The 72,089-nt window shown below is 35.5% G+C and overlaps 4 protein-coding genes and 1 long non-coding RNA gene across 7 annotated transcripts; 1 reads left to right on the top strand and 4 right to left on the bottom strand.

The window, feature by feature from the left end:
• The first annotated feature begins 30,167 nt into the window (after nt 1-30,167).
• LOC113288587 (BTB/POZ domain-containing protein NPY2-like) lies at nt 30,168-36,154 on the top strand. Of its 2 annotated transcripts, none has more exons than XM_026537671.1 (5): nt 30,168-30,446; nt 31,378-32,208; nt 33,661-33,730; nt 33,819-34,988; nt 35,149-36,154. In XM_026537671.1, exons 2-5 carry the CDS (start codon nt 32,147-32,149, stop codon nt 35,722-35,724), a joined length of 1,878 nt encoding a protein of 625 aa, XP_026393456.1. In that variant the 5' UTR covers nt 30,168-30,446; nt 31,378-32,146; the 3' UTR covers nt 35,725-36,154. The 2 variants fall into 2 exon arrangements, with proteins under 2 accessions (XP_026393456.1, XP_026393457.1); XM_026537672.1 differs by having other exon boundaries at nt 30,168-30,819.
• A 140-nt stretch (nt 36,155-36,294) lies between these two features.
• Nucleotides 36,295-37,123, bottom strand: LOC113288588. Its single transcript, XR_003330669.1, has 3 exons — nt 36,831-37,123; nt 36,645-36,722; nt 36,295-36,538 (listed from the first exon to the last, which is right to left on the bottom strand). It is a non-coding gene; the product is annotated as an uncharacterized LOC113288588 (long non-coding RNA).
• Nucleotides 37,124-57,798: 20,675 nt separating this feature from the next.
• Nucleotides 57,799-62,271, bottom strand: LOC113288586. The gene is made up of 4 exons (XM_026537670.1): nt 62,042-62,271; nt 58,735-61,357; nt 58,503-58,651; nt 57,799-58,366 (listed from the first exon to the last, which is right to left on the bottom strand). Exons 1-2 carry the CDS (start codon nt 62,253-62,255, stop codon nt 60,387-60,389), a joined length of 1,185 nt encoding a protein of 394 aa, XP_026393455.1. The 5' UTR covers nt 62,256-62,271; the 3' UTR covers nt 57,799-58,366; nt 58,503-58,651; nt 58,735-60,386.
• On the bottom strand, nt 62,254-66,922 carry LOC113288585. 2 transcript variants are annotated; one of them, XM_026537669.1, is made up of 8 exons: nt 66,306-66,922; nt 65,775-66,207; nt 65,323-65,649; nt 64,958-65,213; nt 64,632-64,848; nt 64,197-64,543; nt 63,518-64,042; nt 62,254-63,068 (listed from the first exon to the last, which is right to left on the bottom strand). In XM_026537669.1, the coding sequence occupies exons 3-8, from the start codon at nt 65,447-65,449 to the stop codon at nt 62,288-62,290; spliced, it is 2,253 nt and encodes a 750-aa protein (XP_026393454.1). In that variant the 5' UTR covers nt 65,450-65,649; nt 65,775-66,207; nt 66,306-66,922; the 3' UTR covers nt 62,254-62,287. The 2 variants fall into 2 exon arrangements, with proteins under 2 accessions (XP_026393454.1, XP_026393453.1); XM_026537668.1 differs by having other exon boundaries at nt 65,775-66,922.
• A 3,677-nt stretch (nt 66,923-70,599) lies between these two features.
• LOC113291199 lies at nt 70,600-71,588 on the bottom strand. Its single transcript, XM_026540759.1, has 3 exons — nt 71,439-71,588; nt 71,257-71,334; nt 70,600-71,157 (listed from the first exon to the last, which is right to left on the bottom strand). The coding sequence occupies exons 1-3, from the start codon at nt 71,586-71,588 to the stop codon at nt 71,068-71,070; spliced, it is 318 nt and encodes a 105-aa protein (XP_026396544.1). The 3' UTR covers nt 70,600-71,067.
• Between the last annotated feature and the right edge of the window lie 501 nt (nt 71,589-72,089).

Genomic DNA, 72,089 nt, shown 5'->3' with positions numbered 1-72,089 from the left:
AAATATCAATTAAATTGTGCATCATGCTTCACAAACCCTTACCGTTGAGAAAACTCTACATAAGTGTATCATGCTTCACAAACCCTTAATGTTGAGAAAACTCTACCTAAGAGACGACAGATGAATGGGTCCATCAAATCTAATAGTAATAGATTGATTTTTTTTTGTGACATAAGAAAATTAAAAAAGAAAAACAGTTGCAAGACAGACACAGATACAAAACTAGCAATAGTAAAAAACTTTGACAACTTGATACGTGACTGTGAAGCAACCAACAAATCCAGTCTGAAGACAATCAATGTTATTGGGGACGTGATTTAACAAAAATAAAAACCAAAAGAATTGACCTCAGATTAAAATTCTTGACAAAGAAATTAGATTTACAGCTGAACTGATTGGATCTTACACGACACTGATACCATGATAAAACTGGTGCCTGAGGAACGATTTCTCTCAATCAGTGTATCTTAGTTTCCCATGAGCCTGACTACCCTCGAAAACCGTCTTGAAAGCGTAGGGTTTCCTAAATCTCATAAGCTTCACACTATGGAGGATCTGGACGGTGTGAGACTATTTTTAATACTCCCCCTCAAACTCGAGAGGGTCGAGTCGAGCTTGAAAATATGATTAACATTGATTATGGCACGCAGATTGTAACACACAGATTGCGGCCCGTCAATTGTGGCTCCACGAGAATTTGGGTCTGATTTCGGCCCATACCGATATACCGATACTGAAACACAGAGTCCACTTACCACCCAAACCTAACTCTGATACCATCTGAGGAACCATGGGCCTAACTACCCTCGAAAAAACGGTTTATAAGGGTAGGGTTGCCTAAGACATATAAGTTTCACATTATGGAGGATCTGGGCGATGTGGGGTTATTTCTAGCAATTCTTAGGTTCGGCATATTACCTATAAATATTTGGAATTACGAAGAAAAAGAAAAGGAAAATAAGAGCATGCATACACAGTTTTAAGGATTTTTTTTTGGAAGAAGTATTTATTGTCAAATAAAATAAAATATCACACACCTAAAAAACCATATGTTGGAATTTTACTTATCCTACAAGTAGATCTGCACCAAGTACAAACTATAATTTAATTTTTCAGACAAAAACGTCGATTAGTGAATGCATAAAAAAAATTGGTAGAAGCATTAACAAGTAATGCAACCATAATAAGCGTGCAGCCACTCCAAAAAAAACATGATAAATTTGCAGAACGAATCAAAATGTGGTTACATGTGCAACATCTATAAGGGGAATGCAGTCATTTTGTAGATCACATAACAAATTAAACAACAACATCTAACATTGATGCATTTTTAGTTACAATATTTTCCAAAATAAAAATAAAAATGCAACCACCTCTAAGGATGCATAACGAATCATGCAACCACCTCAAAGGATGCATAATGAATCATGCCACCACCATAAAAGGATGCATAACAAATAATGCAGATACCATAAAATAATGCATATGCAATAGGTCCCATGCTCAACTATATAGAGTAACTATTTCATGTGAATATCCTAGCTGACTGAGCCTGAGAAAGTTTTTTTTATTTTCTCAAATCTCGTCCAGAAGATGAGATATTAAATTCATGCAAGTAAATCATGATCGTTCCCATAGCTCATGCGCTTTGTTTAAAGGGACCTATAAAAGATGACTAGGTTATGATCATTTTATACATATCATGAGCTTGTGTTAAGGGATCCATAAAATAGAATTAGGTCATATCATTCTACAGATCTCATTTACTTATCTATAGAGACCCACACAAGGGTCATAATCATCCCCAAAGTTCATATGCTTGTATAATAAGACACTATAAAAAGTAAATTTTCCTTTTCCCTCTCATAAACGACCATACTAGGTTGATGCTCAACTTCAACTCATCTTATGTCACACGCATGATCCACGGCGGTATCTTGTGTTATCTTGTGCTCTTCAATTGACACAAACTAGTCAAAACTCCCAAATTGAAAATACTCGATCACAAAGTATATTGTTACCTTGGAAAATCATCATACATGAAGACTTATTAAGTCACACGTGTTAGACTTTTTGTGTTTTGCACAACAAATCCCATATGATTAAAGTAATTCCTATTTAGTTTAAGTTAATCATGATTTATTATAATTTGTTTTATGGATTGTTTATGGCTTAATCTTACTCTAAAAACTAGCTTAAGGTTAATGCTAGATAAGGTTGAGTCTAAGCATGGCATGTCCTTTAGCTTGACATGTCATATGAGGTGTCCAATGTATCCATGAGGTGTCCTCCAACTCATGATGGAAATGTTGAAGTGACATGTGGCAAGCATGACTAGGACTTTCTTCTAGCCTCACAAGTTTTCCTTAAAAGGAAATCTGTTTTCATTCTATCATGAGGTAATGTGAGGAAATAGAAGTTGATAATAAGTCACGAAAGTTTAAGTGTCTTGTATATTCTATTTCCTTGTACTCAATTTGTTTTAAGTATGAATCATATGTAGTGTAGTGCTATGTATGGTGCTGGTTTCTTGTGTTGTTGAGTATGCTAATACTAGGTTCAAGGCCCGATTTCAGCATAAGGTTGTTTTCCACAATATTTAGGTCTTAATTGTAGGGTTAATGGAGCTGAAATTCCAACATTAAACTTCTATTTCCTCTAGATATTACATATTCAGCAGCTAGGATGATTGTAAGGTTGTAGTTCTTATTATATATAGTGGTTTAGTACTTCATGCTTGATGGGTGGGACCGAAAAAATCAGGACAACAACTATTGGAGCAGTTGTACAATGTTTGTGTATCACAATCAAGGTATGTTCACATCTGCAGTAGATATGGACTTCTCAACATGGTGGTTTTGCTGGAAGTGTCAAGTCTGAATTTTGTTGTTTTGAAAAAATTGTGACTTGTAATAGTTTGTAGCTTCCATTACTCAAGTAAGTGTTTCCAAGGTGAACTTTGAGAGTATGTGGAAGTGTTCTAAATGAGAATACATGTGATTGTGGTGTTTTGTTTGATTCATTCAGAAATTATAAACACGAATCTTTCCCAAAGGTGTTTTGTTTTTATGAACTCTAATGTGAATCAAGTCTCATATGTGTGAAAACTTTTCATATGAGAATTTAGTCTTAAACTTATTATGACTCATTGTATGTCGTATTTTCTTCCCATAGGTGATTTGCGATGATATGGAGTCTTGTTTTTGAGTTTAAGATGTTACTATTTTGCTTATTGCCATGCTATTTACTTGGTTTTATGTTATAGCTGTATAAAATGATAATAAACATGTGTTGTTATTTGAATCTGAATTTCAGTGGAATTGTGATTGTGGTTTATCTTCAAGTTTATTCCATGTTGTGTTTGAATCTGAAATTCAGTGGGAATGGTGTTTGTAGCTTGTTTATCATCATTCTCTTATTCTTGTAAGGTTTTATAAAGTAGTCTCTTTTTTTTGCTCAATCAAATTTTTTTATTAACAATGATCAAAACAGAAATCTTACAAAAAGCTACCATGGAAATACAGAAAAGAAAACAAAAATGGCTACAAAATTTGTAGTAGGTCTTGTAAGGAGATTCTAGTATGACTGAGCTACTTTTAGTGTAAACTTTGACACTATTTTGATTTAATCCACTACCCTCTTTTGCTAACTCATCAGCACAAATTTTAATTTCTCTGTAGCTATGTTCAATTGTATATTCTTGCAGTTGATCACTGATTTTATTCCATTTAGCTATAGCAAACAATGGCAGTTTTCTGATGTTGAAGGCCAGTATAACAACTTTTTGAGTCAGATCTAAAACAGACTTCCAGATGATTACTTTGTATTGTCCATTGCCCTGCACAAATTATAGCCATGACTTCTGCAAAAAAATTGTAGATATACCTACTCCTCCTACTACTGCAATTAAGAAGTCCATATCTTTACTTGAAACAAATCCATAACCTGCCATACCAGGATTCCCTTTTGAAGCTCCATCACATCATATTAAATTTTTTGGAGCAACTGGTAAACTAAAATTAATGTTGTATGTCTTCTTGTATTTGACCCCAAAAAAAACTTAATATTTGGAGATCATAGTCTTCACTCTTTATACAACCTTTTAGTCTGAATTCACATTCACCTGTTAAGAATACTATCTTCAGCTTAATCTTTTCCAAGCTCTCAGTTTCTTCTTCAAATACAAGACCATTTCTGTAAAACCAGATTTCTCTCAAGGTAATAAAAGCTGCTGCTATCCAAAGTGCTTGAACCACTGAACTTTTATGTTTTTCTAATCCCAAAACATCATGAATAGAACTTGGATTTCTGAATTTAAAGATATTTCCAATCCAGAGCCACAGATGTATACTGAAATCACAATTTCATAAGATATGATCAAGGGATTCTTCTGCAACTCTACACATGGAACATCTAGAAGCTATATGAATTCCTTTTTTCTTTAAATTATCCTCAGTTGCACAATTATTCCTTGTAAATTTCCAAATAGAGTTTTTTACTGTAGGATGAACACATGCTGACCATATCTTCTTGAAGTCATTCATGATTGGATATTTTTTTTGATACACTGAACCGCTGAAGAGACACTGAAGGCTCCTGTTATAGATCCACTCCAAATCTTCATATCTTTGTGACCATCTACTACTGGAAGTTCATGAATTCTAAAGAAGTTTAGAAATTCAGGAGATATACTTCATACACCATTGACAATGAGGGAACTAACCTTTAAATGTTGGTGTTGCTGGATGAATTCATTTCCAGGAAAGAGAGTACTTAAAGATTTATCTTTGATCCAAGCATCATCCCACAAATTTATATCTTTTCCATCCCCTACAATCTATCTTGAATTATTGTGCACTTCAGACATAACACTTTTAAGGCCATGCCATATAGAGGATTTTTTGTAATAATCAATCCAATTTCCATCTTTAGTTTTAAATTTGGCTTGAAAAAATAATGCACATTCCTCTTCACTTTGTTGAGCTTTCCAGGCTAACTTCATTAGCAAATCTATGTTGATGATATCAGGTTTCCTTATGCACAATCCACCTTCTTCCAATGGTGTACAAGCTTTGTCCCATTTGAGAGTAATCAATTTCCTCACATTTGGGACCCCTGACCATAAGAAATTTATAATGATTCTTTCACTTTCTTTAAGCACACTTCTTGGCCATTTGTATATGGACATGTTTTAGACAGGAAAGCTACAAAATAATGATTTTATTAGAGTTAATCTCTTTTGAAAAGCTAGCATCATCCCTTTCCATCCTGCTATTTTGTTTTCTTAATTGCTCAACAACACTCTAGACATGGCTTGATTTCACCGTTCCAGAGAATAACATGACTCCTAAGTATTTGACGGGGAAAGTTGACAGTTGCGTTTGACATTCCACAGCTATGGCCTCTCTTCTGACATTTGAAGTACCCCCCACAAAGCACTTGCTCGTAGATGTAGACAGGAATTATACGCAATACTGATTTTATTATAGTTAATCTCTCTTGAAAAGCTAGCATCATCCCTTTCCATCCTGCTAATTTTTTTTTGTAATTTCTCAACAACCTTCCAGACATGGCTTGATTTCACCCTTCCAGAGAATAACATGACTCCCATGTATTTGTCAGGGAAAGTTGACGGTTGTGTTTGACATTCCATATTTAAGACCTCTCTTCTGACATTTGAAGTACACCCCACAAAGCACTTGCTCGTAGATGTACTAATTACTTGACCAGAGGAAGCTTGATATTCTGATAAAAGTTGCATTACTCTTCTGATATTTCTTATATCTCTATTGCAGAATAAAAACATATCATCTGCATAAAAGATATGTGATGGACATATTCCATTTCTATTTACCATTTGGTATCAATTTCTTCTCTTCCACCATTCTGTTTAAAGCTTCTACTTAAGATATATTCTGCAAGTATGAATGATATGGGGGAGAGAGGGTCTCCCTGCCTAAGCCCTCTACTAACTGAAAATATCCAGCTGGCCCCCCATTTACCATAACTGAAATTCTTGTTGATTTAAACAATGTCTCCGGCCACCTAATGAGTCTATCAGACAAACCCAATCTTTTGTGCACTTCAAATAAAAACTCTCATCTCAGTGAGTCAAAAGACTGGGTGATATCAATCTTCATAGCAGCATTCCCACCCCTTCTAGTTGTGTCCATCTCATTCACCATTACAGATGCTAGAACCATCTATTTTTGAATGGTTTTACCTTTGAGAAAACCATCTTGTTGAGGATATATGATATTTCTTAATAAACTACTTATTCTCATAGAAAGTATCTTTGTAAATATTTTGAAGAAAAAACTAGCTAACCCAATTGGCCTAAACTGAAGTGGCTTCTTTGTATTTTTCACTTTAGATATCATTATTAGGAAATTTTGAGTTTCATCCATTGGGTATATAACATCTCCTCCAACAATATTGAATGGCATGTATCACATCTTCTCCAACTATTTCCCAGCACCTTCTGTAAAACCACCCACCAAAACCATCTGGACCTGGAGAACTATCAGGATCCAAATCATGAATTGCAGCTTTTACTTTACTTGCACAAGGGATTGAATCTATAAGATATCTATCTCCATTACTCAAAATTTCAGGAATTACATCGAGTAGACTTTCAGACATTTGTACCTCTTTGAATTTGAATTTGGATTCAAAATGTCTTACAAAAACTTCTGAAATTTCTTGTTGAGATGTTCCATTTTCATCTTCTATTTCAGATATTGTGTTTTGAGCATGTCTTATCTTCATAGTTGTGTGGAAGAATCTTGTATTCGCACACCCTCCTTCAGCCACTTTGCTCTAGATTTTTGATGCAGAAGTTCCCTTTGCTGACTAGAGATAATTTCATGCATACCTCTAGCTGTCACCAAGTTATTTAACAAATGAGTGTCTTCAGGATTTTTATCAAATAGTAAAGTTGCAACCATTACTTTCTCATCATCTTGTTTCACTTTAGAGTTAACAACTTGACATCACCAAAAATTTCCCAATTCCATTTTTTTTTCAGAATTAACTTTAGATTCTTCAATTTAGTCATATAGATAAAGATAGGAGTACCATGTATTTCTTTTTTCCATCCATCTTCAACTACTTGCATAAAAGTCTCATGAGAAGCCAAATCTTGAAAGCTTTAAATGCAAAGTTCTGAGGCTTTGGAAAAAATTTGTTTGCTCCAGTGAGAGGCCCATGATCTGTGATCCCTCTTGTACCAACATTGTATTCCCAATTTGGATATAAATCCAACCACTTAGAGTTATAAATTTCTCTATCTAAGTTACAAAGAATTCTTTTCATACCCACTCTATTATTGCACCAAGAAAATTATATACCAGATTCTGGAACAGGAATTAAACCACATGAGCTGATACAATTATTAAAATCCAGCATTGCTTCTCTTAGTGGACTTCATCCTCCCTTATTCTCATCCATACTTAATATTGCATTAAAATCTCCTATTACTAGCCAAGGAAGATTATGAGCGTTAATGAATTTTAATTCTTGCCACAAAGTCTTTCAATCCAGTGTTAGATTAGCACCATGAACTCCAATTACCATTACTCCACCAACATTCACTGTGATTTCCTCTCTTGTAATAGACATAACTTGAGGATCAGCAATAAACGCACTCCAGCACAACCATATATTTCCTTTTCTGTCATCACTACTGATATGAATTAAAGTACATTTCGTACCTATTAATCTCATCATTCTAACATATTTGGAATCTTCTTTAACTTTTGGTTCAACAATCCAAACTAAAGAAGGACTAAATTTTTTAACTAACCTCTGCAATTTGTCTTTGGCCTTGTTCCTTCTCAGGCCTCTGACATTCCATAAAAGAACTATCATTTAGAAGAAAGTTTTTGAAGAGGATGGCTCTTCTTTCCATTATCACCCTTCTTTGCATCTTGCTTTCTGGTAACTACTTTAGGTGGATCAGGCTTTTCAGGAATCTCTGGAATAACTTCTTTTACAGTTGGTATAACTTTAACTATTGCTTCATTTGATGATGTAGCAGTCTCTAGCACTCTGATCACTTCAAGAGGTGGAACATATTCTGTGAGATCAATAGGTGATTCCATCTCTTTAAGAACTTCAAACCTAACAGAAGATATTTCGCCTTCCTCCAATGGTTGTTTTTGAACTAGTGCAGGGGAATTAAGTCTTCTATAACCTCATTATCTTGTTTCTCAGAATAACAAATATCAAATCCAATGGGTAATGTAGTATCTTCCTTGTTCTTATTCTTTTTTTTTATACCTAATACCTTCATGAGTACCGGAATGTTGTGCAGTTTCTTTCTGAGATGTTTCTTTTCTTTTAATTCTACACTCTGCCACATAGGGACCAAGAACCCTATAGTGATTACAAAACTTTGGAACTTTAGGCATTTGAACTTGCTGAGAAAAGCCTCCATACTTAGTTTTCACCCAAAATTTATCTGGAATTGATTTATTCAAATCCACCTCTATCAATACACTTGCATAATAACCAATTTTTAAAGTTACATCATCCACCTTGACTGGTATTCCCAGAGCTTTACCAATGTCCATGATGATATTCTCTTTCCAGTATTCAATACTCAGACCTAGTAAATGAAACCATACAAAAGCAGTAGATATTTTTTGATTTGCTGGCTTGAAATTTGGCTCCCAATTTCTGAGTTTAAAACTTTGATTTTCAACTTCCAGTATCCAGACCATACATGATGTTTGTCTTCTTCATTTTCAAGCTTAATCACAAAGAAGCCTTTACCCAGTGAAATTAGTTGACACCCTCCTTTTAAGTTCCATTGATACATGAGAGATTTTTCAGCAACTCCCAAAGAAAATTTCTGAAAATCCAATCTACCAATGGGACTAAATCTCCATTCATTAAGACAAATATCAATATCTTCATCAGAGATACAAACTTCAGGTTCATCACCTCTTCTTTCATTAACATATGAATCCTTAGATTCAAAAGCAGAATTAAAAAAACCATATCTAAAAGTATTTTCCATCGAAACCTTATTCGATGAATTTGTAAGTTGTAAACTAGATTCAAACATATAAAATTCTAATATCTTATAAAGTAGTCTCTAGTTTGAGATAAAGCATGTGTGTTATGCGTTGTGCTTGAAGTCAATGGGAATATGATGTTTATGACTTTATCATCATGTTTGATTCCTTACTTTTGTAAGGTGTATATGCTCATAAAGTAATTTCTGGTCTGAAATATAGTTCTCATTCGATATCATTAAATGTCCTAAAGTTCTTGGTCTCATTAGAATACGAGCATAGTGCTTAATTTGAGCAAGACAATGGGGATATCATTATGGATAAAAAGCGGGTGGGGTAAGAGCATATGTAGTGCTGCTTGTATGGATTTAAGCTAAGCCAATAAAGTTACAAGTGCAATTCAGTTGGCATAAGGCTAAGCCAAATGAAGTTTTTAAGTTCAGTTTGTTTTTGGCGTAAAGCTAAGCCAATAAAATGTTTTCATGTTTTGAAAATTAAGATGTTTTACTTGGGAATAATAAGTCGTCTAGTTTTCTGATTGTAGAAATGGCTTACGCTTCTTAATATGACGTGTAGGTCTCTATAGTCGAAGGCTAGCGTACTATTTAACTCGAGTGTGCGACTAGCATAAAAAGTTTTTGATAAAAGTTTTTTACAAAAGTTTTGTTGCTTAAACAAGTGGGAGATGTTAGACTTTTTGTGTTTTGTGCAACAAATCCTATATGGTTGAAGTAATTCCTATTTAGTTTAAGTTAATCATGATTTATTATAATCTATTTTATGGATTATTTATGGCTTAATCTTACTATAAAGACTAGCTTAAGGTTAATGCTAGATAAGGTTGAGTCTAAGCATGACATGTCCTTTAGCTTGACATGTCATATAAGGTGTCCAATGTAGTCATGACTCATGGGGTGTCCTCCAACTCATGATGGAAAGGTTGGAGTGACATGTGGCAAGCATGACTAGGACTCTCTTCTAGCCTCACAAGTTTTTCTTCAAAGAAAATCTGTTTTCATTCTATCATGAGGTATCGTTAGGAAATAAAAGTTGATAATAAGTCATGGAAGTTTAAGTGTCTTGTATATTCTATTTGCTTGTACTCAATCTGTTTTAAGTATGAATCATATATAGTGTAGTGCTATGTATGGTGATGGTTTCTTGTGTTGTTGAGTATGCTAATACTAGGTTCAAGGACTGATTTCAGCATAACGTTGTTTTCCACAATGTTTAGGTCTTAGTTATAGGGTTAATGGAGCTGAAATTCCAACAACACGCACACTATGGAGATCCAAAAAACATGGGAGTATCTAGTTTAATCACAGAGGAAGAGTCTGTGCGAGGATTATGGGAATCCATGGACAACTATGGATCACTTGTCCTAAGGGATAAACTCTAGGACAACAGTGGGAGGAAAATTTCTCGATGCCACCATTCAAGTCACCTTGATTATGCTAGGTGTAAGCAGTAAGGCGTAAGCAATGAACTCTGGTGATCACTAATAAAGAACCCATGATTTTTATTATTATTTTGTAATTCCAACACGACTACTAAAGTATTTGTGAACAAATGCATGATCCAGTGGCGAGATGCTGGTGCCTACCGGCTGGAGAAGGAAGGTCGGATTAAGATCAACTTTTAATACAAAACTTTTTGAAGTTGTCTGAATACTGTGTCATATTATTAATGTTAGACAACAAAATATCTAAAAAAAGAAATACGATAAATGAATGTTGATTGTTATAAATTAAATCAAAATATGAACTATTGCGCAAAAGAAATATAGAGAGAAGAAGAGAGAATTTCTCATTGCTAGATATTAGTATATATTACAAAGGAATGTGCCTCAATTTATAGGATAATACAAGAGAAGATAATAAAGATATCATTAACATTAGGAAGTAATGAAATGCATTCTCATAACTAAGGTATTAAACCTAAGTTATTACAATAAATATGGGAGTTACCAAGAAGTGAAGGATGTGAAGAGGTGGAAGGGGAGATGAAAAAGGTGGTGGTGTAAGAGTGGTGTAAATCCACCAAACAATTAATTTACAACACTTCCCTCTGGATGACACCACTCTATTATGATATTTCCTCGTTAAAACCTTGCCAGGAAAACCCAAAAGGGACAAAACCTAGGCGAAGGAAAAAGAGTACAAATCATATCATGGTGTTGGACGCGTCAAATATTGCCTCATTAAAACCCTGTTAGGAAAACTCATTGGGAAAAAACCAAGTGAAGTAAAAAGAGTACAACACGTGTAAATTTCCATCACACAATACTGTTGTTCTCCCCCTGATGATGTACACCCATAGAAGTATAAAAAGACTAGTTACATAACGTTGATCTTCAAGTAGAATGATTGATCGTCTTTATTCAAAACAAGATATATGTCTGTTTTCAATAATGCCTTCGAATATCTTCGATCAAATTTCTTCAAGTTCGTTGCCTCATCAAAACCTTGTCATAAAAAATCCCAGAAGGAAAAAAGACCTTGACTAAGGAAAAAGAGTACAACTGTAGATAGATTAAGAAAAATGAGTTGGACATATATATGTTGCCTCGTTAAGAACTTGAGAAGAAAAACCCAGTGGGATAAAAACCTTGACTAAGGAAAAAGAGTACAACTCGTTAAATCCAATATATACTCTAGCAGAAAGAAGATATCTCAGTTGATTGGTTTGACGATATAGTACCACAAGTAGCTAATTAGCAACCATATGAATCTCAAGAAATTTTTTGTTGGTAATGGAGGCCTTTATGTTGCAATAACTTAATTTCGAATCTCAAGTTGAATTGTCTTTGTCAAATTCCCAACGGTTGATTTGTATGATCTGATATATCTTTTATCCTTCATAAATTCCTTTCAAACAATAGATGATCATTGTTGTTGCTGCAAAAAGCATGTTGTATCGTCTAACAATTTGGAAAATGGAAATTGATTATCTGTAGTTCATTACTTACGAGACCTTGGATAAACCGTAAAAACAAAGATCAAATGTTAGAGGTACTACAAAAACCAATATACACAATGCCTCCATATTAGTGCTAATTAAGTTTGACATACAAATTCACTACCAAACAATTTCAAGAATAACATATAAAATTATATATAAAATCAAGCACAAAAACAAGTTGTAATTAGTATGTAATACGAACAAGAGAGAATGTTACATACCCGTTACCGAGATGAAAGAGGATTGCTATTACACAAGATTTATTAGGAGGTTACGTACTTATCCATGTAAACATGTCAAAACTTTCTAAAGTTGACAAAATCATGGACCAATATAATGCTTAATAAGTTTGATACATGATTCCAAGATCTTTTATCTTGATTTTTTCAATAAGAAAGTATAACCTATGATAATCTTTTAGAAGTTTACACGAACGCTATCTTCAATAACAAACAACTAAGTCAGACTATGACATGTAAAACTGGCAAATAATAGTTTCCCTTAAAATTCATCTATCAACGGGGCAATACTTACCAAAGTATTGGGTATTTTCAAATCATTTAAGAGTAGATGATGTAATTTCACAGATCTCAAGTGTATGTAGAATATAGATCCCACGAGTGGCGCTGTGCAATTAGCGTCTTTATTCCTCTCATCACACTTTCATGTAAACTAATTAAACATCAAACTTGTAACCTTCCGGGTTCACAATTTGTATTAAACTAATTAAACATCAAACTTGTAACCTTCCGGGTTCACAATTTGTATTTTGTCCAAAAATGTTTATTAGTGAGAGGACAACCAAATAGAGTTGCCTTTCACCCATATTAGCCAACCATACATATTGTCGTTTCTTTACGACAGTTTCTCTGCGAAATAGGATTTTATCTATAATCACTATTTGATGATTTCAGTAGCTACTCTGAATACATGTTCGACAATAACGACGATTATGTACGCGTATAAAAATTATTATTTAATATTGACACCACTTGTCAACTTAGGGATGAGTTCCTGTTTAGGAAATATATATGTCTCGGTTATTAAAGATCGTAGTTAGATAGTCTCATTGAGAACATTATCAATAGCCTCCCCAGGAGAACTTTTTTGATTAAGCGTGATTGGTTTCCTCTATCAAGAAATACATATTATTTATTTTCATCAACAATTCAGATGAATTGTAGACGACTCAATCATTGTTAACTCATGGCATTCCCTGTAGGGACATAAGCTAATGCCAAAATACATGCAACAACATATGATATTTATTTATTCTTCTTATAAGAATAAAATGCTTTAAGCATATCATAATGACATGAATAAGTTTTCCACCTTATACCTAGTTGGTGCAAGAATTATGATGAGACCGATTCACGACGTTCTTATAACGACTGTTTTCCTCCCCCTAACGGCGGGAAGTCTCACCACATCTAGTTGTATTCATGAAAAATATTTTATGGGTGAATGACCTTGAATCCAAGTAGGTCATCCGAAAAACTTTTTCTTCGGATTTTTCATCATAATATTACAACAAATAATTTTAAATTACCCATGCTCATATATGTCATTAAAATTTGACAGCATATACTTTATCAGTGTGCATCCTGATTAGCATTTATTATAAACGATAGTCATATGATCTTGTATTGGTATGTATACCAAAATTTGAATGGAAAATTCCGCTTGATTGGTATTAATCAATCAATATGACGGAAACGTTTAATGCTGTAAAAATTGTGCTCTTGTAGCAAACAATACGACATATATTTTGAGTTTGAACTCTAACTTCTCTTTTGCAAGAAACAATTTGGTAATTATTTGAAAACTACCATTGACACAACTCAATCCAATTATGTTGTGTTCTAAAAGTATTTTGATACTTTTACAAGTACTATAATTATGTCTTTTACACCATAATCAACTTGTGTCTCCATATTCTTTGAAATGGGAAACAATTGAAGAAATGAATTTATTCAAACCTTGCAAACACAAAAGTGCATCAAATCAATCAATTATATGGACTTAATATCATTTTGAAATGATAATTTTATTTTCCGTATTGATCCATTAAATTGATATTACTTCACAATTAAACATATATTTTTCCAAAAAAAAATCATGTTAATATGTGACGAAATTTTCTCCCCGTGGTTAGAGTAGGAGGACCTCAAAGGTAGTCAACCTTACTTGCGCCAACTTGTGGTGACAGGTTGCCGTGTCAATGGGTGGTAGCGTTATCATCTCATTCTTGGAAATGTCATGAATCTTTGAGGATGAATAAGCCTTATAAATTGCACCATGAACCTTTGTAAAAGTATTGGTAATTCAACATCATGTGTCATTCTACTACAGAAACTTCAGGTTCTGTATATGATATCCATGAGCATTTTGTATCATCTACTCATCTTGGTAGAATTTTGGTATCCAAGATGACCATGCCTAAGCATGAATAGTCCAAGGTCATTAAACTTCTAGTTAATCCCAACAAGAAAATTCGACCGTTCGAATTTTGTATGGCACACCACATAAAAGAGAGCCTTAACCTTCTTTACAACGTACTTCTGGCACAAAATAAATGTAGTAATAAATACTCCATAAAATGCTCAGTGGGAGTTACACTAATATTTTCAAAATTCCACCGATTCGTCAGGAACCCAAAATAATATAAGGCTTCCGTAGTTGTAACTTTTACACCACCAGAAATATACACGCTCTTCTAGAGCCGTCTATCTATCATATTATTCGAACCCGAAATGATATTCTAACATTTCCCAAAACCCCTACAAGGTTAAAAATGGTTTGAAAAAAATTGTGTTTATTTTTCCGTTGTTTTTGAGAAGGATATCTTTATCATTCGTATTAATACTAGATAGATTACTTCTGGAACCATATCCTTTAGTATAGATATATAGACGAGAGAAAAATAATAAAACCATCAACAAAAACATTTAGTAATTGTGGGCTACTTCGGGAACCTAGAATTTATGGATATTCCTAAAATCCATGAATTTCCATAAACCGCTTCTGGAGTCTATATTTATGGATTACGGTTGGAAACCACAATAATTTGGATTTCCAAAAAAAAATAAATCATAATTTCCATGTTAGGCTACTTCTGGAGTCAATAACATTTCATAGATTACTCTTGGAATCTTTTTTTTTACAAGACAAAATTAAAATAAACAGAAACAGAGGTTAATAAAGAACATACGCATATACAATACCAACATAGTTTGAAACAATTTCGTCTTTTTCGGATTTGACGAACAATTCATTACCAGTGTACACATGGACACGTTAAAATTGTCTCAATAACAAGATCCGGTTACTTCAGGAACCGTTGGTAGAGATATAATACCGCTTTGGTACGGGTCATTTCAGGGACCAACCAATTAACCGAGTGAATTCCTTTGGCACATTTGTGTCACACTTAGTTCCAACTTCAGGTGGAACAATTTTGAATTTAGGAGACTCTGATTATGGAGGAAAAACTAAAGTTGTGTTATCCTTCAAGGATACATCCATTCCTCTTTGTAATGATGCGATCCACAATTATTGGCACCATAAAAATAACGATAAATAAATTATCAAGATTTTCTGAATCACAATCCGTACCATTGTGTTTAATTTATACTTACCAAAATTTATGAGCACTTTCCTTTTAGAAAATGGTACGTATATTGTTCTTTACATTTTACACAAGTAATCACCCACTTGTGTGAAACTAATACCCTCGTTGTATCTCCATTGCTGATTTTATTTTTAGAAATTCTGAAGCTCGGTGTAGAGCGTGCTGATAACGTGTTATAAACTAAATCAAAAGATGAACTATTGCGCAAAAGAAATATAGAGAGAAGAAGAAGAGAATTTCTCATTGCTAGATATTGGTATATATTACAAAGGAATGAGCGTCAATTTATAGGCTAATACAAGAGAAGATAATAAAGATAGCATTAACATTAGGAAAGAATGAAATGCATTCTCATAACTAAGGTATTAAACCTAAGTTATTACACCAAATGTGGGAGTTACCAAAAAGTGAAGGATGTGAAGAGGTGGAAGGGGAGATGATAAGGGAAAAATATCGTTTGGTCCTTTTTTAGGTGGGCCCATGTCAGTTTAGTCCTTTGGGAAAACGCCTTTACTGTTTGGTCCATAATTATTTAAAAATATTAAATGGAAAAAAGTACGCTTCCATGTTAATTTCTACTTATTTTTTTTGTAGCAGTTCATTCTTCAAAATGAACTTCTGTTAATTTCTACTTATTTTTTTTCAGAAATCACCTAAAAAAAGTAGAGTTCATTCCAGAAATGAACTCCATATAAAAAGCTAAAAAAACAGAGTTCATTCCAGAATTGAACTCAAAAAAGAAAAAAAAAACAGAGTTCATTCCAAAAGCAAACTCCATATAAAAAGCTAAAAAACAGAGTTCATTCCAGAAATGAACTGCATATAAAAATCTAAAAAAAAACAGAGTTCATTCCAGAAATGAACTCCATATAAAAAAGCTAAAAAAACAGAATTCATTCCAGAAATGAACTCCATATAAAAACCTAAAAAAACAGAGTTCATTCCAGAAATGAACTCCATATAAAAACCTAAAAAAACAGAGTTCATTTATGGAATGAACTACAACATCATCATCTTCGTCTTCAACAGCAGCAGAAATAAATTCTTCATATTCTTCGTCTTCATCTTTGTTACCGTCTCCACCATCTTCAACAACACCAGCAGCAACAAAAAAGAAGAAAAACACACAGATCTACATTGTTGTTCATCATCTTCATCATCTTCAACATTCAAACACCAGCAGCAACAAAAATAAAAATAAATCAAGAAACAGAGTTCGTCTTCGATCTATGTAATCAAATCAAAATCTCAGTTTTTTGTTTCCACAAAATTAAGAGAGAAGTCAAAAAGTAAGAGATATTGATTTGATTAAATCAAAAAGTAAGAGAGAAGTCAAAAAACAGAGTTCGTCTTCGATCTATGTAATCAAATCAAAATCTCAGTTTTTTGTTTCTCTGTAAATCGTCGCATCATCTTTGCAAATCTTCATCGTCGTCTTCATATCTTCATCATCTCTGTTTCTTGTTTCCACAAAATTAAAACCCTAGAAAAAACAGAGAGAAAACTAGATCTGGAAAGAAAAAAAGATGAGAGAAAAAGTAAATCTGAAAATAATTTCTTCTCTCTTACTTTTTGACTATATATATGGTCCTAATCTAAAAGGGTATTTCTGCCACTACAGGATGACAATTACATCATCCATGACATCATCCTATGACCAAACTATAATATATTTTTTCCAAAAAGGACCAAACTGACATATGATTGGATCAACGGGACTAGACTCTCTCTAATATATTAATCCTAGGACTATATGGTATTTCCTACGTATGAAAAAGTGGTGTGTAAGAGCGGTGGAAATCCACCAAACAATTAATTTACAACATTGATAACATTTTCACAGTATTGTACTACTATTGTTGTTCTTTTTTCTTCCTTTTAATCCCTATGCGTCCCGTCAGAAGTTTCACTACACCCAAATCAAGAACATGCACCATTGGCCCTCTAATTACAGGCTGTAACAATTTTCACAACTCTAAAACATACTTTACCCATCTTGGTAATGAAATATTTTCACGGCTCACTGTAACAGTGGAATTTCATGACCCCGGGCATTGAAATGATCAATGACACCGACCCTTCTAAGCTGTAACTTAATCACTGCACTTGACCACCCTAAATGCGTTCCACGAGGAACAACGACAAGTACTGCTGGGAAGTCTTAACTGTAATAAGTTTAACACAAATGAAAACAGCCCTTAACCATGTGTGACTGTGACTCTATGAGCCCTGCAAGTAGTTGGGTCAAGCCCAGATGAAAACTAATAACGAGGCCTAGCTAGCGATCCACATTTTCAAAGGCCCACCGATTTCGTCTGGTTTCCCTTTGTCTGTTTAGTGTTTACTTCTATCGGCAGTATCTTGGCTATACCTATTGCAGAGATGCATGCGTGGGACATTGCCTTTGAAATTATAGCAATTATTTTTGTTCTTGTGGCCTGAATTATAACATGTACTCTCACAACTATCATCTAAATCTAAGAACATTACAATGATTTTTTTTTTTTTTGGTGCATTCCAGATTCTTCAAAATCTTATGTATGCATATTGAACGGATCAAAAAGAAACAAAAGATTTGCCTTTGCATCGCTATGATATGGATCCAGTGGAATCTTTAAGATTCTTTGATTTTATTCTCACAAGAAGCTGAACAAAAAAGAAAGAAGAGGACATATATACATAGATAATGATATTCGAAAATGACGCTAGTGGGAGTGGGATATATATATATCTCGAGCAGAAATAAATTTGTTGGTATTCATCCCCATCGACCACGAAATATATGAGCAGTAAGTAGTAACTAACCTCTAGCTAAGCAATAACAATAGCAATAGTGACATATCACCATCATACCTACCATCATTGTAGTTCATCAGCATTGATTATAACTAGCTATACTATTATGTGCATGCTCTTGTGTCACTGCTGATCACTTGGTTACTTTTAACACTCTCTTTAGATCTTTGTCTCTGCAAAGATGCAAGTATCAAAACGACTTCCACTCCAAACCACCATACCTTTAGTTAGAATGGAATTATCACTCTCACTAATTGGGATGGGAGAAGAATCCTTTCATAAAATCATGATACCTTTTAACACTCTCTTTAGATCATGATTTTATGAAAGAGATACCATTTCATCGATCCAACGCTTATCCTATATAGAAAACGGTATCAGCCCTTAGTAGAACTGATATCCCCATATAAATCATGATTGTTTATTACCGAGAATAAAGAAGGGCATTCCATAAGAGAAGTTCAGTGGTATATCTTGAGAACAATCTGCTGGGTTAGCATTTCTACTAAAGATAATTCAAATTTGCTTTAAACCCACTAATGGCATGGATATTATCCCCACTCAACAATTGCATGATTTATAAAGGGGATACCAGTTCTACTAAGTGCTGATACCGTTTTATATAGAACAAAAAAATCCCACCGATCCCGACCGTTGGATCGATGAAATGGTATCAGCACTTAGTAGGACTGATATCCCTTTATAAATCGTGAACAATTGGCTACAAGAAATCAAGCTTTCGGATGCATTATGTTCTAGAAAGACTCGACCCCAATTTAGGTGAGAATATCCTAATCAGTCATTACTTCGAATGCCTAGCTAAGTTTCAACAATTGATGATGGAAGAACATTTACTCCAAAAGCAGTGAATGAACTTAATGGACTTTTGGTGAGTTTGTTAGCTAGGCTAGGGTGCTAATACAAGTTTAGCAATAGACTAGTAGGTTTATCGAGCTAGCTAAACTATAAAAAAGAAAAAAAGTGGTTGTAATTAGATACTAATAGGGGATTGTTGTTATTATCATTTTCATTTCTCTCTTTTTGAAAAGTGAAATTGAGAGAAGATGATGAATGAGATCTTCATGATAACAAGAACTAGTACATGTTACTTTAAAATACGCGTAGTATTTGTGTTGTACCTAGCGGTATGCAGCTCTGTACGCTGTGGTGTGGTGCTTGGACCACAACCTTGTTCCTGTCATGCTTTATAAAGTGATTGTTGTAATTTGTGAACCTATTTGAATATTTGAGCAAGGTTAGCATAATTCCTAAAGGGGATACCAACACAAAACAGTCTTGGCCGCTATATCTCTGGATCAGTATCCTCTGTTAGTATTGGTATTTTTCTTTAGCAATCGTCAAGGTAGGGTGTTAATAATTGGTATAGGTAAATTAATTTTGCCATGCATGAGCCATCGTCCATAAATTGATGTTCATGACACTTTTTTTTTTTCTATAGAAGCTCATGATAGGTGAGTTTTGTTGTCATACAAATGTCTTTTAGCGTCGGTAAAGTTGTTAGATGATGATTTTGTTATGAATTTGAACATCGACAATATCTTGACCGATTTAGTTGATAGAAAAAATAAATAATTACAATTGTCTACCCAATAAGTTTAAAGCGCCTGTTTTGTTTGTCTGGCGAAATTGGGGCCTACAGATTTCTTCATCCACCTAATAGAGAATGATAAGGGATGTCTAATTTTGTGTAAAATTACTAGATTAACCTTAAAAAAACTTTAATTATTCTAACACAAATACAAATACAAAATCATAACTTAATTAACAAATACAAAAATTATTAATCAAAACTCAACTTCCTTCAAAATTAAAACTAAATCCTAATCAATCACAAACAAAAAATTATAATCTAATTTTCTTTTGGTTTTTAAAAAAAAAACAACCCAAAAACAGACAATTCAAGTGATTGAGTTAAATCCCTTAACCCCTTCCTTCTAAGAGATATTCTACAATGATTTACCTCTAAAACTTTGAAATTCGCTCATCAAGGTATCTGAAAATCACCCAGAATCGGTTTATATATAAACCATAGTAATCTGATTGTGAAAAGAATCGGATTTTACTGTGAACTTACATACCCCGATTCTGAGCTGATGTGATGAACATCAACTATAATCAGATTACGTTAATACACAAATCAACCGATTCTTGATTCATGTTCGGATCATTTTGGACCATATATAATCCGATTTTTTAGTTAAAAAATCTTTGTATCCCATAATCGGATTACATTATACTCCATATAAACCGATTCTGAAAAAGATGCAAGAAACTACTTCAAGAATCAGACTTTATAAATAAACTTAAAGTCCGATTCTGGAACAAATTTCATGAGTCCAAGTTTCCCAAAAAAACAATACAATTTTCATTCATTAAGCTTGGTTCAAGTTTGCAAAATACAATATAAGAAAGCGACAAAATATAAGCATCTGATAGATCAAGTTTTTAAACATAAGGAAAATACTCATTCCAACAAATGGAGACCCTCGAATTGATCCGACTCGATCAAGTCCTCCCATCGCCTCATGTTGGCATCGTATTTTTTAAGACACTCCTTGGTGAGCTCCGAGACCTCATTTAACTTATCTACCGGTGGTAATGGACAATTATCACGTATTCTAAGACCGATATAATGTATGTTGTTATGGTTGAATAAATCAATTCTACGATCCTTAAGCGATTCATCCCAAATGGTGTATTTTGGTGAGTATGTATAACATGATCCCTTACCAAATAGATGAAAAACGCAACTCCACGTTTCCGCCAAGAGATGACTACATAGAGGCATCTGCATCCAACGCCCTCGGGTAATTGGTCCATTCCCCTTTGGCCCTTGTACTCTAGCAACCATTTTTTCAAAAATCACTTCTTTGTCTTGTCTTGTTTTTCCTTTCTTCATCATCGATATATAAACATCCTTGTCTTCTTGTAGGCGCAAGGCCATCATCTTTCTAAAGTATTGACATTGGGTTAGGTTCTCATCATCCGCCAAACTTATATGGCCTATTTGTTTCGACGCAACGTGATAACTGCAATTCCATCCGCATTCACGTCGTCGGTGGACAACACATAGGGTTTAATGATTTCAGGAAGTTTAGAGTAATACTCCTCGAATATGGTGTAACACGTTCGATGGGGTCTACCTCGTTCATCCCTAGGCGTGTTTCCATCACCAAGAGCGGCCCTTAGAGTCACCATAGAACCCTTTTGTCTTGCTTCTCCCTTCCATGCACGTAACCTTGATACTCTTGTTGTACTCGCTTGACTCTCTTGAGAAGGAACAAATAGATTGTTTGGCGCTTGACTCTCACAAACAATTTCCAAACGGTCTTGACTTGAATGACGGCCTAAAACTAATGAACATTTGATCTCTATTCCCTTGTCTATAAACCATTGCTTTGCATCGTTTCTATCTTCCCATTCCAAATCGGTGAAATAGTGGACAGAGGTATCAGGTCCCAACACAGATACGGCTTTGGGTTGATCTTCTTCAAACGCCACAACAATCTACACCAAATATCAACAAGTTGATGATTAAAAATCGGGTTATATGTTACAGTCGATTAAACCGATTCTTAACGATCGGTTTACATGTGCAACTATAAAGTCCGATTTAAGAATTGTCAAAAAATTTCAAATTCCCGAATCGGTTCGTTTATAGTGCCATATAATCCGATTATTGTTCACATTTCTTCTGGAATTTAAAAATCAGATTACATATACACGAAAATAAACCGATTGTCAACTTTGTGTTTTCTACGTGATTTTTTAAGTGAAGAAATCGGGTTATTAACATAGCCAGCAAAACCCGATTCTGGTCACGTACCATTTGCGACAAAAAATTTACTACAATAGGGTTATATGGTGAAGATAAAACCCCGATTCCTGTACCAAATTTGGGGATTTTACCCAGAAACGATTTATGTCATGCTATCGAATAAACAGATTCTTGGTTAAAGTTTTGAATTTTTATTCCTTATTCGACAATTGGGACATGCAAATACATGTTTATAGATCGTTACAACTCATACCTGTTTATTAGAAGCATTATCGTCTTCTTCCTTCCCATGAAATTGTTCTTGTGCTTGAATAATATCCTCAAGCATTCTTTGGTTCACTTTCTCTTCTTCATTCAACAAATTTTCCAATTCGATAGAATCGAAATCTGATGCACCCATCTCTTCATCACTACTAGAGTCTTCATCATCACTATATTCTTTCATTTTTGCTAAGAAAATCAAAAACCTTAGTTTTCCCTTTTTTCCCTCTACTTCTTTCCCTCCAAACCTTTAAAAATAAAATGAATTTCTACTCTAATCCAAACATTATAATCCCACTCAAACACTTATTAATTTAACAAAAAATAACTTAATTAATCATCACTAATTTAATAAGGGCATATTAGGTATTAACAAAAATCAGGGATTTCTATAAATTACTTCAAAATGACACTATTTTGTCATGTAGTTATAGGCCCCAATTAAGTGGCATAAACTCCAATTTAGCCAGGTTTATTTGAGCTTCCATTTTCTACCTCTAACTTAGAAAAGGGGATATGGGGTATCTAAATTGGTGGAAAAAACTATCCTCAATACGGATCCCAATACTAAAACATAATCATTTCTATTTTCATTTCTAACATTAACTCTTAAACAAAATCAAATTTCAAAAAACAAAAACTTAATATTATTATTTTTTTCTATTTTCTTCCAAATCAAATCATAAATCCTAATACATAAGGTAATTCTTTTTTTATTCTAATTATTTTGTACCATATTCTGAAACCGTGTTTCTTACTAAGGGAACCGAATGATATACGCATTAAGTATTGATCAATCAAATTTTTCTTTTCTGATATCTAATAAGAATTGACGGATGTTGATGTTTTACTTCCGTTGATTGTGCATGTTGTGTCAATGAACATCAACCGATTTTTGTCGATTATCGATCCACTTTTTTGTAGATTATTTAGATTATGATTGGATGATATATAAAGATATATATATGTCGATTCTGGTTATCACAAAGTGTGGTTATAGCAGTGTCTTACCCGCCGATTGTTGCCATTGAAATATCCATTTTTTCTAGGCGTTCTGTAGGCTAGAACTAGTCGATTAAGAGACACACATGTGTACCATTTTGATTTCAATAAAACGAAGAACTCATTTTAAGTTTCGGCTGATATGAGACTATGTATATGTCGATTGTTAGTATGAAGTTCAAAAAACTGAAATCATACTCTGAAAAGGCGTATGATTCCATATGCATTCCCGAATTGAGTATAAGCTCATACTCAATCTTGGAATGCCTATGATCTCATACGTATATTCATATTGTATATTACTACGAAATTCATGAATAAAGTAGTTAAGATAGTATGCAATTTGCATATTACATTCGGTTAGTATGGATACCGTATCCACCGGTTCCTAGTGTTCTTTCGTGAATGAAAAACATCAATCCATACTTCGATAATGTAGGCACGAACATCCACTCCCTCTTGGTTGATGCTCTTACAAAAAAAAAATCAGTTCTTTTTTCATATTTAGATGATCAATTAACAATAGTTAACTTTAGAGTTAACATTATTGAACATCTACCGACCGACCAAATTAACACTTATTAATCAGGGATGAATCAGTCATCAACAAAAATAGTTGTATAAAGAGGTATTGATTTTACTTCAAAATGACCCATATATTATTGTCTTTTAATGGTAAACCTCAAATAAATGATATATATCTCGAAATAGGCGGGATTGTAACTTAGGCTTAGTCTTATGGTCTTTTAATCTAGCATCTAGATTGGAAGTCCACGTAGTTAGGACAACCTCCTTAGTCCTATGGTAGTTCTAATCTTGCATACTAGATGCGCTGAATCATTCAGCGAAAAGTAGATTTAGGTTGCGTTGAATGGTTTAGCGCACCATTCAGCGCAACCATCTCAGGCATCAGATAAAAAATAAATCTAGATGCGTTGAACAATTCTGTGAAAAGGTGATTTTGATTGCGCTGAACCAGTCAGCGCAACTCTCTCGCTACTAATTCAGATGTGAGCAATTTCTAGGAGAGAGAACTAGTCTTAACAAATAGACAACACCTTTTTTTTTGAATTGCAACACTTTTTAGCTAATATAGCAGCCAAATATATCCCATAGGACTTAGTCTAAGGCTAAATCTTATGGTGTGCTTAGCAGTCCACGTCAGCCTGGACAACCTCCTAAGTCCTATGGTAGTGCTAATATAGCATGCTAGTTGCTGAATAAAACAGCGCTGGGCGCTGAACAATTAAGCGAAAATACTTGGCTCCGGATGGAACAACACTTGATCATTCAACTGGTTGAATGCGCTGAACCATTCAGCGCCACAGAATCCCCGATATCAACAACACCATCGACTTCTTCTCCATTTCTTCATCTTCTCCTCTTTTTTTTCCATTTCCTTCTCCGCTGCAGGATTTCATCCCATGCGATTTTTTCATCATTTTTTCGATTCACTCCATGGGTTTGTTCAGCAAAAAATTTGTGATCGTTTGGAGGTGGTTTGGTTCTATTCCGTGCACGAAATCAATTGGACAAGAAATTTAAGTTTAAGGTTTTAAGTTTTATGATTTTTGATTATCATGATATTTTGATGAAATTGATGATTGATATTAGTTATTTAAATGATATGTGTTAGTCTTGTATGATTTAATTTGATTATTTGTGATGATTTTTTTAGGGGATTTAATTTGATTATTTATGATGAAAAAAAGTGAAATTTTGATTAGTTGTGATGAATATGAATGATTCTTTGTATGATTACTTTATAAGTAAATTTGTATGATTATTTGTGATGAAAATTTGTAGGTAAATTTGTATGAAATTTAGTGATTGATTTTTTTCATGTTTGTTATCGATTGTAGTATAAGTATGGATGAATTGCTAGGTCAGTTGGATATAGTATCATCAAATAATATTGATAAACATGAATGTCAAGATGTTACGAAAGATCCTCGCAAAGTAAACTTTAGAAGTAGTTTAAAAGAGGTTGAAATGTTTTATAAAACTGTAGTGAAAGATAATCCAGCAGCACAACGATATTGTGACAATTGTGGCTTTTCCTCTGTTTTTGAGTTTGATTTCGCCAATGGGGATAGAGTATTAGTTGAAGCCATAATTGAGAGATGGTGGACAAAAACGAAGAGCTTTCATTTCCAGGAGTTTAAAATTGGCCACCTTCTTTTATATTGGTACATGTTAACGGGAATTCCCACTGGTGACCCTAGTAAACGACCAATAGTTATGTCGTCGTTGGGTAGTGATCTAACATATCCTTGTGCAGAGGTGAATAATGATGATGGACCTACTCAACACACTCAACCTACTCAAGACAATGAAGCTGATACTTCCACTCCAGTAACTATGGATGAAGATTTGGAGGATGTGGCAATGTTTGGTAGCTCATCATCTACTCATAATTCTAAAACCTCAAACATATCTTATAGATGACGTTATTTCGAACAAACATACGATGTTAGAGGTGCAGGGAGAGATAATTCAAGGAAAATGGCTCGTGAGGTTAAAGCATCGCAAAAAGCAGATGACAAAATGGATAAGATCATCGAACTTCTTGAAAAATCGCAAGCACAAAGGTTTGCCTAGTATGAAACAAAGGAAGAGTACCTTAAGAAGCACATGGAAAACTCTATAATCTTGGCACAAACACAACAAAGAGAAGCTAACTTGAAGATCTTACGCCAAAACATGAATGAAGCAGAGGATTGGGAGAAACCCCTCTACAAACTAAAGAACGAGATTTTGGTCCATAATGGATTACCACTTATCCCCTGAAGTAGAATTTAAAAGTAGAATTTTAATTTCAATGCACTTTTTTAATTTTTAGAAGTAAAATTTCAATTTCAATTTCATTGTACTTTTTTTAATTTTTAGAAGTATAATTTCAATTTCATTGTACTTTTTTAATTTCTTCAAAAAACATTGTAACCTTGTTTTGCAATGTAATGAAAGAATTCCTTAGTTTCGTAAATTTTCAAATTTTGAAACAAACAATTAACGGAACAAATTGCCAAACATTTCAAAATTCAAAATTTGAAAACATAGTTGTTGATGGTGTAAACTAGGTGTAGGGAAAAAGAAAGGGAACATTTCAAAATTTGAAATTTGAAAAAAATAGTTATTGATGGTGTAAGGGGAGTGTAGGAATTTTTTTTCAAAAAAAGTCAAGCGATTTTTAATTCAGCGCCAGAGGGCATATACCCTGGAATATTCTTCCAACGCTGAACCATTCAGTGCATATACCCTGGAATATTCTTCCAACGCTGAACCATTCAGTGAAAAGGTCATTTTTGTAGCGCTGAACCATTCATCGCTACTATTTCGCTGCTAGTTCAACTACGAGCAAATGATAGGAGAAAGAACTAACGTTATGTTAACAAATAGACAACACTCTTGTTTTGAACTGCAACACTTTTTGACTAATCTAGCCGGCCCATGTGACTAAGTGTAAGGGCCTCGAAGAAATGTGAAATTAAGCTAGTGTGAGAGAACTCTAAAACCTCCTCACTGATTTGCAATGTAAACACACTACGAAGAGTCCAAGAATAGACACATGATACTAGTAGTGACCATGTGAAAAATCAAGTGGATAATTTGATTAATTAGAGACAAATCCTGTTTTCTTGCTCTAACGTTGTCCCTTGATGTGCAGAATTATATAATTAGGTGGTGCTTAATAATTACAATTCATGGTGATTTTGTCTATTCATAGTACAATAATTTTAGCTCTTAAGAAATTCATATCCAGTACACTGGTTGACTCAGCTTGAACTCATTCCGGACTGCTTAAGCACGATGCATGCTGATTTTCAACTACTGATTACTAATTCAGACAGTCTTTCACATGAAATCAAGCCTTAAGTACCACTAATCATCTTTATAAAAACCACTCCCAAATTATTATTCCCGTTAATTAATTATTTCTCCTTTCTTAGCCGTTAGTTAGCAATAAACAAACCCATTCATATATTGGTAACTTGGGTCATACAACAATGTCCCCTAGTTAAATAGTCGATATTGTATCGTGCAACACATATTTACTAATATACAAACCAGCCCATTTTTCTTATCTGAGTTTTGTGAATCTAAACCGTGAATGTCATTGATCAGTGTATTTTGGTTTTGGATGTTGAAATTCAGACCTTGGAAGAGTGTAGTGCAACTGATTTTTGGATTGCTCTTTGATAATAAGCTAGCAATCTAAAGTGCTTTTCTGCACCTTACGGGGAAAATGATATCTGTTTAAGATTTCCTTCATCCTCATCATAATCTCCTGATCCGTGTCATAGAAATATATCCGTAAATATTGAAAAAAGGCAACGTCATTATAAATTTTTATGGAGTTTTTTTTGTGTGTTTTACCTAGAGTTATTAGAAAACATCGAAGAGTCCATAATAATTATGAGATTAGAGTGGAGACACAAAGATATCCGTTAACAAAAACTGTTTAGCACGGTTCAATCACACCTAAAACCCAACAAGAAGAAAGACATGTGGATAAAAACTTGTGCAACACAGCCAAACGACCTAACAAAACCAGAAATATATAGATTGAGAAAGATTCAATTCAACAATGTTAACGTATAGATAGGCCCGCCAAACCGGCAAACATATGGGACATATACCTACTAAAAGATCAACATCTTTTCCTCTAGTGGTCATGTATTTATATGTGAGGTGGTTCGATATGGGAGGGTCACCTTGAAAGCAAAAAAGAAACCATGCAGGACATCCAAAGCTTCTTTTTGAGTATGACATTTCATCATCTTAGCTTAAAAAAGTAGTAGAAAAGAGACTCCCTCCAAAACCACATTGTTCATCCTTGACTAAATAAAATGTCATTTCATGGCACCACCATCATTGCCAATAGCTACATTTTTCAATCCCCATTTCTAAGGGATAAGATCTTCTTTATTATTCGGATTCCTAATCCAACTAGCCAGGCAGCAGGAGTGCCATTTGCAATCTCTCATTTCTACTACTAGTAAGGCCCTGCTTGACCTACCCCTGTTGTGTCAAGCTCATGCCTAACACTATAAAGATTTGGATATCATCCACGAAAGTAAGGACATTGATTCTCAACCGTATAATGCAGGGCTGAGTCAAATCCAAATCCCGAATCAACAACCTTTAGATTGATATATTCTTCGTGGAATTTGGTAGCTCGGTGTACCAGTCTTGCTTCTTATCGAGCCAACCCATTTTTTAGTTGCGTGCAAGATTTGGTTTTTCTTTAGTGCACATAATATGAAAATGTGCGCTACTTAAAATGGCATGTCTCGGTGAACAATTTGAATCACCCTACAATGTGTAGGTTCATATCCAGCGCTGTGAACTGGAATTTGTGGAACAATGTGAACATATATTTCTTTTTGTGTGGGCAGGGTAGGTCTATTTCTTGATCGAATCGCCTAACTAAAGGGTTTCTCCATTAATGGCAATGCTAGCCTAGTAGAGATTAGCTATGGAAAATTCAAAAAAGGGACTGAAAAGGGTTGGTTGCAATTACAAACCATGTAGCACCGTAGAGCATAGGAGATCCCTAAAAGCGATTAAAATACCATTATCTACTTTTATTTATTCTTGTTTTAGGCGACACTGGGAAGATGGATGTCAAGTTTAAGGAATAAAAGATGATCAGGATAAGATGTAGTTGACAAGCTCATATTTGTGCAGTTTTAAATCGAATCATGTAAATTCCATCTCTGATTAGCTGATGCTGCTTATTGCCAAACTCATGACTACGTGTATGAATCAGCTACCACTACACATTGTTTAATTACTAGTATATGCAAACTGCACCAAGGGCCAAGGCAAAATTTTACCGAATCAATAGCCACAATAAGTTTATTGGTCAAGATCCAAAGATGGTACATACTTGTCTACAGCTTCTTTTAACCTTTTACTCGACGGAAAAGAGAACACGAATAAAGTCACTAACGTACTTATAGGATGCTCATTTAGAAGTTGCTTTTCGATTTTTACAACTTTTTCTGAAACAAAATAGTTTTACTTTTAACTTTTGCTTCACGAGAAACAGAAATCAATTTGTATCCAAACGCGCTATTAGCCTAATATAAAAAGGACACGAGCATTTACACTTTGAATGTCCCAGCTGCAAGATAAACAAAATGCTGATATGGGTATTCATCGCTGTTTAGCAATAGAGTAGTCACCTTCCAGGACGGCAGCACAAATCAAAGCCAAAAAATACATTTAGGCCGCATTAGGAACAGTTCCTAAGAAAAGCTTTGCAAATTCTTTACTTCCAGAAGAACACCAAATATTACAATGATCAGATAGAAAATGATAGTCAAAAAGTAAATTAGCATCAAAATTCTTCTTCACCAAGAGTCAAAACCCGAACGAGATATGAAGAAGATAGACTAGATAGTCAACATTCAAAAAATTCCTCTCTCGAGGTCTCCATATTTTTGATAAAAATATCACACGATTTTTTCCATTAGTTTTTGACTTGTAAATATATATATATATATTTTTTATAGTATTAATAATAATTATTTTACTTGCCCAAAAAGAGCAAGTGTTGGATAGCATTATTATCAAAGTACGAGAACGAGAGGGATAGACGAGTCGTTTTCTTTCTCCAAAACAACAAGAAGAAGAGGAACCAGGGGTATTTAGGTCAGTTACTAAATCGCTAAATAAAAAGAAAATGGAGTGACCAAAACCAAAAGGGCTTTTTCTCCACAGTGTTGTGGTGTCAGATTGGCGTGCTTTACTGTGCTTGTAGAGCTGTAAATACTGCAACAACACACAGAGAGACATAAAAGAAAGAAAGAGATTGAAAAAAAAAAATGGAGTGCTGAAAGAGATTTCATGAGTGTAAGTAATAGAGAGAAGAACCAACTAAAAATCAAATCAAAAGCTTCTTTTTCTTTTTATTTTGCTGTTGCAGTACTACTGAAGAGGAAGAGGAACATAAGAATATATATATCATGTAAGAATTTGGATGTTTGTGTTTGTTTTTGTATTTTTAGGTGAGAAAATTAGGAGGGGTAGGAGGAGTATATAATGGTGGTGCTGATTTTGAAGAGAGGAGGGGAACATTCTGAGCATGGGTTTTTGAGTTTTGGTTGGAAGCTCTATCTTTATGTTGGGGGGTGTTGAGAAGATGAGATAAAAATGTGTGGTTTTCGAGTTATCTTCATAGGGAAAAGTGGTTGTTTTTTGTTTTTAAGTTACTGAGTGTCTACAGTGTTAATGCCCACTACTAGTACACTGGTATTGATTCTCTCAATTCAACTCTACTGGTATAGCTACCAAAATTGGAGGTCTGGGGAGAAAGGATTATTATTAGGACATGTGTGGGGGTGAGAAAGGAAAGACCTTTTTTATTTTCTTTTCTGATTTTTGGTGGTGAGATTTTGTAAGATGATCAAAATGAAATTGGGGTTTGATTGCATGTAATTATACTGTTGGTTTTGTTAGATTTTATGTGGGTTTGGATAATTAGAATGGGATTAAGATGATTTTTGGGTACTGGGGGATGGATAACGGGGAGTGTTTTTTGGGGTTTGTCTTAAAACAACAATTTCTTTTTCTTTTTTTTTGATGAGATGATCAAACACAACAAGTTTTTTGATGGGTGCGTTTTGTTCTAAATTTTCTAATACCCCTTTGTGTCTGATTTGACACTTTCTAAGTTATTTTAAGTAAATAGATTATATTCCAATTTTTCCCTGAGAGAACTGATTTTTTTTGGGATAGATTTCCTCTGTTCTTTGAGTGATTTTGTTGTTCACTCTGTTTTTTTTGATCTTATAAAAATAAAGAAGAAGATGCTTATTGTCTGTCTATAAATTTACTACTAGTACTTGTTTTTTTCCATCTAATCAACTAATACCAAGATATGCTGTTTTTGGTTGCAGGTCTTAAACGGCAAACAACTATGAATGAAGAAAAATGTATAAACAAAACAACTGACTTTGGATTCTCAAGGGTATAAAACTGAGGAGATCAAGTTTGAGAGATTGTGTTAGTGAGATCTTGGTGGTGGGTCTTTTAGTTTGTGAAGAAGCTTTTAAAAGACCCTCCTCCTCCCCCTTTTCTTTAAAGAAATAAACAAATAGAGGGTTTTTGTTTTTTAATTTTACTGGTTTGATAATTAGTTTAAGTAGTGAGTCTCTGTTGGCAATGTCTCCTGAGGTAACTGAGTAAGCCCGTGCTCCATGGGAGCTGCCATATACAAAGGAAACAATCTCTTCTTAAGGTCTCTTGCCATTGAAGAGAACTCTTCTTCATCTCTTATTTAAAAAATAAAGTTTGGTTTTTTTTCTTTTCTTTTTTCTTTGTTTCACAGACCATCTTCATTTTATTACTCTTCTCTTTTCTTTCTCTTTCATTTTAATTATCTAGTCCTTTCTCCTGTCTTGGTTGATTCAAAAGATCCCATCTTCATAATCATAAATCTCTTCTCTTTTGATCACTTCTTCTACACTTGAATCTCACAATACCAGTGTTTGTTTTCACATTCAGAAAAAAGTTTTTAGGTCTTTTTTTTCTTCACTTTATTGGGTTATGTTTGTTTGGGTGTTTTCAAAGGTGATGTGCTATTGGGGTAGTAGTATTTTAGTCAGTATTTAGAGCAACAAGAAGAAAGGGGGAAAGAAAAAGTTCAGATCTTTCCGTATTAGCAAGATGAAGTTCATGAAACTTGGATCAAAGCCTGATTCCTTCAAAACAGATAGTAATAATGTCAGGTAAGATCTTCTTCTCTAATAACCTGTTTCTGATTCAGTTAAATCACTAGTCTTTAATTTGGGGGTTTTCGTTATCTGTTTGGATTTTGCATCATCTTTGTTTGTTTTGATAAATCTAAAATTTGTGGGGGTAGGGGTTTAAATCTGAAGCATTTATTTCTATACAGCTTGATTGATGTATCAATATGAAGCTCAAACTAGTGAGCTCTCTCATGTTAGGTAGCTGGTGATGGTTAAGTACTGTCTGATTAGGGTTTGTTTAAGTTGCTCTAGGATAATGGATGATGGATTTTTAGTGTGGTCCTGGTCCCCCTGGTTTTGTGTTGGTCCTGCATACCCGGCCGAAAGTGCTGTGCACATAACTTAGTTTACAAGCTGTTTTGGTCCCAATGTGAGAAACTTGCTTGTATGTTCTTATCAGTGTACTTATATTCTTCTTTGAAGCTTGGTGGTGGTGGGCCATTTCGACACTAAATTCAGGGATGGGCGTTTTTGTTTGTGAAATTTGTTTAGTTGTGATCCATTCCCATACTTTAAAATGTTGATGTGTACAGTACTTCCTGTATTTTTCTAATTGTCTCAATCACCATTTTCATTTGTTTCCTTAGTAGACAAAAAAATAATTTTCACCCTCCGGGTAATGATATGATTAAGGAATTCATCAGATTTGCGAATATTTTGAGTGCTATGTGTGGTCCGGGATTCGCTTGAATGTCTTTTGATGGTCTAAAATTTCTGTTGGGTTGAAGAAGTTGCTTTTTGTATAATTTTTTGCTTGTCCATTTCTTTGAGATGGTGTTAGGTTATTAGAATTTGCCGCTATCATAAACATATGAATCTATATTTGTTTCTGCAAGCATATTCTGATGTCGTGGGTGTTTTGTTTTGGTTCACCATTGAAAAGAAGTTTTTGTTTTCATTTAACTGTGATCTTCACAACCTTACGGTATCCAATTTGCTAGTGCTGTAAACAATATGCGTTGAATCACTGATCATTAAATTGGCTTCAACTATTTTGTCATTTAGTAACTTTGAACTTGACAACTGCCGTGAAATCCTGTAATTTCTCTTAAAGAATTTGAATTCCACTTATTTTTGTTGATTAGAAGTAGTTAGTTAACACGATCTTACATGTAGAACAATCTTTCCTTTCCTATTTAGTAACACATCAAGCCGAGACTCATACTTGGTGATAACTTTGCATATGTTCATTTTGGTAAATGCTTAAAATTGTAACATGAGCTTCACAACTTTCAAGATTTACTGTTCTGTTGCTCATATAGTTCAATGCTACATGTTGCTATTTCTAGACTCGGTCAACTTTAATGATATTTGTTATCCTAATAGTAGGAATGCTTTGTGTATTATCAACGGTAGTGTGAATAACACATGAACATAGTAGCTTCAGTCTTTTTTCTCAAAAATTATTTATGGTAAATTGCAAAACTGCAGGTACGTGGCAGCTGAGTTGGCAACCGACATCATTGTTAATGTAGGGGATGTCAAGTTTTATCTACACAAGGTATGCCAGTATATTGTTAATGAAGCTGAGTATGAATATAGACGCTGTAAATAATTGTATATTTACTCAAAATATGATTTTGCTGCAGTTTCCTTTATTATCCAAGAGCGCCCGCTTGCAGAAATTGGTTACTGAGGAAACCAATGATGAAGTACACATCTCTGAAATGCCTGGAGGACCTGCTGCTTTTGAGATCTGTGCTAAGTTCTGTTATGGCATGACTGTTACCTTAAACGCGTACAATGTTGTTGCAGCTCGCTGTGCAGCAGAATATTTAGAGATGCATGAGACAGTTGACAAAGGGAACCTCATTTACAAAATCGAAGTCTTCCTCAGTTCTAGTATCTTCTGCAGCTGGAAAGACTCTATTATTGTTCTTCAGACAACAAAGTCTCTGGTTCCCTGGTGTGAGGAGCTGAAGGTGGTCAGCCGCTGCATCGATTCCATAGCTTCCAAGGCCTCTATCGATACTTCCAGAGTAGAATGGTCCTACACTTATAACCGTAAAAAACTCCCATCAGAAAACAGGACAGATCCACAATGGAATGGTGTTGTCACGAAACCTCCCTCGGTCCCAAAGGATTGGTGGGTTGAGGACTTGTCTGAACTGGAACTAGAATTCTACAAGCGAGTTATAGTGACCATTAGAAACAAAGGGAAAGCTCAGGGTGATGTTATAGGAGAAGCCCTGAAAGCATATGCACTGAGAAGGCTACCAGGTTTCAGCAAGGGCGTGATCCAGGGTGGTGATACTGTAAAGAATCGATCTTTGGTGGATACTATTATTTGGCTGTTACCGAAAGAAAAAGGAAGTGTTTCCTGTAGTTTCCTACTCAAGCTCTTAAAAGTGGCAACACAACTTGATTGTGGAGAAAATGCAAAGCAAGAACTTATTAAAAGAATAGGGCTAAAGATGGACGAAGCTTCAGTTAATGATCTGTTAATTCCTGCACCTGCTGGGGAGGCTATGATGTATGATGTGGATGCAGTACAAAGCATATTGGCGGAATTTGTAATGCAAGAACAGAATTCAATAGACTCGGATCTGAATGATGAAGTACTGGAGATTAGAAGCCCTAGGTTTATATCAGATGCTTCTAAACTCATTGTGGTGAAACTGGTTGATGGATACCTTGCAGAAATAGCCAGAGACCATCATCTTCCTTTCTCGAAATTTGTCAACCTTGCAGAAATGGTATCAAGCTTCTCAAGACCAACTCACGATGGACTCTACCGTGCCATTGACATGTTTCTAAAGGTAGTTTTATATTTTGTTTTTGTTCCTGAACTTGCTATCTCGTGTTAAACCATTCCAACTTCCTTGATTTTGCTGAAGCTAAGACGGCAATCAAACTTAGTGATACCTATATCAACCCATTTTTCTAATTCGTGTGTGTGTGTATTCTTTCTTCGTGCAGGAGCATCCTGGGTTGAGCAAAAGTGATAGGAAAAGGATCTGCAGGTTGATGGACTGCAAGAAATTATCAGTAGATGCCTGTGCACATGCGGTGCAGAATGAGCGGCTTCCCTTGCGAGTTGTCGTGCAAGTTCTCTTCTTTGAGCAGGTCAGGGCTTCAACATCTCCTACTGGCGGCGCAACACCTGATCTTCCTGGGAATCTTAGAGCACTACTTCCAAGAGAAAATGGTTCCCATGGTAGTTCAAGGTCCACAACTACTAACACCGAAGAAGATTGGGATTCTGTCCCAACCACAGAAGAGCTGAGAGCTCTTAAAGGGGAGCTCGCCACGTTGCGGTTAGGTGGTAGAAATCTTAAGAACGAAGATGATGCCAATAGTGTTGAAAGAGCAGCTGTAAGTAAAGTGAAGGGCATACTCAAGTCGAAGAAGTTATTTTCAAAACTTTTTTCAACCAAGGGAACACGTGATGAAAACAGCAGCTCTGATACATCGGATAGTCCTGCTGGTTCTTCTGCTAATCCTGAGGAATCCAAGTCCACACCTTCGCGAAGCAGAAGACGTTCAGTCTCGTAGTAGAGAGTTGAGGGTTGGTAATAGTCTTGCTCTCTCTCTTATTTTGACAGTAGGAAGTAAGTAGGCACCGCTGGTATATTCCTGTCACTTGACGTAGAACATGAAATGGAAGAATGCATTTCTTGGGGCTTATGAGCAAAATGAAACTATGAAAAGCTGAAGAGCTATGGTATTTGATTGCTAGTAAGGTCTTATTGTTCTTCTTAGTCTTTTTGTTTTTTTTAGTTTATTCTGCTCTTTTTGGTTGGGTTCCGAGTATGATCTAGTTTTGCGCTGTACCATAAGGAAATGCCACACACTATGGATTTTTCTAAACTTTTTTGCTTAGGCTTCCCTTCTTTTATCTTGTTTATTTTGTAAGGCTCTGGCTAGATCAACTCGGAAAGAAAAAAAGAAGATGAAATAAATAATGGAATGCTTGCTAGTCTCAGAACTGAATTCTTCTCTTGGATACCTGACCCCAAGGTTCTATGGTTTAGAGAATCGATTGAGGATGCTGAATATAATGAATCTTCTATCGTTTCTTCAGTACTTTCTGTGGTCCCCAATACTCTAGACAGTTGTAGTTTGTATGTGGACAAGTTGCCGGATAAATTAACTGCGGAGATACTACAAAGAGTGGAACACTGTCCTTGCGGGAAAAAAAATGGCCTCTTTTCCGGTCTCACAGCAAGGATGGGGGGAGACAACGCTACGCGACTCTTCCAAAATGACAACCAAAGTTGGCCGATACTTCTGTCGACCGACATGGGACTACACCTTTGGAACCGCCAGATCCAATCTTCTCAGCCAGCAAAGTTCGACTAGTTTTTCCCTGCAGAAAAAAAAAAAAAAAAAAACAGTTCATGTAATCCATTCGCCATGAAACCTTGAACCAAATTCTATGCAAAAACCCCTCATAAAATGTGGACTTTACGTACCTTCATGTGAGACTGAACCACTTGTGTAGCAGCATTGTCTAGTATCCCTTTCAACACAACTCTATCGTTCTCATCTAACTGATCGATCAATCACAAAAAGAAAATACAAACAAAACCAAAATTAGGGGTTTGAAAAGGAACAAATGAAAATTCAGAATTTGAGCAAGAAATGACAATGATACTTACTCGTTCAAGTTGATGTAGTTTTTGTAAGGTGTTAAGACTTTCGAATAATGACGTAAAACATTATCCGGATATTTTCAAAATGCAGAACCGTAAAAAAATTGACATGAATAACATCAAAAAGATTACATCATTATTAGGAAGTCTTAGCATTTTACGGAAACACAGTGAATGATCCATGCACTGGTAATACAATAACCAATCACGAAGACAATCAATCACCATCCTCAAGTTTTAAGATAACAGAAAACAAAAGATTAATTTTGTCATTCCACCTGAATAAACAAACAACATATAGTAATATATTAGAGGTGGATCAGATGATTTTCTACAAAGCATTAATTTGATGTGTATTTATAGTGAAACTCCCACTATTTCTCCCATTCCCTAAAGAACTGGTAAAACCAAAAACATCCCCTAACCAAATCCCACCACTAAATGTAACGTTATAAGAGCATCTCCAACCGGAGGATGTCATGTTCCTATTTTAATGGATTAGGCTATTTTTCCTGGAAAATTATTTCCAACGGGAATTTTGAGAGGGAATGTAAAGATTATGTGGCAGACGGTTAGGTTTACATCTTCTAACCCATCCTTTAATTTAAGAGGATCTCCTAGAGGACTTAATCAATCCATGTCATCAATAATTATTTTTTTTTTCTTTTTCTGAAAAATCTTTTGTTCTTTGACCAACCCAAATATGGGTTTGAGATTCTCGGTAAATAAGTCTCCTCTTGAATAGGGTTTACATAACGACAGAACCACATGAAGATGACGAGCAGAAGAATTACAGACATAAAAGAAGAATTTGATGCAATTAAATCTCTACAGTAATAGTAGAAATACAAGTATGGAAGAAGGGTTTGCTCTGCTTAATTTACCAATCGAATCAAATCGTGTATTAATCTCGGTTATCTATAGGAAAAAAACTGCTCGTTCTATCATTAGAGGACAACTGTAACAGTACAACTTCCTCACAAAGTTATCGATTGGAGATGATTTTGTTGGACTTGCTGTATTTATGGAAAGGCTCGGTACAAATCAGCAGACGATGTATACTTTTTGCATCCGCATATGATGGAAACGGATGTGCCATTGGAGATCTCTAATAGTGAATGGGTTTCTAGCGGTTGGAAAACTAATACCAAGTTTATAGAGTAATGTAGCAGATTTGACATATGCCAAAGATAGCTATTCTATTGTGGGATTGAAAAATCAAGCTTAATCGTCTCTTTTACCCGACATTATGATGTTCTGAAAGGGTAAATGACTTTCTGGACCGGTGGTAACGTAATATGTGGCTATGACCGGTCAGGCAAGTGAAGTGCCACAACGGCGTGTTACAGCAAAGCCGTCCAAGTCAGTGATCAGCCAAGGTGGCGCTACACTATATAGACCGCCAGACGCTAAGATAGCGAGACCCTGTAGGGAAAGTAAAGCGCCAAGGTGGCGCTACGCTAAAAAGTCATTGGCCAAGTAATGAAGCTTCATTGAGGGAAAGGCAAGACAAGACCAAGTTGACAAATGCAACATGTGATGTTTACATTTATGTGTATCCATGGAATTGATTTGGCTCAAACTCAAGGATGATGCGAGAGTGTAGAATAGGCTAAGAGTTGGCCTATGAGTTAGTTCAAGGCTGGACAAAGCTTGGACAGTGCAAACAAGTTAGTAATGCGAGAGTGCGCATTACTATTATCAAGCAAGTTGGCAAAGTGAAGCACATGACGCATGAGTAACTAGAATGAGCTCAGGAGATGGCCGTGATGATTGTAGCAAAAAGTTAGTTGTACATTATCTTAGGCCAAGACAACTGCATGCAGTGCCATGCTGGCCATGCATTGGATCAAGGACAAGTTCAGTAAAGCGCAACAGTGGCGCATTATGGCTCAAGAGATGGTTATAAGTTAGTTATTGGCTTTGCGAGCATTCCAATGATGTGAGACAAGTTATAATGGTTATGAAAAGATTTTATAACCTTATTAGAGTGTCCACAATCGTTTAGGATAAGTGCAACATCAATAGGATGGACAACACCAAAGCTAGCAGTTGCAAATCATTGTAAGCGGTTAGGGAAACTACCCCTTGGACACTTGGTTGTCCAAGGTTTGTGCATTCGGTTATCCACAATTTTTGGCTATGTAACTACTGTATATATAGTGTGAGTGGTATTGTAAATCATTAGGATATGAGAGGCTTTCATAGTTTGTAGAGTTAGTCTCATATTTCGGAGAATAAGGCATCACCAAGAGGGTGATGGCCTGTTTAGTCCATTGGTTGAACATAAATTTTGTAATCTTCCTTTGGTACAATAAAATGGGTTAATTGTCTCATGTCTTTATGCTAAAGATGTTGTTGATTTTGTGAGTTGATCAATTGGTTTGATGCATGGTAAACCTCTTATGCTTATGGGGGCATAAAGAGTTAGAGAGAAAAGAAGAAAGACTTCTATTGCGTAATGCCTTAAGAGTAAAGGAAGATGCATACTTTGATGCAAGTATGCAAGGCTGAGTACTTGTGTGTGAAGTTGATTCATTGAACCACAGAGTATTGCCGATCATGTCCCATGGAAAATTTTAAGCCGTAAAATGGGCATGTGACAGCTGGTATCAGAGCTGTGTTTGGGGACACAGTTCTTGATATTTTCTCACTTTTTACTCAAGTTGGTATCATTTGTTTGTCGAATTCAGTAGTGAAGCATTTAAGTTTCATTAGTCTTGAGACTGAAGAAGTTGATTTTGTATGGAAAGATCAATTGAAAAGAACTTTTAAGCTTGAAGTAGCAACAGGCCATGAAAGTTCATCACAAAGGTGTCGGAATTCCAGTCCAAAGTGTTAGACCAACATGCGAGAATCATTGGAAACCGGGTTTTCAAGTGATTGCATGACAAAACTAAGGAGTATGCTGACTTATATGGTGCGAGTCATATGTTTAAGTCCATGTTTCTCACAAGAATGCGAAGATTATGCATTTGGAATGTATTCTTTCGAAGTGTTATCAGTAGTGAGTACGTTACGTGTTGTAATGGGAATTTTGCGAAATTCCTGAACTCAAAGATGATGTTGGGATTTGCAATGGCAAAGAAGATAGAAAAACTGTCTCTGCGATAGAATTGAAGGTGTCTCATTGTATCCAGTTGGTGGAAGATTAAAGTACTCTCTCTTAATGCATATACCTTGGTGGCAATGCGAAGTCTGGTTGTGAACCAGCATCTTCGTGGCAATGTGATGCCATGAAAGAAGAATTAGATTGCCAATTCTTGTATATCATAAAGCTTATGGAAAGGGCGAAGAAACAAATGTAAGTTACGGGAAAACTGATACACCATGGTCTTACATTTGAAAAGAGTTCTTCGTTGATGTTAGATTAACTCTTAAACAAAATCAAATTTCAAAAAACAAAAACTTAATATTATTATTTTTTTCTATTTTCTTCCAAATCAAATCATAAATCCTAATACATAAGGTAATTCTTTTTTTATTCTAATTATATTGTACCATATTCTGAAACCGTGTTTCTTACTAAGGGAACCGAATGATATACGCATTAAGTATTGATCAATCTAATTTTTATTTTCTGATATATAATAAGAATTGACGGATGTTGATGTTTTACTTCCGTTGATTGTGCCTGCTGTGTCAATGAACATCAACCGATTTTTGACGATTATTGATCCAATTTTTTTGTAGATTATTTAGATTATGATTGGCTGATATATAAAGATATATATGTCGATTCTGGTTATCACAAAGTGTGGTTATAGCAGTGTCTTACCCGCCGATTGTTGCAAACGAAATATCCATTTTTTCTAGGCGTTCTGTAGGCTAGAACTAGTTGATTAAGAGACACACATGTGTACCATTTTGAATTCAATAAAACGAATAACTCATTTTAAGTTTCGGCTGATATGAGACTATGTATACGTCGATTGTTAGTATGAAGTTCAAAAAACTGAAATCATACTCTGAAAAGGCGTATGATTCCATATGCATTCCCGAATTGAGTATAAGCTCATACTCAATCTTGGAATGCCTATGATCTCATACCTATATTCATATTGTATATTACTACGAAATTCATGAATAAAGTAGTTAAGATAGTATGCAATTTGCATATTACATTCGGTTAGTATGGATACCGTATCCACCGGTTCCTAGTGTTCTTTCGTGAATGAAAAACATCAATCCAAACTTCGATAATGTAGGCACGAACATCCACTCCCTCTTGGTTGATGCTCTTACAAAAAAAAATCAGTTCTTTTTTCATATTTTGATGATCAATTAACAATAGTTAATTTTAGAGTTAACATTATTGAACATCTACCGACCGACCAAATTAACACTTATTAATCAGGGATGAATTAGTCATCAACAAAAATAGTTGTATAAAGAGGTATTTATTTTACTTCAAAATGACCCATATATTATTGTCTTTTAATGGTAAACCTCAAATAAATGATATATATCTCGAATTAGGCGGGATTTTAACTTAGTCTTAGTCTTATGGTCTTTTAATCTAGCATCTAGATTGGAAGTCCACGTAGTTAGGACAACCTCCTTAGTCCTATGGTAGTTCTAATCTTGCATACTAGATGCGCTGAATCATTCAGCGAAAAGTAGATTTAGGTTGCGTTGAATGGTTCAGCGCACCATTCAGCGCAACCATCTCAGTCATGAGATAAAAAATAAATCTAGATGCGTTGAACCATTCTGCGAAAGGTGATTTTGATTGCGCTGAACCATTCAGCGCAACTCTCTCGCTACTAATTCAGATGTGAGCAATTTCTAGGAGAGAGAACTAGTCTTAACAAATAGACAACACCTTTTTTTTTTAATTGCAACACTTTTTTAGCTAATATAGCAGCCAAATCTATCCTATATGACTTAGTCTAAGGCTAAGTCCTATGGTGTGCTTAGCAGTCCACGTCAGCCTGGAAAACCTCCTAAGTCCTATGGTAGTGCTAATCTAGCATGCTAGTTGCTGAATAAAACAGCGCTGGGCGCTGAACAATTAAGCGAAAATACTTGGCTCCGGATGGAACAACGCTTGATCATTCAACTGGTTGACTGCGCTGAACCATTCAACGCCACAGAATCCCCGATATCAACAACACCATCGACTTCTTCTCCATTTCTTCATCTTCTCCTCTTTTGTTTCCATTTCCTTCTCCACTGCAGGATTTCATCCCATGCGATTTTTTCATCATTTTTTCGATTCAGTCCATGGGTTTGTTCAGCAACAAATTTGTGATCGTTTGGAGGTGGTTTGGTTCTATTCCGTGCACGAAATCAATTGGACAACAAATTTAGGTTTAAGGTTTTAAGTTTTATGATTTTTGATTATCATGATATTTTGATGAAATTGATGATTGATAATAGTTATTTAAATGATACGTGTTAGTCTTGTATGATTTAATTTGATTATTTGTGATGATTTTTTTAGGGGATTTAATTTGATTATTTGTGATGAAAAAAAAGTGAAATTTTGATTAGTTGTGATGAATATGAATGATTATTTGTATGATTACTTTATAAGTAAATTTGTATGATTATTTGTGATGAAAATTTGTAGGTAAATTTGTATGAAATTTAGTGATTGATTTTTTTTTCATGTTTGTTATCGATTGTAGTATAAGTATGGATGAATTGCTAGATCAGTTGGATATAGTATCATCAAATAATATTGATAAACATGTATGTCAAGATGTTATGAAAGATCCTCGCAAAGTAAACTTTAGAAGTAGTTTAAAAGAGGTTGAAGTGTTTTATAAAACTGTAGTGAAAGATAATCCAGCAGCACAATGATATTGTGACAATTGTGGTTTTTCCTCTGTTTTTGAGTTTGATTTCGCCAATGGGGATAAAGGCTTAGTTGAATCCATAGTTGAGAGATGGTGGACAAAAACTAAGAACTTTCATTTCCAGGAGTTTGAAATTGGTCACCTTCTTTTAGATTGGTACATGTTAACGGGAATTCCCACTGGTGACCCTAGTAAACGACCAATAGTTATGCCGTCGTTGGGTAGTGATCTAACATATCCTTGTCCAGAGGTGAATAATGATGATGGACCTACTCAACACACTCAACCTACTCAAGACAATGAAGCTGATACTTCCACTCCAGTAACTATGGATGAAGATTTGGAGGATGTGGCAATGTTTGGTAGCTCACCATCTACTCATAATTCTGAAACCTCAAACATATCTTATAGATGACGTTATTTCGAAAAAACATACGATGTTAGAGGTGCAGGGAGAGATAATTCAAAGAAAACCGATACACCACGGTCTTACATTTGAAAAGAGTTCTTCGTTGATGCTAGATGCGCACGAGGAGTGTGCTTGCACCTGGTTTATAAAAATGGGATCGATATGCTTGGACAAGGGTATCCAAATACCTGCATTCGATCATAACCACAAGTGAATGTTCTTGTCGACTGCAAATCAGCAATCGTTGCTAGGCAAGAGAAACCAGATGCGCATGGAAAGTAAAATGAGTTCTAAGTGAAAAAGCGGGTTATACAACCACACCCAATAATTCGTTCGAAAATCTGTATGGACTAAACTCCAATTTAATTCCGAGAGCACCAACTTAAAAGTGAGACTCAATCAAGAATTATATCAAAGAGTTTTTTTTATCTCTTATGCGAGCCTGATTGATATGGGAAATAACTTGGATGGGAAACCGCAAATGCAGAAAAACCCCGGGACCTAGTCCAGATTGAACACTAAAATGTATTAAGCCGCTACAGACACTAGCCTACTACAAGTTAACTTCGGACTGGAATGTAGTTGAGCCCTAACCAAGTCTCACACTGATTAAGGTACAGTCACGTTCCTTACGCCTCTCAAACCACGCCGGATTCTGCGCACTTGATTCCCTTAGATGATCTCACCCACAACTAAGAGTTGCTACAGTCCAAAGTCGAAGACTTATAAACAAACCTGTCTATTCTGATAAATAAATCTGTCTCCCACAGAAGTACCTATAAAGTTTTGTTACGTCTTATGATAAATAAAGGTGAACAAGAACTAATTGATAATCTGGTCTTATACTCCTGAAGAGCAGCCTAAAAATATCAATCACCTCACAATAACTTAACTATATGGTGGTAGAAGAAGTTACTGTGTAATCACAAAGTCTGAGATGAAGAACTTTGTGACTACTTTTTATATCTTACCTATCGGAGATAAATCTCGAGCAAATCTTAGAGAAGATAGTACTCAACACGATAGGACAAGTAAGATCAGAATACACAACTACAGAGAAAATAGTTGGACCTGGCTTCACGAATCCCAAATGAAGTCTTCAAGTCGTTAACCTAATAGGGTTTTGGAAAAACCTAGGTTAAAGGAGAATCGACTCTAGTTTGCAACTAGGACACATGAAAGTGTCGGGATTAGGTTTTCCAGTTGCTAGAGTTTTCCGTAATATAGTTTTTCAAATCTGGGTTTGCTTACAATCAAAGCTAAGATAGCTTAGTAACAAAGCATTCAACATTTACTGTTAGATGAACTCCTGATTTAAGATTCAAGCTAAGTATGCTTTAAAATAAAGAAATTAATCTCCACCTTTAGATGGTCTTAGCTTGTTACCCACAAATGAAATATTCCTTCATTTAGATATTGGTAACTATACCTAAACGTGTACATTAAGTTGACTCAATAACAATTAACTGAAGTTAGCCATATGGATACTTTTGTCTTAACCACATTCATCTAACACTTCTAGGTCAATTATGATGATCAATCAATCATGAAAGATAATCAAATGAATCTAATTGTGTTTCAAACAGATTTATTCAATTGTTCACCATCTCATAGAACTATATATGGACAAATTGAAACAAAATCGGATTGATTCGTAAATGTACAAAGTACTTATACAAGACTCAATTCATGAAAATTAAGCCACATTTTGCAAAGATTGCATTCCTTAATTCATAAATGTTTAGTTCATGAGTAGGAGAATCATACTTGACCAATTTAGAACTTAACCACTGTGTTCGCAAACCAGGTATGAAAATAACAGCTCCGGACCTTGGCCTTGTCCAGCCGTTCGCAAACCAGGTACGCAAACAGCTGTCCCGGACCTAACTCAGGTGAAACCGTTCGCATACTAGGTACACAAACAAGGTTCCCGGACCTTTACAGGTAAAACCGTTCGCATACTAGGTACGAAAACAATGTTCCCGGACCTGAATCATAACTATACAATTCGCATACTAGGTATGCATACCGTGTTGTATCCATACATGGTTAATTGTTCCAAACTCCCATTTCAATAATTGAAACATCCTTAGAAGACGACAATAGCTTTCTCACACAAATTATTAGCTTCAAGTAATTTTCAAGTGATCAACTGGTCAACACAAAACTTTCCAAGTCGACATTAAATGATTGTCTCACACAAATCATGTAAGATATTTCAGGGCAATTTTCACATGATCATCGTTTGACTTAATATTTAGTTTCCAACAAATAAATTATTTCCAACTAAACTCGTCAAGAATATGATGAACATAGTTCGAGAAAAAAGCTTCCAACACATATTTCGAGAAATAAATAAGTGAGATAAACTTAGCTTGAAATATCACATGTGTATAATGTAAACGTCTATATAGCTATACGACTTAGTGTCATTAGAAGATAGAATAGAATAGACTTGTGAGTGGTAGATAAGTTTTAGTCTGCACATACCTTTTGTTGATGTAGTTTCCTCCAAGCTTTCCTCAGTAGATCTTCGTCTTGAATCGATGAAAGCCGTGAAGTCTAAAGCTCAACTACACATTCTATCCTAATCTGAGACATAGCTATAAGTAGACTAGAAATCAAGACTATAGTTTTGATCAACTAAACTTGACAAATAAGCTTGAGATATCAACGCTTGCGAGGTCGACCGAGCAGTGCTCTAACAATCTTCCCATTTATCAATTTTTGTGACAAAAATATCAATACATATGGATTACAAAATAAATAAACTTTGTAGCTTCTCATCCATCATGCTTGATTTCCTTGGCTCTTCAACATTCCTTGAATTCTTCGCTATTCCAAGTATTCCAGCGATTTTGAATATGTTCAACTCAGCACCATTGTTATTGAAGATCCGTAGCCATAACAATAAGAAAATAGATTTTCTCAATCATTGTTATACGGTGTCATAGTATTATTACCTAGAATCAAAGTCCAATTGCATCATAACTTTGACAATAATACTACGGTGATATGTATCACTCCCCCTTAGCCAATACTTCATCTCCCATTGAAAACCACTCCCCCTTACATAATGATCCGTAAACCATATGTATGTAGTGTGAACTACCAAATAATTCTCCTCCTTTTTGTCAATATAAATTGGCAAAGGTGCGAAAGCTACATAATCATAATGAAATTCTCAAAGAGATAATTTATGACCAAAAGAGAACATATCAACTTTGTTTCGATGATTTCACATAGTGGAAACTTAGTGTATTCATAAAGAAGTTTATAATTAAAGATACAAGATAACTCCTACAATATTCCACAGTCACACTCCCACAAAGATTTGGCAATTAAGCACACGTTCAATTAAGAACTCTCCTCCGTAATATGTCATTCCCGAAAGAAAAACATGAGTGACATTACTTTACAAGAAAAGAAGGATTTATTTGGACATTAACAAATCACATGGATTTTTATCTGGTAAACTCGAATTAATTAACCACAAGAGACCTTCAGAAAACTTATGATCCATACAATACTTTCACATAAAAGTGGATCGGGGAAAGATCAATACTGCGGAATACTTTCAAAAGTTCATTCTATCTTTCATCAATATTTTCATAATGACACAATAGACTTAACTTTTGAGAATATATGAGATAAGCACAGTTCAAGAACGTAAACACATATATATCTCATAAGCAATTGCAATATATAAAATCAAAAAGATTGAATACTGCAAAAATCATCTTCCATATAACTTTAAAATTTAAATAAATAAATCTTAAAACATTACAAGATGAAATTCGTTGAAATAACTATGTCTAATCACAAATAATGCTATTCCAAACCCTAGAAATCCTTCTTTAAACATAAGAATAAATTCTCATAAAAAGAAACAAACTTGCAAGAAACAAACTCGTAAAGAACATACAAGATGATTTGCCCTTAGAAGGTAGAATAAATCTTTTTCACACGTATTTACACCAAGAATGGCTACCAAAGGCTTATAAAAAGATTTTCTTAACAAAAAATAAAATACAAAGTCATTAACGACCATGCACCGTAGTTCAATAAGAGGATTGTGGACATTCAAGAATCCCAGAGTAACACGTACTACTTCCCATTCTTGAACTTTCTTCTTTGTGATTCACCAACAACATTTTTAAAAAGTTAAAAATGAGCTTAGAAGAGAATTACTCCAAGAATCCAAGTGCCCAAATCCAAGAGAAGTGGTACAAGTGCGACGAAACGGAGCAAAACACTCAAAAACAAGAGACGGGACAAAGGACAATCTTAAATCATCCAAATTCAGGATTTCTCATCATCATTTTGAAGCGAATCCAAAGAAAAAGAGAATTCAAAAATAATGAGGCAATTCCGAGTTCATACGAAGAAGTTACGGCCAAAACAAGTTGTCAAAATTGACGTCTACATGCGAGTTCGCAAATGGTGTTTGCAAACGGGTGTAACTTGTTTGAAAACGGTGTTTGCGAACTGAAGTCCCTGGATTTTGATTTTGAATGATGGTATGCATACCTGGTATGTGTACCATGAAGGCCAAACATCCCGAACTATTTTTTTCGACTCTGAACATTTAAGAACCTTAAACACAAATCAAGTTAGGTGGACATGAACGATACACAAGGTACATGGATCATGATAAGCACTTTAAGCAAATAATAAAATCATAAATCTTGATCAAGTTTATAGATATACCTTTTAATAAGAATCCAATCGAACTTTACAGTTTTACCAAAAATTCAAAATCTTACCTAACATACTATGTGCTGCCCAATTATTGTGCTTCCCTCACCATATACATAACAGGGAATTCCTTGGTGAGGATGCACTTCCAACACAATAAAGTTGTGTTGAGGACAACAATGTCTTGCTCACCACAGGTGACAGAAACCGACTTTTCTGCAGCTATCGATTTTTCACAATCTATAGTCTTTGGCTTACTTCGTTTTTTCTTCCACCAATTCTTGTGTTTCACTTTTGGATTATCATGAAAGAGATCGCTTTTAGAACCTTTCATATCCAAATCCATATTTCCAAAGAACTCTTTAACTTCCAACATCATGGATACAACCTTCTCCATAGTCATGGAATTTTCTAGGAGATCATTCCTTTTCATACTCAAAGCATCATCGGCTTTATTTGGTACCCACTTCTGAGTGCGTTTAGGAAAAATCGGAATTTTCTTCCCATTACTCTCTTCTAGATTTCTCGAAAGATAATTTGATTGATTATTCTTTGCAAGTTTGCCTTTATCCAATTGGGAGCATAGGATCATGTATTCTTCTTTACAAAGTTATCATTTTTATAATCATTACAATTGTGAAAAGACTTTGTATGACGTTTATAGTCAAATCTAGGTTTATCACAGCACTGACTCCTTTGCCTAAAGGTTGGATATTCACAACCCGTAATGTCAAGGGTATTATCCTTAACATATGATCTAGGTTTAATCACTTCTTTTGACACGCAAACAAGAATATCATGAAGTTTTTTATCATTCCTTACGAAAATGACGTCTCCTTTTCAGGTGACCTTTGTTTCCCCAATAATGACAAATATAAGGAATGTTCTTACCCGGATTCATGTGTGTTGGTTTTGGAGGTTGATATACTTTAGTCTTAAGAACCTTAACTGCCGGCGAAAGAATTTCACCTTTTCCATCAGTGGAAACCTTTTGTTGAGAAGAGTCATTAGCCTTGACAAATTTACTTCTTTGCTAGAACTTGGAGCATCTATTCCCTTATGGCCCAACCCTCGTGTATCACGATGATTTTTACTTGCTCCTAGCATAGTGATTATTTGTTTGATCTAGTATTGAACTTTTTCAAGTCCTCTTCCAACATCTTGATTTTATCAAGAACAGTAACTAAATCAGCCTCAAGGCGTTTTTCTCGAGTGAGACAAGAACTTTCCCTGTCATCATAACTTATTTGCCGGGAGTTAATCTTTGCTTCAGTTGCTGCAAGTTTTTCTTCCAACTTATAGAAATCTTGACGAAGATTATCACATTTAAGTGACTTTTTACTTAGGTCATTCACACAATCTTTGAGCATCAAATCGTTAATGTTATCCCAAGAATAAAGACCTGAGTAAATTCTTCTCAATTTCTTATTTTCTCGATAGAGATGGGTTAGAAAAGGAGTGACAGAAGAAGTCGTCAACTTTTTCACCGGTTTCAACAACTTAACATACTCTCTGATTTCCTCATCAACATCTCTATCAATATCTGAGATACCTTCGTCAGAAAGTTCATCCAACTGTTCTTCTAGGTGTGTTTCCCAATTATCAACAATTTCTACATCACGAGGATGTTTAGATATTGACCTAGATGTGACAGTTTTCTCAAGTAAATTTAAGCTTTGAAAAACATCTGGTAATTTTTGAACTGGTACCTTATTAGAGATAGACTCGTCCATAAAAATCAGATTGCTACAAACACATACTTATGAGGTCTTAGCGTGTTTGCCGGATTTGATACCAGTTGAAAAAGCGAGGGTATAACAACCACACCCAATAATTCGTTCGACAATCTGTATGGACTAAACTCCAATATAATTCCGAGAGCGCCAACTTAAAAGCGAGCTCAATCAAGAGATATATCAAAGAGATTTATCTCTTTCTCAATACAATCATAAAATCAAACAGATAGAAATCCTTGAGTCTGATTGATAAAAGAAATAACTTGGACGATACCAAAAGGTCGGATTTATCAACTAACTGAACTACGCATAACTTGTGATATTTCAATTATATAAACAAATATAATGCAAAAAGAAATAACACAAACACCAGAAATTTTGTTAACGAGGAAACTGTAAATGCATAAAAACCTTGGGACCTAGTCCAGATTGAACACCATACTGTATTAAGACGCTACAAAAACTAGCCAACTACAAGTTAACTACGGACTAGAATATATAAACAAATATAATGCAAAAAGAAATAACACAAACACCAGAAATTTTGTTAACGAGGAAACTGCAAATGCAGAAAAATCTCGGGACCTAGTCCAGATTGAACACCATACTTTATTAAGACGCTACAAAAATTAGCCTACTACAAGTTAACTTCGGACTGAAATGTAGTTTAGCCTTAACCAAATCTCATACCGATTAAGGTACAATCACGTTTCTTGCGCCTCCAGAACCACGCCGGATTTTGCGCACTTGATTCCCTTAGATGATCTCACCTACAACTAAGAGTTGCTACGGCCCAAAGTCGAAGACTTATAAACAAACCTGTCTCACACATATAAGTCTACTCTGATAGATAAACCTATCTCCCACAGAAGTACCTACGAAGTTTTATTCCGTCTTATGATAAATCAAGGTGAACAAGAACCAATTGATAATCCGGTCTTATACTCCTGAAGAGCAGCCTAGAAATATCAATCACCTCACAATAACTTAACTATATGGTGGTAGAAGAAGTTACTGTGTAATCACAAAGTCTGAGATGAAGAACTTTGTGACTACTTTTTATATCTTACCTATCGGAGATAAATCTCGAGCAAATCTTAGAGAAGATAGTACTCAACACGATAGAACAAGTAAGATCAGAATATACAACTACAGAGAAAATAGTTGGATCTGGCTTCACGAATCCCAAATGAAGTCTTCAAGTCGTTAACATAATAGGGTTTTGGAAAAACCTAGGTTAAAGGAGAATCGACTATAGTTTGCAACTAGGACACATGAAAGTGCCGAGATTAGGTTTTCCAGTTGCTAGAGTTTTCCGTTATATAGTTTTTCAAATCAGGGTTTGCGTACAATCAAAGCTAAGATTGCTTAGTAACAAAGCATTCAACATTTACTGTTAGATGAACTCCTGATTAAGATTCAAGCTAAGTCTACTTTAAAACAAAGCAATCAATCTCCACTGTTAGATGGTCTTAGCTTGTTACACACAAATAAAATATACCTTCATTTATATAAGGGTAACCATACCTAAACGTATATATTGAGTTGGCTCAATAATAGTTAACAAAAGTTAGCCATATGAATACTTTTGTCTTAACCACATTCATCTAACACTTCTATATCAATTATGATGATCAATCAATCATGAAAGATAATCAAATGAATCTAACTGTGTTTCAAATAGAGTTGTCCAATTGTTCACTATCTCATAGAAATATATATGAACAAATTGAAACAAAACCAGATTGATTCGTAAATGTACAAAGTACTTATACAAGAATCAATTCATGAACATTAAGCCACGGTTTGCAAAGATTGCATTCCTTAATTCATAAACGTTTAGTTCATGAGTATGGGAATCATACTTAACCAATTTAGAACTTAACCACTGTGTTTGCAAACCAGGTACCAAACAACAGCTCCGGACCTTGGCCTTTTCCAGACGTTCCCAAACCAGGTATGCAAACAGTTGTCCCAGTGTTAACTCAAGTGAAACCGTTCGTATACTAGGTACAAAAACAAGGTTCCCGGACCTTTACAGGTAAAACCGTTCGCATACTAGGTACAGAAACAAGGTTCCCGGACCTGAATCATAACAATACAGTTCGCATACTAGGTATGCATACCGTGTTGTATCTAGACATGGTTAATTATTCTAAACTCCCATTTCAATCATTGAAACATCCTTAGAAGACGACAATAGCTGTCTCACAAAAACTATTAGCTTCAATTAATTTTCAAGTTATTGGTTGGTCAATACAAAACTTTCCAAGTCGACATCAAATGATTGTCTCACACAAATCATGTAAGATATTTCAAGGAAATTTTCACATGATCATCTTTTGACTTAATATTTAGTTTCCAAAAAAAATTAATTGTTTCCAACTAAACTCGTCAAGAATATGATGAACATAGTTAAAGAAAAAAACTTCCAACACATATTTCGAAAGATAGATACGCGAGATAAACTCAGCTCGAAATATCACATGTTTATAATGTAAAAGTCTATATAGCTATATGACTTAGTGTCATTAGAAGATAGAATAGAATAAACTTCTGAGTGATAGATAAGTTTTAGTCTCTACATACCTTTTGTTGATGAAGTTCCTCCAAGCTGTCCTCAGTAGATCTTCATCTTCAATCGATGAACGCCGTGAAGTCTAAATCTCAACTACACATTCTATCCTAATCCGAGACATAGCTATAAGTAGACTAGAAATCAAGACAACAATTTTGATCAACTAAACTTGACAAACAAGCTTGAGATATCAACGCTTGCGAGTTCGACCGAGCAGTGCTCTAACAACTTCCAACACATATTTCGAGAAATAGATAAGCGAGATAAACTCGGCTCGAAATATCAAATGTGTATAATGTAAAAATCTATATAGCTATACGACTTAGTCTCATTAGAAGATAGAATAGAATAGACTTCTGAGTGATAGATAAGTTTTAGCCTCCACATACCTTTTGTTGATGAAGTTCCTACAAGCTCTTAAGTAGATCATCTTCTTCAATTGGTGAACGCCGTGAAGTCTAAAGCTCAACTACACATTCTATTTTAATCCGAGACATAACTATTAGTATACGAGAAATCAAGTATATAGTTTTGATCAACCAAACTTGACAAAAAATCTTGAGATAACAACGCTTGCGAGTTCGACCGAGCAGTGCTCTAACACTAAGTTTGAAGAATAACACGGTAATCTTGCTTCATGGAACGTAGGCAAAGGGTGCCTCATTTACAAGGATTGTTGGTATAGTTTGCAACTATCTAAATTAAGGATTTTTCTGCAAGAGTCATTGAGTAATATGACTTTCCTGAGATCTTTGGTGATGCTCAGAATCACCAAGTTAATTCCGTTTCAGTTGTGCAAAGATGCACAAATTTGTGTCAAAATTTGGGTGTTAACAAGCATGGTAGATATGCAACTTTAGCATGCGCCAAATAAGATTTGGGCATGGCCAAGATACATGATGTGTCTGGAAATACAAGTTAGGCCGAGTGGTGGATGCATGGAGAAGGAAGGAAAAAGTAGTGGTGATGCATAAGAATGATATGAGGTCATTCTTGAAGAAATCTTCATGAAAACTAAAGAAACATGATATCCTCAGTTTGAATGAGTATTCAACTAAGTGTCAATTATATTGTGCTTCACTATGGGAGTCGCATAAGAACGTTGATAGTTAGAAGAATGCATGTAGTAAAGTGAATTACTACATTGGAGACAGTAGGTGATGTCTCGCTTCCTTCTTGTTGCTTAGAATAGAAGATGAAGTCAGTATTGCAAGGCTTGTTAGATCTTACATGTTTGCAATCATTTGGTGCAAGTATTTGCTTAAGTTTGAGTACAGTTTCAGTTTGGGTCGTGTGGACCTTGGTGTTGGAATGAAGTCTCTCTATGTAAGGTACTAGTGGATGAGGGTATTTGAGAAAAAAGTTCTTGTCTATTTTGTTCAAAGTAAAGCGAGTTCACGAGGGAGATGATACATAGCATGTTAAGCCAAAATATGTAATAGAAGATGCTAAAAGTGAAAGAAGCAAATAAAAATTGGTGGCGTATACGAGTTTTCTATTGAGAGTTATGTGGAAATGAGACAGCACATTGGTAGCGACGACATGGAGTAACGTAGAAAGAATGTAGAAGTAAGTCCATCAAGTAAATGGGTTAAGGTTGACTCATGGCGTGGAAGACTATTTTTTTTTTCCAATACATAAAAGCGTAGAAGTTTGAAAGAACAAGTGAGGCATGATGGTTTCGAAGGCGCGTGAAGAGGATACCTTGTCCAAAATGACGGTGGGATGTTCCGGGTAGTCCTAAGTGATGACTATATCAAAGTCATGCATTTTAATCAAGGTGTTGTGATAATGAAAGAAAAAAACAACAAGGTGTTGGTTCTTTGGCATACAAACAAGCAAAGTCCAAGAAGGTAAAGTTTGGAATATGATTTGGAGGCCAAATTGAGTAAAAGTTATGATATTGACAAGGTGCAACAAAGACTATAAGTTGTGGCACATACCAAAGTGGTGTCGAATCATAATTTTCCTACCTTAAGGCATGGCATTTTTTGGCGCAAGCGCAACATGATTGAAGCATAAGGCCGAGTCTTGTATAAGTTATGTTAGGTTGCATGGTGCAACTAAAGTCGGAAAATGAAGGCAAAAGAATATGTCATTGATCAATTTGACCAATTGGGAAGAATCTTACTTGCGTATACTTAGGCGCAAGTGATTCAAATGATATTCAAGCCTAATTCAGGGAATTGGCAAGAGGAATTTCAGTTTGCACTTGGGTGTTGATATATGATTTGCAATGGAGTTGAAAGCGGTCGCGACGCAACAAAAAAATTCAAGTTGGTAGGATTAATGACAAGGAAGTAAAGCTAAGTGATGTTGATGCTAAGGCATGGAAGTTGGCTAAGGACGTTTTGAGAAAGCCAGCAAAGATTGCTAAATTTCAGAGAGGTTCTGAAAGTGCAAGCGACGAAGTTTAAGACATGTCGCATTCAACGAGGACGTTGAAAAAATTAGGTGGGGGAGGTCTATAACCGGTCAGGCTAGTGAACCGCCACAATGGCGCGTTATAACAAAGCCTCCTAAGTCAGTGATCAGTCAGGGTGGCGCTACACTGCATAGAATGTCGAGCGCTAAGATAGCGGGACACTGCAGGTCCAATAAAGCGCCAAGGTGGCGCTAAATTAAGAAGTCATTGGCCAAGTAATGAAGCTTGTTGGCTGATACAATGAAGCTTCATTGAGGGAAAGGCAACACAAGACCAATTTGAAAAATGCAACATGCGACGTTGGCATTTATGCATATCCATGGAATTGAGTTGGCTCAAACTCAAGGATGATGTGAGACTGTAGAATAGGCCAAGAGTTTGCCTATGCATTAGTCCAAGGCTGGCTAAATCTTGGACAATGCAAACAAGTTAGTAATGCGATAGTGCGCATTACTATTGTCAAGCAAGTTGGCCAAGTGAAGCATATGACACATGAATAACTAGAATAAGCTAAGGAGATGGCTGTGATGATTGTAGCAAAAATTTAGCTGTACATTGTATCAGGCAAAGTGTTGGCCGTGCATTGGATCAAGGCCAAGTTCAGTAAAGCGTAATAGTGGCATACAAATCGTATAGCTTTACAGGATAATCATACAAATATACAAAGTGAAAAGCATTATGTATGATCCATGTTAAGGATAGTTTTAATCGTGGATGCCAAAAATCATTCAAAATCAAATTTGTAAATATCATAGCAAAATTGATGTGACTCTAACAACTCCAGAACTTGTTATATAAACACGCATTTTTCATTCGCGATCAAGCTTTTAGAAACTTGAGAGCCTGTGGCTACTTGGATGCCTGGTTTTATTGGTCCTTACATGTTAGGATGCTTAAAATGATAAATTTTGAGATTAAGTGAGATATTTGAGGAAACTAAAATAAAAGTGCAAGTGCTGGTGGGTTTTTGTGTTTACTTATATACACATATCAATAGCTAGGGATTTTACATATACATGGATAGGCATAAGTCAATTCAATCATTTCTAACGGTCTTTCATGATATTCTAGTCATCAATTGCTAAATGAGAGAATTTTTTTGACACAATTGCTTAATTATTTCATAAATACATGTAACTTTTTTTTAAAGCACTGCAAAACAAGATTATTGTTATTTGCAAATTATCATTTGAGAGTTAAAAACCCTGGCGTTTTTATGGATACTCAAAAAGAATTCGGGATTATTAATAAAACAAAATAAGGTAACTAAGAAGTAATACCAACTCACCCCTTATCCACATATTTTTCGTAATGACTAATTTACACTTGATTAATTAGTTAGTTAAATTTTGATTATATTAGTGTTGAAAAATCATTTGAGCTACAAATTTTAAAAAGAAATAGAGAGTGTTAGAGAAGAAGAAGTTTGGGAAAACTAGGTTTACCTAAAATCAATAACAAAAATGGATGAGTATGAAGAAGAAGGCGATAAACATCATGAAGAATATCATATTGAAGGTTCAATAACGATTACAGATGACGATTGAATACATTCAGCGCCATTAACGTCCTAGAATCCGTAGATAATAGAGCATGTTATCTACCGATTATACTCTTTTGTCTCAAAAGAGAAGCACTATCAGTAGTTTCCATAACATCGACTACTATCGATTATGCAAAAAAAAAACAAATTGAATTATTTTCCCCCAATTTCGAATTTCTCTATTTTCACAATCGGTAGTTTCGGGAAGTTCACTATTTACCGGTTGTGATAGTTTCGTTATGTTCATTATGTATCGATTGTGATAATATCCCCAAATATAAATTTAGAAAAATATTTCGAATTTCTCTACTTTCACAATCAGTAGTTTCGTGATGTTCATTATCTGCCAATTGTGATAGTTGCCCCAAATATATATTTTGCAAAACTTATAAAGTTTTGAATTTTTATGCTTTCACAATCGTTAGTTTGGCAAATTAGATATCTACCGATTATGTCTAAATCGGTACAGAAACTCAAAATACCAAACCTAATAGGTAGATAATTATCAGTAATATCTACCGACTAAGATCGTTGTTTCATAACCGGTATATAAACCTATACGACACTGTTTATTATGACCTGTTACAGAAAACTGTAGATTTTTTTTTTGACCAATTGAAGCAATTACAATCCAAAAATTGGTAGAATCTCAAATTATTGAGGCCGTTTGAGCTTGGCGCATAGTTACACTATCAGAAATTGTACCCGACTTTAATATCGTCGATTAACGACGATGATTTTTCGTTTCGAAAATAAAATGAGGTACTCTTTTGTGAAAAACATCCATAGATACATCCCTTCAATTTTTAAAGTGGAAATTACATGTTTTAGCTTAAAAAATTTGGGAGCATTGGATTAATAAAATTGAAGCTCATTCCAAAGTTGATATGCCAAATCAGCATACACAAAACTAGATTTTAAATCTTCCGCTAAATTGGTGATCCACATCTTAACAAGATTGTTAAATGATCTTTTCCATCTAGCGTATAAAGTTGGGATCCGAAGGTTCTTCTATTGTCCCGTGCACAAAACTCATCGTGTCTTTGACGGAAAGAGTCATGACGATTTCACGTGCCCAAATTTTATAATTATCACCATTCAGGAGAGGAGTGAACTAAGATTATTTGAATTGCGTAAGCATCATTAGTCACCACTTTTGATTTGGGTTTGATTAAAGTTGCCAAAAAGAAGGTTTCAAAATCACCCGATTTTTCAGTTGGGAAAAGAGGAGACATGATTTTAATTGATCAAACAAAAAGTGGAAAAAGTTACTTGATTGTGGATCTTTTATTCACAAGCTCTAATACCATCTAAAATAACGATGCACTTTTGTTTGTCTTATCAATTTGGTTAGACTTGGAATTATATTTCTGTATATTTCTCTAATTACATTATTTAATTTACAAAGATAAAAGATAAAGATAAAAAGTATAAAAGATGATGAAAGAAAATAAAAAAGAATAGTTACTAATCCTAAGAGCAACTGCAGTGGACGACTAAACCCAAATTTTTAGTCGAGTGGGCTGGCGTAGTGGGACGGACCATCGATCAAAATTTGATCAAAGAGTAAAATCCAGACCAAATTTGGTCGGCGATCAAGACCAAACCCAAATATAGTCGGGCGTTTATATAATTTCCGCCTACACTACGGGCGTTGATATAATCTCCGCCTTTCATCGCGCGTTGGTATACATAACGCCTCTCTTTAGGCGTTCATATAATGTACGCCTCACTCCTAAAAGTTTTCCAAATCTTTCTTTGGGGCGTTATCTTTATCAACGCCCCACTTCTTTTTTTTTTTTTTTTTTTTGTGAATCTCCCCGCCCAAACTCAGGCGGGATCTTTACAAACGCCTCATTTTAGGCGTTATCTTTATCAACGCCTGATTACAGGCATAAGCTTTATCAACGCGCGACCAAATTTACTCTTTCCCCACTGCGTCACACGACGGACTAAACCCAAATTTGGTCTTCTTTTTTAGTCTTTGATCTTTGGTTATACTCGCACCAGTGTGGACGCTCTAACTTACCAAAAAACTACAAATCAGGCAGCAGCATGCATTGGCTTTCAAACCCAGTGCACCTACAACCTGTCCTGTAAAAAAAGACTCAAGTAATAGTACTACAATATTACTTCCTTCTGCCTTTCCCCTTCTTATCCTTTTCCGATCTTGATTTTTCCTTCTTCTTGCTACTCTTTGATGAAACACTGGACTGAGAAGGTCCAGCAACATTATCTGAAGCCATAAGCATTGAAAAAAAAGGAGCCAACATTTGACCTAATCTTTTTACTTTACACTTCATAAGTAATTCGGAAAATCTTGAAAGGATGAGCTGCATGTTCTCCTCTCTAAAACATAACAGGAAAAGGTTAGGCTGCTAAGTATTATAATGCAATTCTATACAATTAAATTAAGTTTCCAGGGCAAAAATAATTCATCTTAAATACCAGCAAACACACACATTCAGCATGCATCAAAACTAACCTTGGACAAGAAACCCTTACAGCAATTAAGATTTGCTTTAATTCACCAATCATGATTTCTGCTTCAGCAGAGAACCTACGATCTTCAGCAATAGATGATGCATTGACAATTGCAGCACGAAGAATACGAATAAGTAACTCTGTATTAAACTGCACAGAAGAAACTAAACCATTAGAGACTCTTTTGATAATGAATTCAAACTGAAAAGAACCAAATTGCACATTTAACGAACCATCAATGCCAATGGATTCATAGAAAAACCGTCATCATCACGCACAACCACCACCTTGTAACCCCCTTGCAAATCATCGACATCTGTGCCCTCATTCTCCATGAACTGCTGTTCCTCTTCACTGAATGAACTGGAAGGCTGAGAATAGTGAATAATGCTCCCAATATTGCATTCTGACTCCAATTCGATTACGGCATCTTTCTGAAGACATTCTGTTCTCTTGTGGTACAGTATATCCAATATATCTTCTCTACACAGAATCAACTCCATGTCTATGAATATGGCATCAGGACAAGAAAAGGTTGGACGATTTTCACCTAAATACAGAATCACCAGAGGATTCCCAATCATCTTAAGCACCTCCGCGAATACTGTAGATGATTTATTGTAATCAAACTCCCTGGATACTTTCTGGAAGGGGATCTATGGAAGGTTTTGCAAAGCCAAGGAACTTAAGAAATTCCAGTGGGAGAAAAGAACATATGTCATCTTGAAGCAGTAGACCACAGAGATCATCAAAATGATCTTCAGAGCCAGAATTGATACAAACTAGACCAGCAAGGATAAACACCCTTAAAACAAGAGAAGGATAGTCTTTCTTGGCTGCAATATCAGTTTTCTCAAACCATTCCAGTGTGCCATTCTTCCCCAAAAGTATATTATGACTTAAGCTCAACAGAAAACTTTCCAGAGAATGTAGTTCTTCCTCTAAGCTAGCATCTGCATCCAACTCAGATTTTGAGTTCAGTTTCCAGTTCTCACATGCAAGAGTTTCCAGAAGACAAGACTTCGTCATGAAAAACATATCTTTCCAGGAACTTGCCAAATAAAGGAAGCGTTCCAGAAGATACAAAAAGTGGAATGGTGAAAGATAACTTGACATGTTGCTCCAATTGGGTTGACAGGTTTTCACTAAAGATTCTCTAATCTTCAAGAGAAATGATAACCTCACAATCCCTGAATCAAGGCAATCTTTAAACTGCTCAAAGAAGGACTTCCAATGTGGGTTCAGGTCGAAACGATTTACAATCACCTGATATATTTGAACAGGTAGACTCCCAGACACATATATCAGCATCACCACTTTCAAGATTTGCCCAAGAGATAACTCCCTTTCTGAGCTGATTATTTCCATAATTACTTCTTTGGTAATTTCCCTACACAGCTCTGTGTTCCTTAGCTTCATCATATCTTCAGAAAAAATCATTTTTGAGTCTGAGGGACATATAATTTCAAGAACCTGCTGCCTAGAAGATGCTGAATACTCCAGTAGTGCCTTAGGAGCCTCCCAGTCCAATACCTTGGATTCCATGAGCCCCTTTGTGACTTCAAACGTGTGAAGAGAAGTTGTTCCTTGATCAAACATTGAGACAGAGTTTCCGACATAAAAACGATAGAGGGTATTGAGCTTCTCTAAGACATTCATACCAACACAAGTGAATTCAGAAACCCAGAAACTCTGAGCAGCAGATACAAACTGGTGAGCATCCATTGCAACCAATTCCCCATTTCGTCTAACAGATTTATGACAGATGTCTTTCGTCCAATAGGCATCTGCATGTAGCAATGTGTAGATGGAACTGCTATTTTGTACCGTTTTGCAGATACCCAAGTAACCCAAACAAAACTCATCATAGCCCTTGTAGTCTTTCTCATTTATTGTTCCAACAGAACCAAGGAACATCAGTATGCTTAGAATCTTCTCCCTCCATGTATTCCAGAAATAAATTAAAGGTCTGAGTAGAGACCCTATTACGGGAAATCATAAGTGTTGCATGTTTCTCACAGTCCAACACCACCATTTCATCTTGTTCATATGTGTCCAGCCTTACCTTAAGATGGAAATCAAGTATCTTCCGAAGGTACAAAATTTCTGCTCCAAGATGACCGAGCCTCTGGGAAGTAGCCAAACAATCTCCCATCTCTGCTAAGCAGCTGTCTTTCTCTGATGATGAGCTAGCCACCACGCAGATTAACTCATAAAAGTGGTCATTTCTGGTCTTTGCAATCAATTTTGATTTTGTTAAAAGTTCCTCTTTGTTTGAGAATTTCTTTAAGGGCCAACCTTTGCTTCCTGTTATCCAAAGAGAATTGACAAGAACATACAAAAGTATGATCTTTGATGCTTCTTCATAGTGTCCACCCTTTTCTAGTATTTCTGCCCCAAGAAGAAGATCTCCTCTCAGTTTGGCAGAATTGGCAGCCTCCATAGAGTTTCCAGACTCGACCTCTAAATCCACGAGCTCATCGACATAACTATGAGTTACCAAGAAATTCCACATCAAGTTCAATGAGTTAAAGGCTCGAACAAACTTCATCATGTTATTTGTATCTTTCACTTGATGATAGTGAAATGCACATTTTTCTAGGAACTCTTGTCTCAAATCATTCAGCCCTTGATTTTCAGCTGCGTAAGCATCAAAGATTCCATCTGCTTTCCATTTCTCTAAGAACTGAAGCCCCGCTTCCGAAAGATTTCCCTTGGTGCAAACAGCCAGGCATTTCAACAAGCAATTGGCCCTATCATACACTTCGGCCGCAATAGACCAGCATCCAGCAAGAGAAAAACAATCAGCTGCATCCTCTAGCCTTGATTCCGCACAATTCTTCAGATAAAGCGTACCTAAAAAGACAACAATATTAGAAGTAAAAATCATTCAATCGAGTTGGACTAAACACCTAAATGAATTTTTCATACGTAATTTGAATTTAACAACTTCAACTGGAGTTTATGTCTAACTAGGCTCTACATGAAATTTTTGAAGATGATCCTACATTAGCATCTTTTAACTATTGTCTCAATATTGCATAGAATTAGGTTAATATCAATCAAAACTGGGTTTCTGCTCAAGTAGATATATCATTTAACTTCCTGGAACTTCCTGGAGGACTGAACCTAAAGATGCACATGTGAGGGTACTTTCTCCCCCTAACAATCACTGCCTACCCTGTACAGACACAAAATAGTAAGATTACAAATTGAATGCAGCAAACCAGGCATACCCAACAGTCAACACTCAGCAGAGGCCTTTTAGCTGCAATAATAATATGTAAACTGAACATATCCAAAAATCTAGGGGAGGCTTCGGAGTGTGCCAACTCCACCTACTCCCTGCATTCAATTGTAATGCGCAAGGTACTGATTCTTTTTCTAACGAGTTTGCGGGAATGGTTGGGCATTTTTGGAATCAAATCTCAGTTATTTTCGGTTCAGGAATTCGTATCAATTCCAAAAAATGGTTCTTTAAATAATTTCAAGATTTTAATTCAGTAGATTTCCTTAAAAAAGAATATAGATGGTCCAAACCTGCCCTTTGGAATTTCTTTAACTGAATAAAGCATTTTGCAGCAATCTCGAACTTTCCAGTTGTTTCAAAAATCTCAGCAGCCTCTGTCAGAAGAATGCGAGCCAGTTCAGAATTTGAACCACCCATTTGGTTAGCAGCAGCTCTAAGTCCAGCAGCTTTTGCCCATTTCTCTTTGTATGGATCTCCAGCTCTTTCGAAACACATTGTCGCCATCTCAAAATTACCCTCATTAAATAGCTGCATAGTTATACAAAAGAACAAAAACATATGGCGATCAAATTACCCCTAGCAATAGTTTGAGCTGTATCACCCGAGCAAACAAATCCTTCCTCAAAATTTTGGCATATATATTTAAAAAGTGCAGCCTGTCTCATGGTTAGATCTTGGACCTCATCAATATAAACAAAATCCATCAGATCACCGCGATAACTCCCCTTTTTTAGTCGTTGATGAAGGTCCATGACTAAATCAGCCAAATCAAACTCACCATTCAGCAGCTTCTTCTTCTCATAATCAAGAAAAATATCATAAATCATCTCTCTTAAATCCCTGCTTAAGGTGGAAACCCGTCCCTCAGATAGCAACAAATAATTTCCCCGGCTGAGTTTGCCATTAGGAACTCTACCAGCAACCAGCCCACCTTTTATGTGAGACATTATCTCAATAAAAACAGTTGAAGAGTCAAGTTTCCTAGTCAAGTGACAATTGAAATGGGGCCAGTACAGTGAATTAAACCGGTCATAATTAACCTCCTTTGATCTAATAAAAGCATTTAAGGCAAATGGCCTAGTTATTCCGGTATTTCCTGCACAAAACTCCCTTACATCATTGAATCTGTCAAAATATGAATTCTCCAAACTTCCATCAAGCATCAGTAAGAACTTCTGAAAGGTGATTACAAGTGGGTAGCAATCAAGTGGCAGGTCTATAAAAGAATCGGGGATGCTACTGAGCTCAGCTGTATCATCAATGTCATGCATACCGGATGACTTATTGTCAACTGAAGATTTCTTCCCGCAGATAAAGCTGTGAAAAAAAAATGATATTAAGTAAACTTGGTTTCCTCGATTATTACCAAAAAGATCAATCTTCTCAGACATGCAGATAACAACATATACATTATTCGATTTGCATCATCTACTATACATACTATCCACCATAAGGTTTCACGAAATATCATGAGCAAAAATGTTCTGACCTAAGCCATAAGAAGCTAGGATTGATGGCACAAGTTGGCAGGATACGAATATTATCTTAGCGGGCTATGACTTCTTAGTCTTACTACACCACGTCTCTAGTGATTTGGTAATTTTTTTTACTTTCTCAGTCCCATACTTATTGAGAAAGACATGAAGACCATTAACTATATTGTCGACAATTTGAAGTAAAAGAGGAACAGTTGATAAAAAAATAAATGGACCATCAATAAGCGAACAACATTCTATCCCTAAAACAACACCAGGGAATAAATATACCTTTTCAAATTAGAAATCTGATTCTTGATAGCTGAACATAGTTGAGGGCTGACAGTTACAAACATTTGCCGTAGGACGGTTCCCTTTGTCTCTCCAAGACCCTCTCTCATCCAATTATTTGGAGAAGCAGCCGCAGAACTTGTACTCTCCGAAAGTCCTTCCGAAGAGAAACAATGTTGCTGCTCCTTCTGAAACAATTTCATGGTTAGGATAGTAGTTTTCCCGGTTCCAGATCTTCCGAGAATAAAACTACTTCTTGGAAAAAGACTTATTTCCAATTCCTGATCTGTCATTTCAAAAGGAAGATCGAGTTCTCCGCCATCACTTCCAGATAACAAATGGCTCACAACACCAGATGATAAAGAGTAGAATTTCATCAGTAGTAGACTCTCATTCACTTTTGAGTTTTCCAGACAGCCTCTTCCATCAAATTCTGTAATACTCAACCCTTTAGATGGCTCAGTTGTTGTATTATATCGAACAACTCCATTACATGATTCCCAGGTCACTGGCACTTCCGTATCCCTACAAAGAGAGAAAGAAAATTAACACCCCATGAAGCTGGACAACTAATGTTATTGAGAGGGAAAATAATGAAACTCCCATCCAAAGTGACAGGAGAGCCATCAATTGACTATCACCAAACTGGTAATAGTAAGAGCAATGTTACCAAACATACCCGTCAGCATTTCTCTCTCTACAGCGGTTAACAAAATCGTCCGTGTACATACTAAAGATGCTATCAAGACGCTTAACAAGTTTTGCCATCTCCTCCACCGGTAAGATATCCCATATCTTCAAGACTTGGACATAGCTTGAATACTTCATAATATCGACAGCTGAAATAACATAAAGTTGTCCAACCCTAAACTGTTTCACGAGCTGCAACGAGTTTCCACAAATAGAGTCTACCTTCTTCGGGCTCCAGCCATTGGAAAGCTTAAGCAACAAATTGATAACAGATTTTTGGGTCTGAATTGATTTCAATCTCGCGAATGACTTTCTAAAGTTATCACTAAACAAAACCTGCAGAAATCAAGACAATGAAAATAAAATTGATACAAGTTCCAATGAAAAATAACAAAAAGCTTGCTCTGACCATTCAGGATTCTACCTTCCACTTTGCGGTTTTGAAGAGTATGCTGTCTCCATTCAGTAAGTCATCCAACTGATCAAGTTCTTTCTTGGCTTTTAATGCTGCTTTAGCTAGATTGTTATCTTCACTGGCATTAAACAAACAATGTCGTTCTTTGGCATCAGAAACTAATGCGTTCCAGCAAGATCCACTTCTAAACAGAGTTGTATCATCACCCACAATCCAAAGACAGCGCCTGCGATGATAACATACACCAAGAAAACAAAGTCACGACTTCTCATACCCTTGCAAATACTAATTACTCCGACAGAAAATATATTCTTAAATGTATTCAACTAGTTTACCGTGCCCTGGTCAAAGTAACGTTGGATCGCTGAAGATTAGAAAGGAATCCAATAGATCCTTCACTGTTAGATCTGACAGTAGAGATTATTATGATATCCTCTTCACCACCCTGGAAGCCATCAATAGACTTCATTCTCACAGCAAAGTATTCGAGCTGCTCATATCTGTGCCCAAGTTTCTCTTGAATGGCAGCTACTTGAGCAGCATATGGGGATATTATTCCAATAGTTAGCTTCTCTCTTGCGCCATCCCATGCTGTAAAAGTAAAACCTTCATTACAATTACTTGAAAGAAAAGCAAGCATGGGATGCAGAAATTCGGTATACGGAAATGGAATTCAATTATAAACTCACATTAACCATACCTCTAAAAAGCTTCCGTACAATCTTCAAAATAATTGCTACTTCCACCATATTTCTTCTGCTATGTGCAACATTGTCTTGTTCATCTCGTCCATCAGAAGTGCTTATAAATGAGTATGGACCAAACATAGGTCCTTGAAGATAGCGTCTTTCATAACTTTTACAGAGACATTGGGAGCATCTAAAATCTGGTTCCAATAAAAGTTGGCATTTGGGAAAGCACTTACTTTAGGATGCATTCTGTACTGTATGTTGAGAAGGTGCTTTGAATGTCCCAATGAACTCAACCTTTCAAATAGACTTCTTCCAAACCCAGCATCATCAGAAACCTAAATAAGAAAGCCTGAACAGAGTTAATACATCATATACAAGCAACTCCTGTAAAGAGCAAACTTTGACATAACTAACATTTCTTCAGATAATTACTAAAGCCAAGCAGTCTACAAATATTTACCTTGCTAGCGAGCATAGCTGGTAGTTGACACTCGTCACCAATTAGAATAGCATGCCTTATGCCTTTAAGTTGCATGGGTATCGCTGATTCAGACTCTCGTAACTGAGCAGCTACATCTATAACCAACAAGTTCAGTGGATCCATTTCTACTCTATGCAAAGTATACGAGTTAGATGCTGTGCAGAAGAGGAGCGAGGCAGATTGAAAGCAGAACTTCCATATCAAACTTCTATTCATACTATCTGGAAGAACATGAGCAAGAGACTCAAAAAGAGATCTTAGAGCATCAATGCATTCATTTCTGATCCTGCACAGCGTAGCAGAAGTACAAGACATATATGCTTCCCTCTCGTGCTTACGGTAGGAATTAACTTCTCCATGTGTAAAGAGCATCTCTACTTCTTTGTCATTTGCATCATTTTGAGACAGAAGACTACCAAAAGAATCGAGCAAATTAATTAGGCATACCATGCTCTCAAAATTATGCAGCAATAGAAGTCTCTTACGAAGATGGGTGCACAAATCACTTACACATCTTTTCAGCGGAGAAACTAAGGCTGTGTATCTATCTTTTATGAACCAATAAATGAACTAGGAACCACAGGGGTAGAATAATTGTTGATACTAGATTTAGCTTCACCAACTGAATCATTCACCAATAAATGATATTGAGCTACACAACCTTCAAAAAATTCTATCATGGATTTAAAGCACTTCTTCCAACTGTTTTGTGGAGCAAAACATTCTACAAGCCTGTCGACACGATGATCCAAATAAATCTCCTCAAGATCATCAAAAACTTCCAAACGGTTCCTACTCCCAAATAAGAGCAAATCTCCCAGTGAGCATAACAACTCATCCTGTCTTGGATCCATGTGGTAAGGATCTTTAACAAGCTTTAGGACGCGCAAAGCCACTTCCTTAACTGCAACATTTGTTGGGGCACATGCAAGTGTTCTGCAGCTCTTACTTAAGAGGGTATACAACAAGATACTGAGAGTTTTAGTTTTCCCAGTCCCAGGTGGACCCCAGATAAGTTTAATAGAAGACTTGTGATTGCACTGTGCCATCGAAATAGAACTAAGTACTGCAGATGTTTGGGACTCATCAAGGACTAATGACAATCTGCGGCCAAGTTGTTCATCCCAAGTGCTACTATCTCATAAAGAACAAAAATTACAGGATTCTTCGACCTGCAATAAAATAACAAACCTTATGTTTCGCACCCAATTATCAAAAACAAACCGCATTCTATTTCTTTCAATGGCAGCAAAGTTATGACCGTAAATTAGACATAAGAAAGAAAAGCTTTAGGCAAAGAAACAACACGAACCCTAATTATCCATCAATTTAACGGTTTCAACTTTGCATCATATACAGTTCTTGCAAGATTTTGTTCATGTCATTTTCTGAAAATAAGTAATATCTAACAAGAAATTAACATCTCTTACCATGGAATTGGAGCACAAAACTTCCTTAATCATCTGTAAGTTCCCAGACATGTGTAAAGCTCTCCATATTCTAATTTTTGTTGTCAAATTAACCAGAAACGCAGCAAAAACGGAGTTCCGCATTCCAACATTAACCTCAACCAACTTTGAAGTGCGGAACTCCAAATAACTAGATATTTTATCATCTTCTGTAGCATTAGTCTCCTTCATATCTTTCATGACTAAAGCAAACATACATGTCCTTACACACTGCTTCAAATCTGTGGCAATTTCAGGTACCACATCAGACAAAACAAAAAGGTCACCACATTTTGGAGAGTATTGCTCTTTGCCAGTACCACTATTTATGTTCCTCCAAGAATCAAATTTAAGCTCATATAGAAATGAACCATGTTGGGCAGACTCCTTCACTGAGATTATTTCAGCAAATGGTGCATCATGCAACACCTCCAAACTCGAAAACAACTCAGAACGAGTTTCCTCTATTAACGGTAAAGTGTAAGAACCAAGGTAATCCTCCACTGACTGGAAACATTCAGGGATCTTTTCCACCTAAAAAATATAAGTAAGAAGTAGCTGAAATCAGATTTCAGAACGAAAAGATTAATTAACAAAGCCTTCAACCAGGCAATAATTGGATCCCAGAAACCATAGTCACTAGTACAAAATCATGGTAATTGGCTTTAGCTGCTTTAATCTACAGCACTTGACAAGAAAATGAAACTTTGACATCCACAATAGGGAAGTTACAAAGTAATACAAAAACACCAGCTGATACATGATTTGAAACTATTTTAGTAGACATTGCCTACCATTTCACTAGAATGGCTTAATCTATTGATGTATTCTAAACCTCTGTAAATTATTTCTGGAACGGGAGGATTGTGCTAAAGACTGATGTTTTAATTAAAAACCACTGGTATATGAGTGGACATATTACCATGTACCCATATGGAGATGACTAGAGGGATAGCTTCCTTAAGGCGAACCTGTTCTAAGATATCAAGAGATTAATACGTCATAATGCTTCAAAGTTTTAACACACTCAAAACAGGCGTAAGTCTCCAAAATCAGCAAGTCTTATGTGTCTTTTTGGCAGTTGATCCAAGATATTTTTGACGGATCTAGAAATCTAAATGGGTATAACGAGCTGCATGCTAATCCCCAACTCTGCAGATCAGCCACTGGATGCTCTTTATGTGGACCCATGAGATGCATTTATCATAGGATCATAGAATGATTGTGTTCAAAAGGATTCGGATGCAAAGCCATAATATAGAAGACACGGTGCATGACTACTAGATCTTCATACATACATCATGTTCTAAAAGACTAAAACTGATGCCCGTATATCACATACTTCCAGTGGAATTGTAAATTTTAGAGTGTTGCCGTTTTTTGTGTAGATTATCTACATGGTGACAAATATTCCTAACTGATATTAATCCTGTAAGGCGGTGTGCCCCACACTATGTAAAACTGATGGTTTAGAATTTAATAAGTAGAAAAATCTTTACGGATACAGGTTTTATGAAGATTAACAGAGACAGAGAAAGAGGTAGACCTGTTTTTCATATAACTCTTCATTGGATATATCCTCGAGAGACCAAGAGAACACCAGATCGATCAAATCTTTCTCGGGAGGTTTATATTTGTAATAACCAGAATGAACAATTTGAACCACTTCACTACCACCTTCTACCATTTCAACTACTTCACCACCACCTTCTACTTCATCTCCAATCTCATCTCTGCATCCACATTTCAAAACAAAAATATCCGAGATAAAGAAGATATTTCTAACTTCCATAGAACAAACGATCAAAACCTTCAGTTCTAAACTACAGTTACTCATACATACGTAAAGCATGTTCGAGTATTACGCATTTCAGACCTCGAGGAACATGGTTTGGCTACATACACAAGACCTCTTGAACCTTTCACACCCACATGCTAGATAATGAATGGACAAACAATTCAGGGCATGGAATTTTCAAAAATTATATTTATGGATCATATGAAAAATGCATAACGTAGTGACATTTTGCGGTTTCTGAACAATATATATCAAATACCTGATAAGCTCACTAAAATGAGGAAATCAAACTGTTGTGCATCTACACTAGTTCATATTCCTCTAGTATGCCACAACCAAATTACAAACAAACAAACAAAGTCCTTGAACACAAAAATCCTACCAAACCCCTGTGGAAGTAAGTTCCTTCCACGAAGGAATTCAAGGATAAAAAAGTTTAGGTGACTAAATCTCTCAAAACTGAGTATAATAAACACGCAATTAGGTTTTCAAATCTTTGTCTAGTATTGTTTTTACCCCAAAATTTGATTATCTTAATCACTTTCCCAAGTCTGATAATCCATCTTAGATGTTTTTTACTAGTAATGGTAAATAGATAAATAAAAAGTTGTAAACAACTTGAACGAGTAAAAAAGTGAATTCACCTATGCAAGATCATCTTGAAATGATCCTCGAGGTTCATGGAGAAATTGAAAGGAATATTGTATAAACCCTAATCTAATTTACAAAATCTAGAAGAAGAAGACAGTGATGAAAAAGAGACCTGCGAATGATCACCATGGCGCTAATGAATAAGGTTGGAGTTTTGCTACATGATGATTACTGTTAGAAGAGTAGAGTTTCTGTACAACGCCGACTGAGCCATACTTGGAGTTTGACGGGATTATATTGAGAATAGCAGCGGGAGATATTATTATAAGATTTACTGTGCCATCCATTGCTTATATGGTTACGGGTAAACATTTTTCTGACTGAAAACAAGGTTTGGATGATTTCTCAAGGATTGTGTCACTGTCTGCCTTTCTAGCCAATTAGTTGAGCTACAGTGATGACCTCCTCTATGACATCCATCACATTTCTAACTTGCTTGGTTATTATCATGAAGTGGCCCGGGAATCTGAAATTTGGACATAACTAATTCGGAATGACCTGACAAGCATGTAGTAATCAGGCAATTGACACCCACATATTGAGAATATCATCTAACAACTAAAGAGTAACTGACTGGAAGAACTTGGTGCTAGACTAAAATCCGTATCTGCTGTCTGATACAGCGACTCTGAGCAACTGAAGACGTCGGCCATTAAATCAAGATGCGAACTTGCAGTACCTCGAGAAGAGATAAGAAATCAAGGGTTTTAGGTAGCTACCGCAGGTGAGTCAATGTGAAGTACACAAAAATATACATCAACTACTTGAGCACTCATTTACCTGCAAAACATTCTACTTTCTGGAAAAAAGATACCATCACTTTTTCAATTTGACCTATTTTTATGCTAAAATGTAAAAGTAATAGTATCTCTTTTTCAGGATCGGATAATGTATTATTTTTACACTTTTAACTGGATATGCTTATTCTTAAACCCCAGTTGAAGACATGCCTTGCCACTCTTATTGGGTACTCCTCCTCTCCTTGGAAAATTTTGCCACCAATGCTGTTAACTTTTTCCTTACCTGTTACTGATCTTTCTGACCGTCTGATGTCAGCTTAGATTTCTTCGAACCACAAATGTGAGTAAATAATGTTTCTGCAAGTGTTCGGAAACGTCCTCGTTGGTGGCTTGGCTTGTCCTTAACTTTTGCTTTTCTTCCCAATTGGATCGCTGTGGTGGATCAGTCTTGGAATATCGACTCCTCCTTGTAACTGGGTATTCCTCCTCCGGGGAACTATCATATGATGTGGAACTCCTCCTCGAGCTACCTGAATAGTGGGATTGCGAAGATTTGCTCCAAAAACCAAAGCACATCAGATGCATCTAAGAAGACAGCTTCACAGTCTTACCAAAGGTAACTACACAATGCAAGCTTATTTCAATAAAGCTAAAACTGTGCTTGATTCAGTTGCAGCATCAGGGCATGTAGTTCTCTGCGAAGCACTCGTTCGTTCCGCAACTGTCTGTTTAAATAATAATAAAAAAAAAAATTCATGCCATGCATCCATTCGCCATGAAACCTTAAACCACTAAGTCATAACATGTTGACTGAATATATGTACCTTCATGTGAGACTGAATCACTTGTTTAACAGCTTTGTCTAAAATCTCTTTCGACACAACTCTACCGTTCTCATCTAACTGATCGATCAGAAAAAGAAAATACAAACAAAAACAAAATTACGGTTTTGGAAAGGAACAAATCAAAATCCAGAATGTGAGTAAGAAATGATAATGATACTTACTTGTTGAAGCTGATGTGATTTTTGTAAGGTGTTAAGACTTTCTAATAGTGACGTAAAAAGATCCTCAGAAATTTTCAAAATGCAGAACCGTGAAGAAATTAAGATGGATACAATCGAAAATATTACATCATTATTAGAAAGTCTTAGCATTTTACAAAAACACAGTGCGTTACAATAACTGATCACGAAGGCACCCAATCTTCATCGTTATTAAGTTTTAAGCAGATACCGAAAGCAAATAAGAAAGAAGATATATTAAAGGTGGATCAGACGGTTTTGTACAAAGCATGGATTTTCATGTATTTATAGTGAAGAAACTTAAGGCATTCTCAACCCGTTCCTAATATTTCTCTCATTCCCTGAAGAAATGGTAAAACCAGAAACGAACACCTGACCAAATCCCACCACTAAGTGTAACGTTTTTATACTGAATGGTTTTTGGCAGTTGGAACCTTGGAAATGCAAATTAAGTATAAGTAAAAAGAGTTAAATTATGAGTAATGCTAAGGATGGCTTTAATCGTGGATGCCAAAAGTCATACAAAATGAAACCTGTAGAGATCATACCAAAATTGATGCGAGTCTAACAACTCCAGAACTTGTTATATAAACATGTATTTTTCACCCACCATCAAGCTTTTTAGAAACTTGA

Source organism: Papaver somniferum, chromosome 6 (assembly GCF_003573695.1).
Source record: "Papaver somniferum cultivar HN1 chromosome 6, ASM357369v1, whole genome shotgun sequence".
Classification (NCBI taxonomy): Eukaryota; Viridiplantae; Streptophyta; class Magnoliopsida; order Ranunculales; family Papaveraceae; genus Papaver; species Papaver somniferum.
Note: the sequence above shows the minus strand (reverse complement) of the source record. Positions and strands in the feature narration are given on the sequence as shown.

Excerpts from the sequence above, each read along its gene's own strand:
- LOC113288587 (XM_026537671.1), top strand. The coding sequence starts at position 32,147 with ATGAAGTTCATGAAACTTGGATCAAAGCCTGATTCCTTCAAAACAGAT. Across the intron at positions 33,731-33,818 it reads TCAAGTTTTATCTACACAAG|TTTCCTTTATTATCCAAGAG; the intron begins GTATGCCAGTAT and ends ATTTTGCTGCAG. Across the intron at positions 34,989-35,148 it reads CCATTGACATGTTTCTAAAG|GAGCATCCTGGGTTGAGCAA; the intron begins GTAGTTTTATAT and ends TTCTTCGTGCAG.
- LOC113288586 (XM_026537670.1), bottom strand. The coding sequence starts at position 62,255 with ATGGCGACAATGTGTTTCGAAAGAGCTGGAGATCCATACAAAGAGAAA. Across the intron at positions 61,358-62,041 it reads AAAGAAATTCCAAAGGGCAG|GTACGCTTTATCTGAAGAAT; the intron begins GTTTGGACCATC and ends TTGTCTTTTTAG.
- LOC113288585 (XM_026537668.1), bottom strand. The coding sequence starts at position 65,449 with ATGTTTGGTCCATACTCATTTATAAGCACTTCTGATGGACGAGATGAA. Across the intron at positions 64,544-64,631 it reads TCAAAACCGCAAAGTGGAAG|GTTTTGTTTAGTGATAACTT; the intron begins GTAGAATCCTGA and ends TGATTTCTGCAG. Across the intron at positions 64,043-64,196 it reads AGAGAGAGAAATGCTGACGG|GGATACGGAAGTGCCAGTGA; the intron begins GTATGTTTGGTA and ends CTCTCTTTGTAG.
- LOC113291199 (XM_026540759.1), bottom strand. The coding sequence starts at position 71,588 with ATGCTAAGACTTTCTAATAATGATGTAATATTTTCGATTGTATCCATC. Across the intron at positions 71,335-71,438 it reads AATCACATCAGCTTCAACAA|TTAGATGAGAACGGTAGAGT; the intron begins GTAAGTATCATT and ends CTGATCGATCAG. Across the intron at positions 71,158-71,256 it reads TGATTCAGTCTCACATGAAG|ACAGTTGCGGAACGAACGAG; the intron begins GTACATATATTC and ends TTATTTAAACAG.